The following is a 67,284-nucleotide window of genomic DNA, read 5'->3' as shown; positions in this document are numbered from 1 at the left end:
CCCCCATTCTGGATAGCACTTGCCCTGGTCCCATGCGCTGTGACAGAAATAGCTTTTCCACAGTCAATGCCCAGGTCACCCTGCCTAGGACAGGAAGCAAAGGGCCCACAGGGGAAATTAAGGAGGGGTGACATAAAATATCAGATGATGGGCTAGAGAAATGGTTTAGCTGCTAAGGCGCTTGTCTGTGAACCTTATGGACCCAGGTTCGATTCCCTGGTACCCACATAAGCCAGATGCACATGGTGGTGCTTGCATCTGGAATTCATTTGCAGTGGCTAGAGGCCCTGGCATGCCCATTCTCTCTATCTGCCTCTTTCTGTCTCTCTCTCTCTCTCTCTCTCTCTCTCTCTCTCTCTCTCTCAAGTAAATAAATAAAAGTATACTTTAAAAAGCTTTTAAAGGGCCACAGAGATGGCCAAGTGGTTACGGTGTTTGCCTGCGAAGCCAATGGATCCAAGTTTGATTCACCAAGACCCACGTAAGCCAGATGCACTCTGTCCTTTTATGTAGTTTACAGATATTCTGATCCACAGTCAGTTTAGCCACTCACTTAGACGTGACGGTCCCACAGTATCCAGCCTAGTACCCTTCCCTGGTAACCCAGACAAGGGAATCCAAGAACTCTGAACCTCTCACTCATTCCAACTAACCTAACCTAATCTCATGTGTGTTAACCAGGTTTCCAGTACCAAGTAGATACTTAAAACAACTCAATTTATTAAAAAGTTTTCTTGGCTCATGGATTGGAAGTTTTCTTTATTTATTTGAGAGAGAGAATGAGAATGGGTTTCCAAGGCTTCCTGCTACTCTGCTACTGTAAATGAAGTTCAGACACATGTACCACTCTGTGCACCTGGCTATATGTGGATACTGGGAAATCCAACCTGGGGAGTGAGGCTTTGCAAGCAAGAGATTTTAACCACTGAGCCATCTCGTTGGCCCTCATTTTTTTGATGGGTAACTTGATTTAATCAAAACAAATTTTTGAAACTTGTAAGCTTATCATCAAATAAAACTAGAAACCAGTATCAAAATAAACTACAGAAACTATACAAACAAATATTAAACAACATACTCTTGAGTGACCAATGGGTCTTTGAAGAAATCAGAGGAAATTTATAAATCCTTTAAGGAAAATTAAAATACAAACAATCAGAACCATTGGGATAAATCAAAGTATGTTATAAGAAGAAATTTTACAGTTATGAGTGCTTACATTAAAAGTTGAAGAGAGAGGCTGGAAAGATGGCTAAGGTTGATGGTTAAGGTGCTTCCTGTGAAGCCCAAGGACCCATGTTCAAGTTTCCAGTTCCCAAATAAGCCAGATGCACAAGGTGGCACATGCATCTGGAGTTCATTTGCAGTAGCTAGAGGCCCTGGCACACCCATTCTCTCTCTCTCTCTCCCTCCTTCTCTTTCTCAAATAGATAAATAAATACATAAAATATTTTTAAAAGTCAGAGAGAACTTAAATGCAGTACTGAATGATGTTATTTATTATCTAAATTATAACTTTTAATTAGAAGAAACATATTTTTAGATACATATGATCTACCAAAATCAAATCAAGTGGACATAAACTATTAAAACAGATCTATAACAAATAATGAGGTAGAATCAGAATAGTCTCTCTGTAATAAAAAGAGCAGGGTTGGATGGATTCAGTTCTGAATTCTACTAACCTTAGGAGAAGAATTAACACCAAGCTTTCGCAAGAGACTCCATAAAATAGAAAGAGGAGTTCCAAACTCCTTCTACAAAGTTCTACAAAGGAGTTCCAAACTCATTCTACAAAGCCAGTATAAGTCAGATACCAAACAAGATAAGTACAACAAAAAAGAAAAGTATATAGACAAATTTCCCTAATGAACATGGTTGCAACAATTCTCAATAAAATACTTGCACACTAGGGGCTCGTTTTTAAGTGAAGAGTTTTAAATTGCTGTTGTTAATTTATTTGTGTGTATATGTCTGTGGGCACTGTGCCCTAGCGCACATGTGGAGGTCACTGGACAATTTCAAGGTGTCTGTGCTCTACCTTCTTTGAGACAGGGTTTCTTAAAAGCTGCTGTAAATGAACTTCCAGACTGCAAAGGTGTGGTGTTGGACTAGCTGGCTCACAGGCTCCACCTTCTTTGAAACAGTGTCTTCTGCTGCTAAAAATGAATGCCAGACTAGGTGTCCCATAAGCTTTGGATCTCTGTGTGCTTCCTCAGACTCTACACACCCTTCAGTATCTCCTGGCTCCACCTCCCATTACTGAAGGTACATTGGGATCACAGATGCATGTGCCACTTTGCATCTGGCTCTGCGTGGATTTGGAGGGATTGAACCTGGACCAGCAGGCTTTCCAAGCAAATGCTCTAACCATTGAGCCATCTCCCCAGCCACAGCCCTACAGGGTTGAAGCAACAAAGCACCTCTGGGCTCTGGATGGGCTTAGAATTCCCTAAGCCAGTGGCTCTTAGTTTGTGTCTTATTATTAACAAAGGGTTGATAAATGTAGACATGAAGAATGGCAAGTTATGAAAAAGTTATTCTAAAAGAAAATAAAAATAAGAGAGTAAGGCTGGGTTTATAGCTCAGTGATAGAGTGCTCACCCAGCAAGCATGAGGTCCTGGGTTGAATCCCTAATACCACAAAAATTTAATATTGGGACTGTGGAGATGGTTCAGAAGTAAAAGGCTCTTGCTTGCAAAGTCTTCTGGCCCAGGGTTAAATTCCCCAGTACTCACATAAAGTCAGATGTTCAATGTGGCTCACATGTCTGGAATTCATTTGCAGTCACAGGAGGCCCTGAGGCACCCTTCTCTTTCTTTTTCTCTCTCCCTACTCCCCCTCTCAAATAAACAAATGAAAATTTTTTAATATTTTATTTTATTTTTAAATATTTTATTTCTACTTACTTATTACAGAGAAAGAGAGATACAGAAATAGGCAGGTACAGAGAGAGGGAGACAATGGGTGCACCAGGGCCTCTAGCCACCGAAAATGAACTCCAGATGCTTGTGCTCCTTTGTGCATCTGACTAACGTGGGTCCTTTGGCTTTGCAGGCAAATGCCTTAACCACTAAGCCATCTCTCCAGCCCTAATTATTTTATTTTTATTTATTTATTTGACAGAGAAAGAGGGAGAAAGAGAGAAAGAGAGAGAGAGAATGGGCACGCCAGTGCCTCCAGCCACTGCAGACGAACTCCAGATGCGTGAACCCCCTTGTGCATCTGGCTAACATGGGTCTTGGGGAATTGAACCTGGGTCCTTTGGTTTTACAGGCAAACACCTTAACTGCTAAACCATCCATCCCTCCAGCCCCAAATGAAAATATTTTTGCAAAGAAAGTAGAAGAAAAGTTCTGGATCTGTGAGGGATTCCCCCCTCCCACCTCAGAGGGATCCAAAAGAGAAAAATTCAGGGAAATCACTGTGGAGACTTGGTCTTTAAATAAATTGACATCCTATTGGGATGAGCCTCTTTGTCAAGTTCAAATGTATAGGAAGGAATTTGATTAGTTCAGGGACCAGAAAGGAGAGCGCCAACTCAGAAAGGGGGTGGGAGAACCTAAAAAAAATTAGGAGGAAGAATCAGGACGTTGCTCCTCATACAGTCTTAAATAAGATTGGAGTTCTCTAGTCTCACTAGGGCGGGGCGGGGGCTATGTCCTTTGGGCTTGTGTCCCTAAACTGACTACCTGCAAAAGAACGTTCCCTTGCTTCTATCTGTAGCACTGGTTTTAGAGATTCATGTTCTGGGCCCATTGCTTTGAGTCTATTGAGAGTCTATGGTGGGAAGTGTGTGGCAAAGGAAAGCCTCTCACCACATGACAAAGAAAGGGAAGGAGGAAGAGAGAGAGAGAGCTGAGAGCTGGGTTCTCACTCTTCCTCTCAACAACATGCTCTCAATGACCTGAAGACTCAGAGAAGGCCACATCTCAAATTTCTACCATCTCCCACTAGTGCCATGGGCTAAGGATAAGCTTAAAATTTTTTTTTTGGTGGGGGGGCTGGAGAAATGGCTTAGTGGTTAAGCGCTTGCCTGTGAAGCCTAAGGACCCCGGTTCGAAGCTCAATTCCCCAGGACCCACGTTAGCCAGATACACAAGGGGGCGCATGCGTCTGGAGTTTGTTTGCAGTGGCTGGAACCCTGGTGCGCCCATTCTCTCTCTATCTGCCTCTTTCTCTCCCTCTCTCTGTCACTCTCAAATAAATAAATAAAAATGAACAAAAAAAATTAAAAAAAAATTTTTTTAGACACAGAGAGAGAGAATTAGCATACCAGGGCCTCTGCCACTGCAATCAAGCATCACCTAGTGGGCCCATGTGCGACCTTGTGCTTGCCTCATCTTTGTGCATCTGGCTAACATGGGATCTGGAGAGTAGAACATGGGTTCTTAGGCTTCTCAGGCAAGCACCTTAACTGCTAAGCCATCTCTCCAGCCCCCGAGGCCAAGCTTTTAATATGAGTCTCTGTGGTACACTCCACATACAAACCATAGCACCATGTCTCCAGGTGCTCCGTATCTTCTTTGTCTCGTAAGTGACACTGCCCCCCAACACAGTCACTCATCCAGAAGAATTTATGCCACTCTCTTGCTTCTCCTCCACTGCCTTTCTTGGCTGTGAGCTCTCCAGTTTCTACTGCTCCTGTTGGAGCCCAGGCCTTTGTGGTAGCAGCTTCTCTCAGCTGGCTCAGCCTCAGTCTCCCCACCTCCACCTCTATCAGTTCTTATTTGGTGGACATATGAGTCACTTTCTGTGGCAATTTGAATGTCCCCCAATAGACTCAGGTATTTTTATTAAGATTTGGATTTTAGCTGCCTGGTTAGAGGAGGTGTCACCGGGGACAGACCTGATTTCTGACACACAAAAACACAGAGAGCAGTGTGAGCTCTGGCTGCTTTCTGCTGGTTCCCTGCTGTTGTGCTTGCTTGTGTGTGATGCTGGGTGGTGGCCTCTCTCTCTCTTTCTCTCTCTCTCTCTCTCTCTCTCTCCTTGGATCTGTGTAAAGGGAGCCAGAGTCTTCCACCACTATGGAACTTCCCCTGGATCTCTAAGTCTCAAATAAATCCCATTCCTCATAAACCATGTCTGTTTGGAAGTTCATCCCAACAGCATGGAGCTGACCATGACATGTTCTTGTTGCTGTGATTAAATTCCTAATGAAAATAACTTAAGGAGAGGAAGGCTGGTTTTGTTCACAGCCTAAGGGTACAGTCCATCATGTGGGGGAGGCAAGACAGCAGGAGCGTGAGGCAGCTGGTCACATTCAGTCCACAGACAGGAAGCAGAGGGATGTGAATGCTGGTGCTCCATTTACTTTCTCTTCTTTATGAAGTCTGGGATCCCAGCCCATGGGATGGTGTTACCCACAGGTAGGGAAGGTGAGTTAAATCTCCTGAGTTCAGTCTTTCTGGGAACACCCTCATAGACACAAGGTATATTTCCACCATGATTCTAAATCCAGTCAAGTTGACAGTGAATGACCATCACTGGGCTGGAGAGATGGTTTAGTAGTTAAGGCGCTTGCCTGCAAAGCCAAAAGATCCAGGTTCAATTCCCCAGAACCCACGTAAGCCAGATGCACAAAGTGGCGTATGCATATGGAGTTTGTTTACAGCAGCTGAAGGCCCTATCACACCTATTCTTTCTCTCTATCTGACTCTTTCTATCTTTCCCTCTCTTTCAAATAAACAAATAAAAATCAAAACATATTAAAAAAAGATTAGTCAGCTGGGCGTGGTGGCGCACGCCTTTAATCCCAGCACTCGGGAGGCAGAGGTAGTAGGATCACCGTGAGTTCAAGGCCACCCTGAGACTACAGAGTTAATTCCAGGTCAGCCTGGACCAGAGTGAGACCCTATCTCGAAAAACCAAAAAAAAAAAAAAAAAAAAAAAAGATTAGTCATCACAGAAAAGGTGCTTTCCACAAGAAGATGGCTCACGCCTCCTCTGGTCTTTAAGATCGAAGTTCACATTGTTAACATGACGTTCGCTCTTTATAACCCAACACTCAGCTGCTGCTCTTGCCACATCTGACCCTCCAGCCTTGTCACTCCATTCCTTGTGAAGACTGTGCTTCAAGCCTCAGACCCCCACACAGCTGTCCATATTTGCTGCTTGGTTTCCTACTCTTCAACCTTGGGTCAGATCGTTCTTGCTTGAAATATCCTCTCACACGGTTCCTATGTACAATGCAAAGCTAAATTCAAATACTACCCTGCTGAAGTTAAAGGCTACTGTCCCTGCCATCATGAAAAGGGTCTCGCCAACAGCAATTACATGTGTCATGGCCTGAATGTTACCATGTTCAATGGCACACATCTGCTACCCTAACAGATGGGGAAACCTTGGCTAGACCTGGCAAGGTCTAAGGTCTAAATAGACCTTGGTCCATTTACAGTGAACCTCACAGGGCAACTCACTGACAGCCTGTTGAATTTAATGAAGTGTTGCTTTTATCTCGTGTGCTGGCTCTCAAACAAACTCTATTCATTTTTGACACCTTCTTTCTTGCTGTCTCTCCATGCAGTGGCTGCCCAGCTTAACCAAAGGTCATCAAGGGTCTTCAGAGTTGGTTCTCTGAGCACTGGTGCCTGACCTAGACCACACCTGTGCCAAACACAAACTTGTCTTCCTATTATAACGAGGAAGGAAGGAAAGGGTGGCGCTGTTGAGGTCACAGGCTGAGGAGGGGTAGGCAGTGAGCCTCCCAAGGCTCTAATCCTCAAAACAAGACTTGTGAGTCCTGGAGACATCGTAGGCCCAATTCTTCAGAAAGGCACGTTCCAACACTGAGGGTGACACAGGACTCTCCGACTATGTGGGAGACGTGGTGACTGGGAGCAAGCACTGTTGGTCCCTAGCCGTGTTCTTTCCTTCTTTTCCCTTCCCATCAAAGCCAGCAATATTTCAGTTAGTCACTCACTCTGATTCCTTTGCAACTAGGAGCCTCTCCATGACTTAGTTCTCATCTCAAGGAGATAGAAGCAGAACTAGACAGGAGAAGAACTGGAAAACGAGGCAGAGCTATGAGCCTTTTGCTCTTCGTCTTCACTCCCCTCTCTCCCTTTTTCTGTTGTTCCTTATCCCCTTGCTTCTTCCCTTCTTTTGTGTCAGAAACAGGGATGCGATACCTGGAAATGATGCAGCCATTTTGCAAACATGAAGAAAGGAAATCACTCATTTGATTGGCAGACTAGGATGCTGGAAATAGCCATCAACATCTGAATGACATCATTCTAGACTTCTTGCTATGTGAGGAAATTTAACTCCTACCTGCCTGAAGCTACTAAAGTTGGCTTTGAGGACCTTTTTTTTTTTCTTTTAATGGCAGGGAAGGTTTTTTTTTTGTTTTTGTTTTTGTTTTTGTTTATTTTTTGAGATATGGTCTCACTCTAACCCAGGCTGACCTGGAACTCACTCTGTAGTCCCAGGCTGGCCTCCAATTCATAGCAATCCTCCTACCTCTGCCTCCAGAGTGCTGGGATTAAATGTGTGCATCACCACATCCGGCTATATAAAGCTGGCTTTTTAGGATATTATTTATTTAATTGAGAGGTGGGGGAAGAGAGACAGAAAGAAACAATGGGCATGCCAGGGCCTCTAGCCACTGCAAATGAACTCCATACACATGCATCGCTTTGTGCAGCTAGCTTATGTGGGTACTGGGGAAATGAACCTGGGTCCTTGGGCTTCGCAATCAAGTGCCTTAACTGCTAAGCCATCTCTCCAGCCCTAAAGCTGGCTTTTTGTTCCATGTAGCCAACACCACCACAACTGATACAGATAGAATAGAAGAGCTGGGAAGGCCAGCCAGGGAGAAATCAGAAAGCAGCATATGTCTTTACTCCCCTAGCAAAACTCTGCCTGTCACTAACAGTCCTATGAATACACACCTGGCCTGTACTGGTACATCAAGGGCATAACCAGGAGCTAGGGAGATGGCTCAGTGATTAAAGGCACAATCCCTGACAACCACACTTTGGATCCCTAGCACCCACATAAAATTGGACCAAAAGTGGTACACACTTCTGTACTCCTGACATGCCTAGACTCTGAGGCAGAGCCAGGAGAAGCCTAATGCTCACAGGCTGGCTAGTCTTCCCAGCAGCAGCCAATGAGAGAGAACCTATCTCAAGCCAGGTTGAATTGAAAGAGAGGACCCGTACCCCAACATTGTCCTCCCACCTCCACATACATGCCTTGGTAAACACACACACTCATACAAAACCTGCCCAAGCTCCAGCATCTCCCATCTAGGAGTGGCTCTGGCATAGTCTTTCCTGAGCTACCTGGGTATCAGGGTCCTGATAGTGGGGAGAAAGCCAAGGTCTCTCGTACAATCTTGTCCTTCCCACAGGGGCACTAAAACATGCCAGAGCACAGTGTTACTCAAGGCAGGCCAAACACTGATGAGATTTGTTTCTAAGTGAAAAACCACCCCCATTCCACTAGTCTAGAGGACCAATTGCTGCCTGATTCACTTCAACTTGAAAGTGTGAAATGTCACCTCAAGGTGCTGAACTCTTAAGATCTCTAATTATGAGCACAAAACTTCCACAGTTCCAGAGCGGCTGGTTATTCAAATGAAAGCATATGACCACTCCTCCCCTAAGGCTTTCCCCTCGGCAACTATGCACCCATTCGCCTCCTCCTCAGGCATGCAAATGGGAGAAACAGGGCAATGTTGCCCTTTTTAGATAATGACTTTGGAAATTCAAGACATAATGACTCCTTAGACAAGACCAGAATAGCTTCCTGTTTCTGCTTTCCTGCGCACTGAGAGATTGACAACCTGTTAGTGCATGCAGGTGCCTGAACTCCCCGCCCTACCCTGAGTGCCTGGAGCCAGCGCTCATGGGGAGACACACCTGTTTATTATCATATACTTGCTTCCACCCCACCGGATACAGGCTCAGAAGCAAAGCAGGCGCTGAGTCCTTGAGCCAGGTGGAATGGGAGCAACGCAGCAGGCACCTTCATTCAGTCAGCAGAACAGCTTTGCAACAAGTCAGGAACATACCGGCCCTGTCATGTTTGCCGAGCAAGGAAGACGGATTTGAATCCACCTGTTCTTCCTTGTATCTCAAGTTCCCCACCTACCATCACCTTCAAGCCCAAGCTACAGTTTAGGAAAATAAAAATAATTGGGGACTGGTGGATGGCTGCAGTTGTTTATGAGGCAGTCACGTGGAGTCCTCCCCCACAGTGCCACCTCAGGGCCTGTGGGCAAATCTGCATCTCTGAATGATACTGGACATCCAGGAGGGATGCTGGGTGGCTCAGCAGACACTGTGGCCATAGGGACACGGCCTCTTTTGTCATGTGGAAAGGATCAGGGGCTTCTCCATCCTCCACCCTCCTATAAACTCACATATCTCTTTGATGATGCTATTGCCGTAATCTGGGGTTTCTTTTGATGTTCACCATGCAGAATGCTATCTCTGTTGTTCGTGTTTTTCACTTTTCAGACCTTATAAGGACCTTAGGTGTGATGGGTGAGAGGTGATAGGTGTGAAAAACTCTTCATCTTGGCCACTCTTCCATTAAACATTGACACAACTCTTAGAACATGATCTTCTTCCCAGCACACTGTCAAATGGAGAATCCATAGTTATCTTCCTTGATAATATTATGAGGGAGGGCAGCCTGGTCAGTCCAAAACAGAGGACCTGAGACAAAATGCTTTTTGAATTGGAACTTTGCTAGGGAAGTTGGAAACACGTTTGGAAGCCAAAGGTGGTGGAGGCGCTCCAGAAAATCCAAAGAACAAAATGAGGTCATCCTTTTAACGAGTTTCTGGGGGAAATGGGTGTGTCTGGGCACAGACTATATGGGAGAAGTCACGAGGCAACAGAGGAGAGGGTGGGAGATAAAGAACGCGTCTTTAGTCTTTAAGGTCTCTAAGGGGGATGGGCTGTTTGCTGCCACCCAGCTCTTAGATAGGACTCAGGACCAGAACTCAGGTGGCTTTTGGTTTTCCTGGCAGCAGGGTGCTAGCCTGATTTTCCCACCTGGTCCTGATCCCTCTCTAAGAGGCAGCAGGGGCCTCTGAAAGTGACCATATCTATGTTCTAGCATTTCTAAGCTTAATGGAAACTTTCCTTTTTTTTTTTTTTTTAGGTTTTTCGAGGTAGGGTCTCACTCTAGCCCAGGCAACATTTTTTTAGTGTGTGTGTGTGTGTGTGTATGTGTGTGTGCATGTGTGTGTGTGTGCAGGTATACATGTGTATATACAGGCCAGAGGTCCACATCAGCTGCCTTCCTCAATTACTCTCCACCTTACTTAAATATATCTATATATCTATATCTATATCTATATCTATATCTATATCTATATCTATATCTCTCTCTCTCTCTCTCTCTATATATATATATATATATATACATATATATATTACTGATAACTTCTATACTTATAGACAACAAACCATGGTATTTCTCTCCCCTCCCCCACTTTCCCCTTCATAACCCTGCTCTCCATCATATCCCCTCCCTCTCTCCATTAGTCTCTCTTTTAATTTGATGTCATCATCTTTTTCTTCCATTATGAGGGCCTTGTGTAGGTATTGCTAGGCACTGCGAGGTCTTGGATCTTGAGGCCAATTTCTGTCTGGACAGTTGTATGTAAGGCTGGTTACCTTCCTTTGGCTCTTGAGACATGGTCTCTCACTGAACCTGGAGCTTCCCAGTTCACCTAGTCTAGTTATCTAGCAAGTCCCAGAGATCCACCTGCCTCCACCCCCACAGCGCTGGGATTAAGGAGGCATGATGCCATGCCTGGCTCTTACGTGGGTGCTGATGATTCAAGCTCAGGTTCCTATGCTTGCATGACAAGCACTTTATGAATGCGATCATTTCTCCATCCCCTTAGCTCAGAATTGCCTAACTCAGAGTAGAGTCAGGGTTGCAATGACTCAGGTCCGAGAATAGACAAAGTATTTTGCCCTTAGACGAGGAGCAACCTGAGGGCAGGAAGGACATCTGGTTGTTTCTAGCTCTCTCCCTGCTCTTCCCCTTTGTCAATACCCTTGGTGTATCATGAGTACTCGCTGAATGCAAAGACAGGACTGATGCTGATGGAGGAGATAAGACTGCTTCAACCATTAGTCCCTCAGTGTCAGCATAGTGAGGCAGTCCGAGGCGGCTCCTTAGCCAGCTAGCAGGTCTCTGGGACGTGGCTCACAAATCCTGGGCACACCAGGCTCCCAAGGAGTGTGATTTATAGTTGCAGTGATGTGATCACCCATAGCTGGCCTCAGCAGCCCCTCCCACCCTTGAGCTCCAAGGTCACTTTCCCACTCCTCCCGCTGAGCAGTGGGAGCTTGTCCCCTCCCTCAACCTGGGCTGGTTCTATGATTTATTTTTGCTTTTGGGGTATTTTGTTCTGTTTTGTTGCTATCTAGCCCTAGCTGGCCTGGAACCAAGTATGTAGGCCAGGCTGGCCTCAAATTTACTGGCCCCCAGAGTGCTGGGATTACAATCAGGCACAGCCTTGTGACTTATTTTGAGCAATGAAAAAAAAAAAAGTAGATAGAGCCAGATGTGGTGGCGCACGCCTTTAATCCCAGCACTTGGGAGGCAGAAGTAGGAGGATTGCCATGAGTTTGAGTCCATCTTGAGACTTCATAGTGAATTCCAGATCAGCCTGGACTAGAGTGAGACCCTACTTCAAAAAAAAAGAAAAAAGTAGATGGGGCTATGGGAAGGGCTCAGTGTATGAAGTGCTTGCCATGTAGACCTAGGACCCGAGTTTAGGTCCCCAGGACCCATATCAATTGCTAGGCATGTTGGAATGCACCTGGAATGCCAGTGCTGGGGAGGTGGAGACAAAAGGATCCCTGGTACTTGCTGGCTAGTGAGTCTAGCCAAGTTGGTGAGTTCTTGGTTCAGGGAGAGACCTTGTCTCAAAAACTAAGGTGGGAGCTGGAGAGATGGCTTAGCGGTTAAGGTGCTTGCCTGTGAAACCTAAGGACTCAGGTTCGATTCCCCAGTACTCAAGTAAGCCAGATGCACATGGTGGGACATGTGTCTGGAGTTCATTTGCAGTGGATGGATGGATGGCCTGGCACACCTATTCTCTCCCCCCACCTAGTAAATAAATAAATAAAAACTTAAAAAGCTAAGGTAGATAGCCACTGAGGACACCAGATGTTTGATTACCTTTGGCCTCCACATGCATGTGCACACACTTGCACATGGACTCACACACATATAAGCATGTGTACACATGCATGCACCATGTGCACCACACACATAGGAAAAGAAAAAGAGGTATAACTGTCAGTGGCTTTCCACAGGAGACACTGGGAAACATGAGTTCTGTCTCTGTTTGGAGTGCTGCCTCTTGGAAGCCAGCCACATTGTAAGATGTCACACTTGGACTGCCCTGTTGGGGACGGTTCTGAAATCACCTAATTCATTCCCATCCAGTCGAAGGCAGCCCCTGGATTAACCTTGACCAGGAACCACTCAGGGCCCTGGCCCAGATCCTAATTGAAAGACCATGAACTGAGAAAATCAAATGGCTATTGTTTTAAATGTACCATCTAGGAGTACTTTGTTTCATTACAGTCAATGATTGGCATGGGATGGCTGGGCTCCGTCCTTTCTGGAACTGAGAGCTGAGACTCCCGCTGACTTCTCTCGTGGCTCTCTTGCAGATAACACTGCAGGTCTGAAGCCTGGGAACACACTGTGACCCGAGCAGCAACAACCAGGGACACAAGTAGTCAGAGAGATCAGACAGCTTCAGAAAGGTTGAAAAGAACAAGGCCTGGGTGATTTCAGATCTAGATAGAATGGGGAGAATCAAAGGAAGCAGAGCCAGGAATATTAGAGCAGAATTTGATCTTAGAAAATATTCTATAACTTGGGAGTCCCAGGCCCAGAGAGAATAAGGGACTGCGTAGATTCATGCAGCTTATGAGTGACTGAGTCAGGACCAGGAAATATTGGTCCAATCCTTTGACCCTATCCATTTCTTAGGATTTCTGCAGGGTGAGGAAACATACTTTCATATATATATGAAAAATACTTGTCAACAAACAATGTACTTGGGATGCTGATTATTACTTTCCCAATGAAGATGCATCTGCCCCAAGAATTCAAAGTAACAGAAAGGTCAGATGGGGTATGGGACTCACCAGGGCCATGCCTGGTGACCATTGAAGAAGTATGAGGGCTTAGGGTGTGGAGGTGTGGGGGTAAGCGAGCTGAGGCATAGAGGAGGAAGCGAGATGGGTGGGACCTACAGACTGGTTACGTAGCAGCTTAGGAAGCCCTACCAGGAAGGAGCTCAGACTTACATGTTTCTCCTTCAGGAGGGGATGGAGTGCCAGTTGCAACCCAGGTAGGAGGGCCTCAGGCACAGACTTCCAGAGCCTTCCTGACATACCCAGGCCAATGGTACTGGTAAAAATGCTTCCCAGGCCTGGAGAAATGGCTTAGTAGTTAAGTTGCTTGCCTGCAAAGCCTAAGGACCCATGTTTGACTCTCCAGATCCCACATAAGCCAGACACAAAATAGTGAGGCAAGCACAAGGTCTCACATGCCCACTAGGTGGCGCAAGTGTCTGGAGTTCAATTGCAGGGGCTGAGGCCCTGGCAAGCCAAACTCTCTCTAAAATAAAATTTTAAAATAAAAACAAAAAATACTGCCCAGGGCCAGGAAGGCAACTAGCCCTGAGGACAAAGTTACCTGAGAATGGCATCTGGAGGCTGCTCTCTGCACTTCCCTCAGTGTCCATCCTTCCCATCCTTGGAGGAGGCTTTTTGACATAACTCAATCAAGCTAATTGTTAGTGTTCCATGCTCCTAAGAACCACTGGTCCTGGAGCAAGCTATTGAAATGTCCCCAGCTGCCCTTTGCTGAGGGCGGACTCACAGAGAAGGGATTTTTTTTTTTTCTTTTTTTTTTGCCTGTCGTAGGACAGGTCAAGGTTGAGTAACAAGAGTTTCCCATGGTCAGCACAGGCAAAATGAGCCAGGGCAGTAAACTCATTTCTATGGTGAATAATTCTTTGTGTATGTGATGTATGTGTGGGGAGGGGCACATGTACGTGTGTGTGTGTACAGTTGAATATGTGTGCACATGTGTGGAGGCCAGAGGATAATATCAGGTGTCACCCTCAGAAACACAGTCCAACTCTTTTTTTGAAACAGGGTCTGTCACTGACCTGGAATTCACTGATTTGTCTAAACTGAGTGGCCAGCGAATTCCAGGGATCTGCCCATTTCTGCCTCCTCATCCCTGAGATTACAGGCATGTGCTGCCACACTAGGCATTTTTACACAGGGACTGGGGATTAAACGCCAGTCCTCGTGCTTGTGAGGCAAACACTTTACAACTGAGCTGTCTTCTCAGCCCCCTTGGCAAATGACGATTCCTTCTTCTCCTCCTCCTCCTGCTCCTTCTTCTTTTTAATGTGTGTCGTATATACAGTGTGGTGTGGTGGTGGTGGTGGTGGTGGTATGGGTGAGTGTATATATACGTGTATGTGATATGTATGTGTAAGTACACACACACACACACACACACACACACAAACACCTGTGAGCATGCGGAGGCCAGAGGAGAGCATTAAATGTCCTTCCTCTATCATTCATCCATGTATTTCCTGAAAATGAATCTCTCTGTCTCTCTCTGAATGTGGAACCGTACTTTTGTGATCTTCAGTAATTCCACAGTCTCTGCCGCCAGCCATTTCTGTGGCTTCTGGGGAACAGAACTCGGGTGGTTCCAAGGCCCCTTCAGGACCTGGCACTTGCTGCCAGCGCTCTTACCCACTGAACCATCTTCTAGCCCTTTGTTACTTACTTAACGATTTTTTATTCAGTGGAGAGATTAGTAATTCTATCAGCAGATTACACTGGAGAGCAGTAGAATGAGCATGTACAGTTGTTCACTGAAGTTCATCACTTACTGTGTGTGGCTCCTGAATCAGTTACTTAGCTTCTCTAAGCACCCACTTCTTCCCTGTGTGCTGTGAAAACACTCGTGACATGTATCACTTATTTCATAGCTTGCTAAGATTGATTTGCACATATAAAACAGCTGCTGCAGTGTCTGGCACAGGTAACTGCACAATAAATATTTCTTTCTTTACTTTCCTATCTTAATAAACGCAGCACCATCTTTCACTGACACTGCACATGTATCCACTGTGGGCCAGGTACCAGATAGGCCTGTCATAGACCTTATCACACACCACGTCTTGGCAGCTAGGCCTCTTCCCTGCAACTCTTTTTTAAAAAAATATTTGAGGGCTGGAGAGATGGCTTAGCAGTTAAGCGCTTGCCTGTGAAGCCTAAGGACCCCGTTTCGAGGCTCGGTTCCCCAGGTCCCACGTTAGCCAGATGCACAAGGGGGCACATGCGTCTGGAGTTCGTTTGCAGAGGCTGGAAGCCCTGGTGTGCCCATTCTCTCTCTCTCCCTCTATCTGTCTTTCTCCCTGTGTCTGTCACTCTCAAATAAATAAATAAATAAATAATGAACAAAAATTTAAAAAATATTTGATTTACTTTTTATTTATTTGAGAGAGAGAAATAGAAAGATAGAGAGAGAGAGAGGGAGAGAGAGAGAGAAGGAATGGGCATGCCAGGGCTCCAGCCACTGCAAAAGAACTCCAGATGCTTGCGCCTCCTTGTGCATCTGGCTTATATGGGTCGTGGGGAATCAAACCTGGGTCCTTTGGCTTTGCAGACAAGCACCTTCACCATTAAGCCATCTCTCCAGCCCCTTCCCTGCAACTCTTTATGACGCACCCACCTTGTAGCTGACTGCGTAAACATGCAGTCGATGAGTGCTGAGATGCAGGCCAGAGGTCTGTGGGGTCAGTGGAACACACATCTGCTTCACTACTTTCCAGATTGCTCCAGGAAAGAATAAAGAGCCACTGGTCCTGGGTGGGGGTGGCCCTTGGTGACCCTAGTCAAGTCTCTGAACTGGTTCATGGAGTAGATGGAGAGACCTGCAGGTCTCTAGTCAGCAGAGACACCAAAGAATTAGCACAAACAGCACACAGCCTCACCAAACCTGTACCACGTTCCCCGGCATGGCACGCTCGTCACCTCATATTTGTTTTATTTGTGGGTAGATATTTATTGGGTATTTTGTTGACATGTTAATAGTAATGTGGGTAGGTCTTTGAAATAAAAACTTATGGTTATATGAGAAGTATTTTTGAAACATAACTGACAATTTCTTCAATTATGTAGATTGGTGTCTATTTTTATTTTTTTCACCTCATATTTTTAAAAAATGTTTTATTTATTTATTTGAGAGAGAGAGAGAGAGGAAGAGGCAGAGAGAAAGAATTGGCATGTCAGGGCCTCTAGGCACTGCAAACGAACTCCAGACGCACGCACCCCTTATGCATCTGGCTAACGTGGGTCCCGGGGAATTGAACCAGGGTCCTTAGGCTTCACAGGCAAATGCCTTAACCGCTAAGCCATTTCCCCAGCCCTTGTCACCTCATTTAATCTGCCCTTGTTATCTCCATGCCAGAGCCAGCAGCCAAGGGAGAGCAAAAATTGTTTGCTTTGTCCCTGTAATCTGTTTAAGAGGAGAATGGAGAGATGTTTTCCTGCACCAAATAGCTAATTTCTCTTGCTCTCTCAGGTTAAACCTCCTTCTTCCAGATTTCTGACTGTGATAAGAGGAGGGAGACTTATAGATGCTTTGCCTCAGGACTGGGACATAACCAGGCATGGCTGCCTGGAGACTACCATCATTACGTCATCACTTAATATCTGCAAAGTGCCCCAGAGTGACTGTTCCAGACTAGGAGTGTTTGAGGAGGACAAGGTCATGTGACATGGAGTGAACTTCCTGTTCCAGGATGCGCAGATGCAAATCTTCACCTGCAAGTCAAATTATCACCAAGCCTTCCCACACAGGTGCATTAAGGTAAACACGTCTGCCAGGCCAGGGGTCTCACCCTCAAGCCTGTCGCCCTCAGCAGGAGGGCATGTGAAGCGCAGCTTTCTGGGTCCACCCTGAGAGAAGCAGGTGCTTGCTTGGTCAGGGGACCTCACCTGGAGAGCCAGTGCACACATAGACTTGCCAGAAGCACCGAGATGTTCACACAGGCACGCAAACTCGTGTGAACATTCAGATGTGCGTAGCCAAACACAAGAGGCTGTTTGGGATCCAACCTCCCCGTCATCCTTTGCATTCTTCATGGAAAAGGATGGAACAGGGAACTGAGGCAGACTGTGTGGATGGCAGTAGAGTTCCTGGCAAGCTGGTCCCCAGTGAAGGTGGGGCAAAAGATACTCTCTCTGTGTGTTCTGAACATGGTTCCGGCTCTTTGTCATGTGACTGTCTTCTCACCTTCAGCTTTTGTCTCTACTGTTCCCTTTCCAAGGAAGCTTTCTGTGTTCTCTTCTATTATTCCAACCACCATCACCAGACCAGGGCAGATACATCTCTGTATAATTTTCTGTTGCACATTGATGTCAGGGTTTCTTTGGCTTGTTTTTTTTTGCGGGGGGGTGTCTCTTTTCTTTCTAAGTATATGTTCATTTTGATATGAGTTTTTGGATCCAGGGGGGATTAAATTCCATAAAGATGCAGGAGATCCCAGGTCCATGGACCCCAACTTTGGGTCCTTGTCCACGTTAACAAAGGATCAAAAATGTGGACTCAGAGAAGTGTAAATTAAGAATTATAAGGTTTTTTTTTGGGAGAGTGAGGATCCAGAGAGAAGGCAAACAGAAAGGTCTAAGCCAAAAGAGTTCTCCCCCTTCCCAGTAAGGGAAAGAGGATGAGGAAAATCTCCCTTCACATCTCCAGGGTAGAAACCTCTGGGAAAGGCTCTCTCTCTCTCTCTCTCTCTCTCTCTCTCTCTCTCTCTCTCTCTCTCTCTCTCTCACACACACACACACACACACACGCACACACACACACACGGGAAGAAAAGCAGGGGGATCCAAGCCAAAAGATCCTCCTCACATAGGGAGTCAGGGAGAATATATGAAGCAAAGCAAGAAAATATCAAAATAAAACAAATATGGAAAGTGAGCATGAAAGTACATAGGCAAAAATATCTCCCCCTTTCCCAGCTGGGAAGAGGGGAGAGGAGAAAGAGAGATTCCCCTCACAGTGGAAAAGATCTTAACACAGGAGTCAAGCAGCTGGGACTATCCTAGGTTGCCTGTCTCATGACAGATGCTCTAAAATATCTGTTAAAAATCGAAAACTGACAGGCATGGTGGCACACACCCTTAATCCCAGCACTCAGGAGGCAGAGATAAGATAGGAGGTTTGCTGTGAGTTCAAGGCCACCATGAGACTACATAGTTAATTCCAGGTCAACCTGGAGTAGAGCAAAAACCTACCTAAAAAAAAAACCAAAATTGAAAATTATCCTATTGCATTAGGTATGTTTTCATCACTGTAACAAATATCTATCTGAGACACCATGTAAAGAACAGACTTATTTTGGCTCACAGTTTCCGAGGCTTTAGCCGCGGTGGGCTGGCTCTGTTGCTTTCAGGTCCACAGCAAAGGGGAGCACATGGAGAAAGCATGAACTCTGTGTGCTTCACAGCAGCCAGGAAGCAGAGAGGGAGACAGAACAGAGCCCAGGAAACGATTGAGCCCCTGAGAACACACCCTCAGTGACCTCATTTCTCCAACTAGGCTCTTCCTCCTAATATTTCCATCTCCTAATAATGCTGTTAAATTATGAATCCATCAACATACTGATCCACTGTTACTTCAGAGCCTTCATGGTCTAGCTATCTAGAGTGATTGGATGCTCTCAGGACTGAGACTTCAACCCATGAACTTTAGGAGACACTTCCTATACAAACTAGCTACTTACTACCTTAGAATTGCTTTAACCTAGACCCAGTTGCTCACTTATAAATTAAGTAAGCTGATACACCCTTTCATGGAATATTCTGAAACCATTAGAAATGATGATGATATCTAACCCTGTGGAGAACGCTTTACTCTCATGTTACGCAAGGTACAAGACCACCCATGCCAACTTGATGATGTAAAACCGTGAATCTCTGTCTGGGGACAGGTAAAAAAAAAAAATTCTAAGGCGATTTCTCCAAAAGGCCACAGTATTTCCCTCTGGAGGGTAGGACTGGAAATGATTTTTAGTTTCTTCCTTGAAATGGTACCAATGGCATAATATGAAGAAATTTTATGAAATAAAGTGTGTGATAGTGTGGTATGTTTATCCCATGTGTAAATGATACTCTTATATTATCTTCGTAGTTTTTAGGATTTTTGTTTTGTTTTGTTTTTTAGTGTTTTTATAAAGAGACCTAAATTACAAAATTTATAGAAACAGTCAAGCTTCAAAAGCCAAGCAAATCACACAGGACTGGGGAATGTGGCTCAGTGGTAGAGGACTTTCCCAGTGAAAGACCTTGGGTTTGATCTTAGCACAGAAAAGAAAAAGAAAAAGAAAAAAAGTGACAAAAGCAAACATGGTGGAAAGGGCCAATGAAGTGACATTGTGATAAATTATCTGTGTGTCCTCTACACAAACTCAAGCCAAGGTCCCAGCACTTGGTATAGTCGTGCCTGGGACAGCTCACTGAATTCATTGGGTTTGGGGACATCAATTAGCCCAGTTTAGGGAGTAGTATGGAAGCAGAGATGGAGATGTGCAGCTTGCTTTTTCTCCTTTTAATTTTTCTTTCTTCCTTTCTTTCTTTCTTTCTTTCTTTCTTTCTTTCTTTCTTTCTTTCTTTCTTTCTTTCTTTCTTTCTTTCTTTTTGGTTTTTCAAGGTAGGGTCTTACTTTAGCCCAGGCTGACCTGGAATCCACTCTGTAGTCTCAGGGTGGCCTTGAACTCACGGAGATCCTCCTACCTCTGCCTCCTGACAGCTAGGATTAAAGGCGCCATCACGCCCAGCTTCTCCTTTTAATTTTGTCTAGAATCCCAGATCGTGGGATGGTACTACACACATTCAGAGTCAGTCTTCTCTCCTAAGTTAAACCTTTCTGGAAGTGTCCTCAGAGACATATTGGGAGGCCGGTTTCCATGGTGATTTTAAATCCTTACCAAGGTGACAATCAAACTAACCATCACAGAGGGATTATCAGAGTAGGGCCAATAGTTTTCTTATCTCTTGTCCCAACCACAAGTACCTCACCCAGACTTCCTGCTGATGTTGAGAACATCTGTCCAGCTTTCCCCACACCTGGGGAGAGTGATTGAAGTGTTATTAACTAGGATTAGCACACTCAGCTGGGATGCATCAAGCCCAGAAAGTTAAGAATATGCAAATTCCCACCCTTCTTTCTCCCACCCACTGTGTTCTTCATTAAGCTGCAATTTTATTAGCATCGCTCTTCTTCAACAAGACCCAGAGTCACAGCACAAAACTGACTAGCCTTAGACCTCTTCAGGTGCTAAATTATTCACCTCCCACCCCCAAGAATGGGAAGAGGAAGATGTGGTTCCATAGAACATCCAGGAAGTATCCATTCAAATCGACATCGGCAGACATCCCCCCTTTTTTTGTGGTAAGGCCTCGTGGAGCCATTTCTGAAGTATAATCTGAGGCATCTTGGGAGTGTCTGAGACATCTCCGGGGGGCAGCAGGGCCAAAATTATTTTCCTTATCATTGTATGACATTTGCCTTTCTTGTTATGCCAACATTTGTACACACATGACACAAGTGATGAAAAATGAAACAACTGGCTTCTTAATATGAATCAAGGCAGTGGCACCAAATTGTACTTGTAACCACTCCATCCTTAGCATCCTCACGCCTGCCGGTTTCACTGAAGAACACGACATCCTCCATCAAGCACTAAACTTACTACTGTCATCAAATCTCAACACTGAGGAAGCAGCTTTTCAATATTGGGTGTGTGGGAATTTGATTCACGTGTCCCCCATAAACTTAGGTGTTGTGAATGCTAGGTTCCCAGCTGATGGAGATTTGGGAATTAATGCCCCCTGGAGGCAGTATATTGTTGGGGGCAGACTTATGGGTATTATAGCCAGTTTACCCTTGCCAGTATTTGGCACACTCTCCTATTGCTATTACCCACCTGATGCTGGCAAGGAGGTGATGTCCACCCTCTGTCCGTGATGTCATTTTCCCTGCCATTGTGGAGCCAAAACTGCTGCCTGTTCATCTGAAGTTGTATGAGAGATTACAACCATTCAGATTGGGCCATCTGACCTGCATTGGGACAACAGAAAGAAAGTAGTTTTTTGAAGGGGAATGCTGAAGGAGTATCCTGTTCTTCAAAGTATGCTTTATTCCCCCCTGGATTAACAAATTGGCACCCTACCTGGTATTATGAAGTATATGAAATGCAGGAAATAGAGGGACATTAAATTTGCAACATAATCTTTTGTTTCGGAAACGGCCATGGGCAGTGTGAAGCAGGATCGTCTACATGGAGACCCGATGGAGCTGTGAGGATGAACTGTGGGTTGCAGTGGAGACCCAGTGGAGATGCCAGGACCACAAGATGGCTGCTAAGGAAAGCTGCTGGCCCCAGACATTTTCCAGGACTGTGAGTAGACTAGCTGGAGGGGCAGAATTAAAACTCCAGAGACTTGTTTGTGGTCAGAATTAATAGACTTAGACACTTGTCCCTGGCTACAGTTATTGGTCTTGGAGCTATAGAGTTCGATGTTTGTTTTAAATCTTGTATTGGTTGAATATTTCTTTGCTATGCCCAATGACATCTTTATTTTTTTTAATTTTATTTTTATTTTTTTGTTTTTTTGAGGTAGGGTCTCACTCTAGTTCAGGCCGACCTGGAATTCACTATGTAGTATCAGGCTGGCCTTGAACTCACTGTGATCCTCCTATCTCTGCCTCCCGAGTGCTGGGATTAAAGGCATGCACCACCATGCCCGGCCAATGACATCTTTTGCAGTCTGGATGTTTATTTTGTGCCATTATGGGTTTTGGGGGGATTTTTTGGTATTATGGCTCAGTTAAGAGATCTTGGATTATGGGGATGTTTAAACATCATTAGGACTGATAAAAAATGTGGGGACTTTTAAAGTTGGACTGAATGCATTGCATTTTACATCATGTGTGGTTATCAGTTTATGGGAGCCAGGGATATAATGAGGCGGTTTGATTCAGTTGTCCCTCATAAACTTGGGTGTTCTGAATGCTAGGTTCCCAGCTGAATGGAGATTTGGGAATTAATGCCTCCTGGAGGCAGTGTATTGTTGGGGGCGGGCTTACGGGTCCCCTTGCCAGTGTTTGGCATACTCTGCTGTTGCTGTTGTCCACCTTATGTTGGCCAGGGGGTGATGTCCACCCTCTGCTCATGTTGTCATTTTCCCTGCCATCGTGGAGCTTCCGCTCAAGTGTGTAAGCCAAAATAAACCCTTTTTCCCCAAAGCTGCTTTTGGTCAGGTGATTTCTACCAGCAATGCAAACCCGACTACAACAGGGTGTGAAAAAATGAAGTATGCATAAAGCATTTCTTTAGCATAATGAAGATCTAAATTTATCATGAGGAAAAGCACTCAAAACATTTCTTGTAATATTTTATTTTTCTTTATTTGAGAGAGAGAAAGAGGCAGATAGAGAATGGGCGTGACAGGGTCTCCATCCAAATGCAAATGCACTCCAGACACAAGCACCACCTTGTGCATCTGGCTTACGTGGGTCCTTTGGCTTTGCAGGCAAATGCCTAACCTGCTAAGCCATCTGTCCAGTGCTCAAAATATTTTTACTTATTTGCACATGTATGTGGGATGGGGGACACTCCAGGGTCTATTGCCACTGCAAATGAATGCTAGCCCAGGCTTTACATGGTCAGTTAGGGAATCTAACCCAGGCCTGCAGGCTTTGCAAGCAAGTGCCTTATCCACTGAGCCATCTCTCCAGCCCTATGGGTTTTTTGTGTGTGTATGTGAGTTATTCTGAATTAGCAACTGTTTTCAAGAAACATTATTTTTATTTAGCTGTTTGACAAACTGTGATTATTTTGACCAGATAGTTGAGAATCATTTTCTCAGAGATGAACTAAAAGGAAAACAGCTGAGGATATTTATGTCTAATAATTGCTTTCAGTTTAGGATTTTAGGGAAAACACATCCTTTACCATGACATTGACAGTTTCCCAAACTTGAAAGACTTTTCTAACTAGATCAGTGGTGATATTAATACATGTAATTTTGGGTATTGTATAATAAAAATGGGATAATACTGAGACATAGTCAAAACTCAAATCACTGGTATTTTGCAAATGACCATCCAAATGATTCTACAAAACTAGGCATCAGTAAAAGACTCATTTAGAGTATAACATAAACCAATAAATTTTAATTTAACTCACTAGAAAAAGTTCATTGTCATGGTATCAAACTCTACACTGTCAAGTGTTACTATAATGTCAAATAAAAGTATTCACAATTCTCTGAAAAGGCTATTAAATACACTTCTGCTTTTCAAGTCTTTATCTGCATGAAATTGAATTTTCTTCATATATTTTAAGCAAGCACTATGCCACAACAGATGGAATACAGAAACAAGTCTCAGAATCCACCTATCTTTTATAAGATAGATAGTTATGCAAAAGTGTTCAACAATTTTCTTTTTAATTTTCGAAAAAAAATGTAGTCAGTTCAATAAAAGTTTTAACACATAAATGCTTAGCCATAAGTCTAACTAATTAGACTCAGGAACTATATGATGAAAATTACAGACTCTGAAACATAGAAAGTGGCTGGGAAAATGGTGTGGTGGGTTAAGCTCTTGCCATGCGAGTGTGTGCACCGGAGTTCAGATCTCTGGAACCCACATAAACTGGATGCTGCAGTGGCCATCTACAATCCCAGCATGCCTGTGGTGAGATGGGAGACAGAGACAGGAGAATCCCCCTGAAGTTCACAGTGGTAAACAAGAGACTCTGCCTCAAATAAGATGGAGAGATGGTTCAGCAGTTAAGATGCTTGCTTACAAAGCCTAACAACCCAGGTTTGATTCCCCAGTACCCACGTAAAGCCAAATGCACAAAGTGGCCCATGCATCTGGAGTTCATTTGTGGCAGCTAGAGGCCCTGGCACACCTATTCTCTCTCTCTTTCTAAAATAAAATTTTTTTTTTAAATATCAAACAAAGTCATCATGATCTTGGGTTTACCAAAGAGCTCTTAGCTGTAGTGCCAAAAGCACAATTAGAAAAGAAAAAATACATTGACATCACAAAATTAATATATTTTGTTTTCAGTAAGGGAGATAGCTCAATGGATAAAGCGCTTGCCACAAAAGTATGAGACTTGGGCTGGAGAGATGGCTTAGTGGTTAAGCGCTTGCCTGTGAAGCCTAAGGACCCCAGTTCGAGGCTCGGTTCCCCAGGTCCCACGTTAGCCAGATGCACAAGGGGGCGCACGCGTCTGGAGTTCGTTTGCAGAGGCTGGAAGCCCTGGCGCGCCCATTCTCTCTCTCCCTCTATCTGTCTTTCTCTCTGTGTCTGTCGCTCTCAAATAAATAAATAAAAAAATTTTAAAAAAAAGTATGAGACTTGAGTTTGGATGCCTAGAGCCCACATAAAATGCCAGGTGTTTTGGCACATGCCTGTAATCCCAGCCCCGGGAAGGTGGAGACAGGTAGATTCCTAGGATTTACTCAATAGCCAGTCTAGTTGAATTGGTGAGCCCTGAGTTCAGTGAGAAACCCATTCTCACACACACACACACACACACACACACACACACGGAAAGTGACCGAGGAAGACACCCAATGTTGATCTCTGACCTCCATACACAAGTACACAATTATCTGTGTACTCACGTGCTCACATCCGTATGAACACACATGCATACAGGCACGCTCACACCACACACATGCAAAATAAAACAAAAGTTTTGTCCTGCTAAGGACACAGTGACGAGAATGAAAAGGCAAGCTATAGCAGGATTTGAGAATCACGTGTACAACAGACTTGTTACATGAGCATATAAAAAAAATTTCTCAAAACTTGAATGAGTTACTTTTCTTGTTGCTGTGACAATATATCTGACAAAAGCAATTCAAGGAAGAAAGGGTTTATTTTGTCTTACAGTTTGAGGATGCAGTCCAATATGCCAAAAAAAAAAGGTATGGAGGCAGGAGTGTGGAGTGTCTGGAACATGTGACTGCAGTCAGAAAGGAAATTGAAATTAAAAGCAGTCAGGAAAATTGAAATTAAAAGCACAGTGGAATATCATTAGATGTCTATTCAAATGGCTACAATAAAAAGTACCCATGGCTGGTGAGAATGTGGAACACTGCAACTCTTATACTGAAGGTAGGAATGGGAAACAGTACAGCTACTCTGAAAAGAGGCAGTCTCATACCAAGTTAAACACAATTTCAAGACAACTCACTAATCACACCTATAGTAATTTATCTCAGAGCAATGAAAACATGTTCGCATGAAAACCTGTACACAGTTATTAAAATCTATACTCATTTTAATTTCTATTAAGATCTCATCGAGAAGAAATATCTTTGACCCCCAAAGAGAATTTATAGGCCATTGTACAAGGTTAAGACAGGGCTGGAGAGATGGCTTAGCGGTTAAACACTTGCCTGTGAAGCCTAAGGATCCCGGTTCGAGGCTCGGTTCCCCAGGTCCCACGTTAGCCAGATGCACAAGGGGGCGCACGCGTCTGGAGTTTGTTTGCAGAGGTTGGAAGCCCTGGCGTGCCCATTCTCTCTCTCTCCCTCTACCTTTCTCTCTGTGTCTGTCGCTCTCAAATAAATAAATAAATAAAATTTAAAAAAATGTGACATTTCTTGCAACTTAGTGATGTGAAGCAAATTTCTACTGGCTCCATCAAGGTTATCTGGAAGCCCAGGAAGAGGAGCAGATGGCCCAAGGTGAGCATCAACCATTAGCCTTGACCACTGCTATGGTTCCCATGTGAACTGTTATTCACAGGCTCACACTTGGGTCCCCCTAGCTAGTGATGCTCATGTGTGAAGTTGTGGAACCAGCTTCTGTGCTGGAGGAAGTGGGTCACTGGGGGAAGAGCATGTCTAGAGAAGTGCTTTCTCTCCTTCCTGTCTTCTGCCACCACACTTTCTTCATGAAGGACTGATTTTCCCTGAGCCAGAATAAATCCTTCTTCCTTTGAGTTGCTTCTGTCAGGTATTTTGTCTCCACTTTGAGAAAAGCAACCAACATAACATGGACTACAGAAGAGAAGAGGGCCCGAATGACCACCTGGCGACAGTGTCACAGAAGTTGCTGACCTCTGAGAAAGATCAGCCAGAGGTCCAGAAGAGAAACTGAGAGCTGACGTCATGGAAGTACAGGCAATTTCATCAAAGAGAGCCTACTCGGCAGTGAAAGGCTGTGGAGAGTTCCAGTAAGATAGGAGACACCTCTTCTGCAAAGTCCCCTGAGCCGTGGCGGGTGGGTTTTAAGTCTACTTCAGTGATGAGCTCTTAGGAGCCTCTGGATCGCTGCTTTGGTAAATGTTGAATATCCTCAGGGTCTGTCTCCTTCACCCTGGTGCTGATTAGCAGGAACAGATTGGGAGCAGCACTCTTGCTCATCTCCCCAATTCCTCTGAGGATTCAGCTGTGGCTTGGCTGAAGTGAGAGGGGTAGTTTATCTCCTCCAGTCTCACTACCTTCTGAAAAAGAACAGAGTCTCCAATGAAGAGTGAAGTCAGCATAGTTTAAATAGGATAAGCATTATTAATTTAGGAAGAATTTGATGTATGTAACCCCTCTTTTAGCCAAAGACTAGTGAGAGCCTGACACTGGAGAACATAATCGTTGTCTCCATAAGATTCTGATCTGGTTCTCAATTGCAGATAGGAGTTCCTTTACACTGAGTGCATCTTTTAGCTAATCAGAAAGCTATTGCTTACCCACCGAGGCTGTGTGCCCACTATTGCACTGGCATGTACATCATGTCAGAGTGTTTGCTTCTGAGAAGCTTCGACCTCTGGTTGCTCAGTCCATTGTTGGCCACTTTCCCCCAATAGTTCATGTAGAGCTTTCTAGCGCTAGACAGGCTAACTGTCTGGGGACTGGCTTTCTTCTGAATTCCAGCCAGGTCTCTCCATGCTCTGTGTCAGCAGCATATGGTGTCTTTAACAATAGGGTCTTAGCTTTTGCCTCAGGCGGGTAATCAAGTGCTTTGACAGAAGGATTCCAAGAGCCACAGGTTAAGACATCATGCCCAGAGGCATTTCTTTCCCCCACAAAATAACTGACTGCCACTCCCACAACACATAAACCACAACCCCCTAGGGAATACCTGCAACCCCACTGAGGAGCCTCTCCAATCGAATGGGGGCAGGGATGAGGGAGAAGAGGGTACCAGCACATGATGTTTCCATACGAACTATGTTGTTAGTAATAATAGTTAACCAAAAACATTTTAAAAAGACGAGGAGTCACAAGTGTGTCCACTAGATACGGCAATGCAGACAGTCACTGGTGTGATGGGACAATGGTCCGACAGCTGTAGCTAGAGTGAGGGCAGTGAGGATGTGTGCCCCTCACAATTCGGGGACTGGTCACCCCCATTGCCTGAGCAGTCAGCCACTAGGGTTAGATACTTACTTCTACAGGAAGATCCTTCAAGGGACAGTTCTGACTCCATGGGTGACAAGATGTAACAGGTGAGCTCGGCTCAGTAGAGCTTCATGACTTAGAGGAAAACCCAGATGGAGCATCCACCTGTCGCATGCGGTCGTCTCCCATTCTAGAATTGTTGCCCCTTGTTAACAAACACCGACAAACAACAGCAACATCGACAACAAAAACTCAAAGGAAGTTTACGCAGAGGAATGACAAATCTACTAGAACTTGAGGATTCATTCCTATTCCCTCTCTCACCTCGTTTGTTTGGTGAAGGGATGACCCATGTTGACAGCTACCATCCCATTTAATTTTGCAACATGCAGAGCAGATACACACATCTTACCTACGTGGAAACGGGGAGGGTGGCATGCCCAGGATCACATAGCTAACTAAGTCGGTGGCAAAATTGAAATTCTGTACACCTTGGTGCACTGAGTCCAACCCCTTGACCCTACCGCAGTGTGATTAGGAGGAATGATTCAAGGCACAGCCATGAGGCCTTCCCTGAGACTCAGGGCTCAGAGACAGTATCCCAGGACGTCCACACCCCACGTCCTGCTGGAAAGAGCTGAGCTGGGAAGGGCCAAACACCAGGGCAGGCCTTCACCTTTCTTGGATGTCTATTTTAGCAAAATCTGCCTGGGTGGTCTAAGGCTCTCATCTCCGGAGCATGACCCTCCTTGTTCTCTGGTCAGATGTCATGCTGTTTATTTCCTGGGCTGGGCCACAGCTTTTCCAAGGCACAGGAAACCTGGGCCAGTGCAGAGGAGGTAGGGAATGAATGGCATGTGCCTTCCAGAGCTACCTACCCACACCAAGGAGATATGGAAGCATCTTTCTCACAGCTTTGGGAGGGCCCTCTGGAAACCATGCACTTGGGGGTGGGGGAGGGGCCCTTCTCCCACCCTGATGCCCTTCTCCAAGGTTCAGGAAACTGCCAAGTCTAAGCTTCTGGTCATGTGATTCTGAAGGTGCGTGCAACAGCATTCTCTGGGGTGTTGTTCCACCCTTCCCATCCTGGAAGGAAACGGAGAGCCAGATGGCACATCCTATGAGGTCACAGCTAAGAGCCCTCCATTTGGCTTTGAGAAGCAGTTGTGCGCTGAGTGCAGGAAAACAGCTTCTGAAATCGCACAGTCTGGACTCCAGTTTCAAAGTCCAGTTCTGGCGTTTGGGAGTTGTGTGGTTTGGGGAGGTGTGTTCCACTTTTGCTTTGGCCTTTGTCTCCTCCTCTGTAGAACAGAGACAGCAATCATGTCCCCTCCATGGCATTACAGGCCTGCAGGAATAATGGGCATCTAAGGCTTTAGAATAGCATCTGGCACACGGCAAACTCAGCCGCTGGTGAGTTCTTGTTCTTCTCTCCTTACTGTCGTTGGCTGGAGCTCTGCACAGGTGTCTTCCCAAGTCTTCCCATCACATTGGTGCAATGGCCGAGCAATTATGGGAAACACAGGCCACTGGGAATCTAACCAAACCCTAGAGGCAGCCAGATCACCTGTTAGGTGGCTGTTCATGGCAACTTGCCCTGCCCCCTACAGGGGATGTCTGGGATCAGGACAAAAAAAAAGATAGTGCCCCATATCTCCCTGAAGATTCTATGTGTTTGGGAAAACCTGTCACCTCATTCCCACCAATTCTATAGCCTTTATAGATGCGCCAGGAAAAAGCAATGAACCTGACTTTTCCTATCTACAGCATGCTTATTCTCTGTCCTGTCTCCCTGCCCTCTTAGATCTGACAACCAGTTTATAACCTAGAAAGCCAACACACCTGGAAAAGGGTCAGGTGTCTAGGGAGAAGGGAACAGAAGTGACCCAAGCCCTGCTACTCCTCCCAAGCTAGGCTTCTTGAGTTATAGCCAAGTTCATTTGGTGGGCAGAGATGGCTGGTGACCCTCCAGAAGGAGTGAGCTGTCTGCTATGGGCATCAGCTCAGAACTGCAGCTCCCAGCCCCATGGCCTCAAAGGGGTGCCACACAATACACTTGGTTTATAAAACTTGAGCGGAAGCCATACATATCACTTCTGGGCCAGGCATTTAAGAAGTAGCTATGCTTTCATGTTTTTCTTTTGCCAGGAAACAGGTAAGAATGGACATGGCAGTCATATGATGAGAAGTCAGGAGTCCAGTGAAAATTCACATGGAAGAGAAACCTTCCAGCCAACGGAACAGTCCCACGGTACTCATCTATTAAGATGACAAATCGGCTGTGTGATGGGTTCTAGTAATCATCAATTTGACAAGACCTAGAGTCACCTATGAGGGGTTATCTAGGTTAGATGAGCTTCTGAGTAGGTCTGTCTATGAGTGATTATCTTTTTTTTAAAATTTATTTTGTTTATTTTTATTTATTTAGTTGAGAGCGACAGACACAGAGAGAAAGACAGGTAGAGGGAGAGAGAGAGAATGGGCACGCCAGGGCTTCCAGCCTCTGCAAACGAATTACAGACGCGTGCGCCCCCTTGTGCATCTGGCTAACGTGGGTCCTGGGGAATCGAGCCTCGAACTGGGGTCCTTAGGCTTCACAGGCAAGCGCTTAACCGCTAAGCCACCTCTCCAGCCCTGATTATCTTGATTTGGCACATTAAAGCAGGAAGATCCACCTTAACTGCGGGGGTTATGATTTCGTGGGCATGGAATTTGGACTGTATAAAAAGGAGAGAGCTGGCTGAGCAGCAACATTTGTAGCTTTCTGCTTCCTCGCTGTGGGCTGAATGTGACCAGCTCTGCTTTAAGCTCCGGCCACCACGTGCACTAAAATAAACCCATCCTCTCGTCTTTCTCGGGCATTTTGTCCCAGAAACACAGAAGGAAACTAATACACTTGGATTGGGTTGTGCAGTTTGGAAGTAGTTTGGGTAGTGTTCCCCTGACCAGGAAGACAATGGCATACACCCCCTGCCCCCGCCTTTCCTCACACCTTCTTGTACAGATGAAGCAAGAAAAGAGGCAGCTGAAGGACTCTTCCCGTCACTGGTAGGAGAAACAAACTAAACTGAAGTGTCCACGGGCCAGCAGCATGGTAACATAACTGTGGCCACAGGCATGCATGGGCACGGGGGTAGTGCTGGGCATTCATCAGTGGGACCCTATGTGCTGGGGAAGCATGGGCACAGCATGAAGGCCATAGGCCACCCACCCAATTCTCTCTTGAACAACTGAGTAAACACCAGGGCTTGTGAATGCACCTTGTGCTAAATTAGCAAAGGCAGAGCGAGGAGAAGAAGGAAAGGGACCAGCCCTGGAGTTCCCTTCTCGCTACCTTCTATTTGCTTTGGGAAGATGTGACTACTCTTTAATTCCCGACGTCATTTCCTCTGCCAAGCCATCCCTGACTGCTCTGGGTGTGGCTGGTAGCTCATTTATCCACGTTCCAAGCATGGAACCCACTTCCATTGCACTGGGCAGAGGGGACTGTTTTGTTCTAGGGAGCTTTTGGGCCAAGTGTGACTGCTTGGTGCAGAGCAGGCAATGATATCATTGGTGAGTGGATCAATGACCAGATGTATGATTAGGTGAGCAGAACCCAAAGGTGTGGAACTCAGACGAAGAACCACAATCTGGGGGTGTCTGGGCACAGGAACAGAATGCAGACAAAATTTTCTACCTAGGTGGCCAATGAAACATCAACAACTATTTCAGGTCATATGGCTTTTATTGTTGCAGCCCACTGCTGGGGGTGGGGGGTTGCTGAAGCCAGGAATGTTGACCTTCTCCCCACCTTGACAACATCCCCCAATGTTCCCAGCCCCATCAGATGCTTTCCAGCTACTCTGGGCACCTCTAGCCTGCCTGAGCTGGCCTGAGCTGGGCCGATACATTTGAACTTTCCTCAGAGTCATAGCACCACAAGGGGCCTGGATGGCCCAAGGAGGGTGAGGATAGTGGGGTTTGGGAAGGAACAGATGGCCCACAGAAAAGCCCTGAAGGAGGCTCAGCATCAGGGAGAACCTGGGCCCTCTAGAAGGGCTGTATGGAAGGCCTCTTGCTTTTTTCCAATGGCCCTTTTTGACTCATTGCTATGGTTTCTGGACATCTGAGAAATCGAAAGATACGGAATGCTGGGAGTAAAGTCCCAGCCCCAGTTCAGTCCCTGGGTATGAGGGATGCCATCTGCCTGCACCCCCCTGGGGCTCCTGGGAGTCAACACAGGGCAGCACCCATATCTTCCTGTCTCCCTGCCTGGCTGTCGTCTTCTTCGGAAGCAGGAGCAGTGTGTGTTGGGTTTTGTCTGCCGGCCTAGAGTGGGATGTGCTTCTCTGAGTATCTCAAAGGGGCCCCAGTCACCGCACCAACATGGAGATGTCCATCCTGACGTCTTCATTTAGGCCCTTCATGTGATCCTCTGAAGCCAGCACCATGACACATGATGCGAGAGCGGCACAACTCCCATGAGCCTCCTGGAGCTCTTGGAGTGATGAATGTAAACTCTCAAGTCCCCCCCCCCCCGCCGAGCTTCTGGAGAATCCTTAAAAATACATGTTTCTATTTATTAAATATAAAAATAAAATACAGTCCATCACAACAGCAAGTACAGTGAGCCCATGTTTCAGTCATCTTTGGGAGGAACGGTCACTGGTCATTGCTAGTCCAACCCTGAGCATCCACAGCAGCCACGGGAGGTCCAAGTAAGAGCTCGGTGCTCACGACTCCAACAGGAATGGTCCACCAAGGATGATCCAGACACTGCTGCCTGTCCTGGGGCAGCAAGGGCGTCACCTGGGCTTCTGGGTGTCTTCCTGATCTGGGCTAGTCTCCAAACCGGCATCAGAAGAACAAGAACTCTTGATGCCATCTTCTGGGCCCTTCCTGGCCTCTGCTTTGGTTCTACCTCCTTCTACTTGAAATACACTCCTTTTTTGTGCCCAAGATCTTATCTCCAGATTTCCAACCTGAGATTTTGAGAAGAACTGAAGAGTTCTCCTGGTTTCTGAAGAACAGCAGCAAACACACACATATGCATGTGTGAATGCATGCATCATATATCTCCCACTCACACAGGCAGCAGCCAGTAGAGGTGGCAGGTGCCTGGTGACCATTGGCCCAGATGTTACAAAATCTTCACAGCAGCCAGTGCTATGAGGTGGAGCTGGTTAGGATTGCCGGAAGCGTACCTCACTCTGAGGAAGAGACCAAGAGATCAAGATGAAAGTGGGCAGGAAACACAGAAGTCCAAGGGTCAGAGAGTCTAGGACCTACCACCCAGCTTAGCTGAATGCCAGGCATTCCCTGGCACAGTCAGTCGGAGAAGAGACGAGCATGGGGATCTGGGGCAGTCTTCCACCCCACCCCCTTTGAGCTCTGCACTGTCCGTCCTTACCTACAGAGCAGGGGAGGGCTGGCCATAGCTTCCTGTTTTACAGCTATCCAAAGGAGGCTGAGGCAAGGTAGAGGCTGAGCTGGGTGGGCAGAATCGGGGACAGATCCCCATTTCCTGATGTTCAACTTTCTGTACTGGAGGGTAGCCTCCTAGCACACTCTAGTGGCCACCTCAGGTGCTTGCGTGATGTCACACCCCTGCCATTACTGGGCAAGGAGAAGGCTATCGGGGCTGGCACTTTGCTGAGGTCTACATTTCTTACACTCCTCTGGGCTCTGTTCTGTGCAGAGGAAAGGAGGGAAAGCAGTAGCTCTGGCTGACCCTGGCCTGACATCTGACCCTGCCTTGAGTATCTCCAGATGCCCAGACTGAGGTGGCCTCTGTCTGCATGCCATCCCTCTCCAGGCCTTTTTCCTGTGCCCTCACCTCCATCTTGCTGTAGATCCAGGGGAGGACTTCTGTCACTTTAGTGTACACGCCAGGTTTGTTTCTCTGGCCACAGCCTGTGCCCCAGCTGGTAACACCTGCCAAGTACCAGCGGTTGTTCTGCTCACAGACAAGAGGTCCCCCGCTGTCCCCCTGCCAGGAAGAACCAGCAAGTCAGTCAAGTAAGGAAGGCGATCCCTCCCAGCAAAGAGTGGATTCCCGATTATCAAGCCAATCCCGACACCCCAGCTTCTCCCCATACCCAAGCTCCTCGTACTGAACCCTATCCACCAAGGCCTTACCTGGCAGGAGTCCCTGCCTCCACGAAGGTCCCCAGCACACATCATCCTTGGGGTAAGGTAACTGTCATATACCAAGTAGTCATTGCATTTCTTGAAGTCAATGAGGTTGACCTGCACTTCCCGAAGGAAGGGGGATGTCTTCTCTTCAGGGAGGGGAAGGTGGGGAGGGAAAATGGGAAGCCAGTGAGACTATGGAGTACTTCATGGCCATCCAGCTGCATCCCTAGGGCCCATACTCAACCTCCTGGGAGAAGAGGACACCATGGCTATATCTGGACTTTCAGCCCAAAGGGACACTCCGTGACAGGACACCCATGACATGTGGGTGCACACACCCTCACAGGACTTAAAACAGAAACGTATCTGTACACAAACTTACAAGGTCACCAGGCTACCTAACCTTGCACACTTGAAGCATTAGCTCATCTGTCACTTCTCTTGTTTTCAGAAACTCTGTACTCAAATAAGGGCTGTATTGCTGGCCCATTTATATGTGGGCACACGTAGGGTTAAAGAAGTGACTCGCCCATAGTCACACAGCTAGTCAGTGGTAGAGGCAAAGTGGCAAGGCTTTGTAGAGACCCATCAGCTTTCCATCACTGGGAACCAAGGACAGTGTTGTCATACTGACTGTTGATATATACACAGGTCTCTGTTCATATATTCACACCCAGACCCATGAATCAACATGCCCTAATTCTTACCTAGCTAAAGCCTCGTGTGTATACCCAGATCCATGCCCCCCCCCACATACACCCATGTCCAAACACATGCACATACAGCCTGGTGACTGTCTCTCACCGTCTGTCTCCTTGGTCTTGCCAAAGCCTGTGATCCAGCAGGTCTCATTGAGGCTGAAGGTCTGACCATGCATTGGGAGGCAGGCAGGGTGGACATGAGCTGCAACAAGACCTCTGGGCATCAGTGAAGGCCCAAAGCTGGAGGTTTGGGTGGAGGTAGGGATGGAGGCAGGGACACTCAAGTTCTACGAGCCCTGTCCTTGCCCACTCAGTGGCTCTGAATTCTCAAGGGCCTTGGACTGACCAGGCAAGAAATTCAGTCACTTTACCTGAACTCCCTCAGGATGCTGCCAACATCCTCGAAGCCACTCTGGTTCTAATAACTGCCATGCAGACAGATGCCTGGCATGGAAGCTTGCTTGAGCCCAGCTGCTGCTGGGTAGAGGAGGGTCTCTCCCCAGCGAGAGTGGTGCTCCTGGCTGCACTTCTACCAGGCCTTTCCCTGATGGCATGGCCAGCAGCAGGCTAAGCACTAGGTGTTAGGCCTTGCTGTCTCACGGTGTGTGCCACCGGATCTAGGAGGGAACCTGTTGGCTGGCCAACACCCACGGCTCTCTTCCCAAATGTTCACCTAGCACAGAAAACCTTCTAAGCAAGAAGAGCATATCCCTGGAGGCCAAGCCCACAACCTCTGCCAGCCTGCTCCAACTTCTCAGAAGTTTCTAGAAGGTATTGCATATCACTTCCTAAGTTCCGTCTGTCAACACTACAGGAAGAAAGTATTAGTGGATAGAATTCTGCAGTGCTTTCAATCATTTGTTACATTCAATGCTGCATTCTGCACTTAGACCTGTGCCCCACACAGATGAGATGCTTAATGAATGAGGATGAGGAAGGGATTATGGTGACAGGGAGGAATGCAGGTTAAATTCTTTCATAAATTAAGGTTTAAATATTGGGTTTCTATCACATTTGTCTTTTTTCATTTTATTATTTTTGATAGTGAGAAAGAGGGGGACAGAAAGAGAGAATAGGCGCACCAGGGCCTTTCAGCTACTGTGACTGAACTCCAGGTGTGTGCGCCCCCTTGTGTTCATGTGCAACATTGTACACTCCTGTCGCTATGCAACTTGGCTATGTGGGACCTGGAAATTCGAACATGCATTCTCAGGCTTCGCAGACAAGTGCCTTAACTGCTAAACCATCTCTCCAGCCCCATATTTGTCTTTTAAAGAATAAACACACACACGAACACATGAAGGGACAGCTTCAATCAATAACAAAAATACAAACGATTTCTTTTCTATACCCATTTTTGAGATGCAGTCTTAACACAGAACGCTGTGTTCTGTAGGCTCATATTCTCTCTGCTTACGAGAGGTTTAAATTTATCTGAGTCTTCACAAGCTTTCCCAAAAAGGACTGTGACCTCAAGGTGCTTTGCTTTTAAAGCCAGTTTAAGAAAACCTGCTCTGATTTGCAAAGCAAAACTCAGGACACATGCTCTGGTCCCAGGGCTACATACATCTGAGCTCTGATCCTCAGAGTAAGGGTCTGTTTCTGCCCCAGGGCCCATCCAAGCCCGGAAAGGGACTTCCTGCCACAGCCTGAAAAGCCTCTACAATAGTTTAAGACCTTTCATTTTGCTTTAGAAATTACTTTGTTTGAGAATCCAAAACAACGGCAAAGGATAGACAGATGTGAGGAGAGACATGGATGTCTTACAGTCAAATGGAGTCTGGTTTGTACAAGGCTAAGGAGACCTGGTCTGGCCACGTGACTGCCCATCTCCTTGTGTGTGTGTATGTGTAAGTGATGGGGCAAGGGACTGTCGGAGCCCTTCCGCTTGGTGTCATACTCCATAGATAAGACTGGGTGGGTGTGGCCAGAGTGGAAGCTTCAGGCCAGCCCCACACATCAGAGCTCTGCCCTGGGCTCCTCCTCCTCACCCCACTCTGATGAGCTAACTGCTCTGACTCATGACAGATACCGCCTCCATAGTGGCTGTGTCAGGAAACACCAGCTTACAGGCTTAGAGCTCCAGAATGGCTGGACTAACCAGACAGCCATTCAAGGCTCCTAAAAATTCCAGTCCTCCAAAAGAGATGTGCCTATTCTCCCACCACTGGTTCATGGCCCAGACCCCATTCCTCAGACTATATCCTGAAGCCCCCTTCACCTGCCTTCACTTGTTCTTTTAGAACCCACCTGAGCTATGCTTTTTCAGGGCAGTGCCCCCCCCAGCCTGCTAACGCTGATGATGTGCCCCATCTGCGCTGCCACAGCTCACCCTGCTACCCCAGCATGGCATCACTGGCCTCTTCCAGTGGTCTTGGTACGTGCCACCCATTTCGTCCTAGTTGCATGGACCATGTGGCAGACACACGGGCGTAAGTGAGCACATGAGCAAGTGAAGGAGGGAGCGGAGAATTCTTTGACGTTGCTCGTTCCCAGCGATCGGGGAACTTCTGTGGCATTTCTGTTGTCCCATTTGGTTCTTTGCTCCAGTGTCACAGCAGTCACTTAAATGTGTGCTCGGCTCACATCCCTACTGCACTGTGCTTAATTTGTTGGCCTACAACCAAAAGGGAAGGGTCCTGCTGCTGCCTGACCCCCGTCCTAGAGCTGACACCTATTACTTGTGACCGCAAGTAATTACCTCTCTCGAAAGTCCCACTTCCTCAAATGTCAAATAAAGGTAATAATGTGTTCTGCTCCATGAGGCCGGCCGGAAAGAATACGTGCGGTCATGTATGTCAAATGCGTGTCTCGTGCGTTACAGTTTAGATGTAAAACGCCCTCCACAGGGTCAAGTGTTTGAGTCATTGCCACTGGGGGCCCTGTTTGCTGTCGTGGGAGGCTATGCAACTTCAGGAGAGGCTCCTCAGTGCAGGCAGCAGCTCTCTGGGCATGGACCTTGATGTTTATAGCTCAGCCCTGTTTCCTATTCTCCCCCTGCTTCCGGGTCTGCCCAGATGTGAACAAGCAGCTTCCTACAGCCTTGAAGCTGCCGGCCGCCATGCCTCTTTCCCTCCCATAACGGACCGCCTCCCCTCAAGCCCTGAACCAAAATAAATCCTTCTGCCCTTAAATTGCTTTTGTCAGATATTCTGTCACAACAAGGAGAAAAGTAATCAACCCACAGCCCCTGGCCTGCTAAGAACTCGCTGACTACTAGTGAGATAATTTAACCTCTCTCTAATAGGGTCTTATGTAGACTAGGTGGAACTGTTATGTAGCTGAGGCTGGCCTTGAGCTCTTGGTCTTCCTATCTCCCCTCCCCAGTGCTGGAATTACAGGTATGTGTCACCACGCCCACTTCAATCTGTTTATATTGACTACAGCCAGCATCTAAGTGCTAGCTCTTTGACCAGTTTGGTATGTCGTTAGGGTGACAGCTGTATGCAACCCTTGGGCTTCAGTTTCCCTACTTGTGAAATAAAAGCTCTCCATGTAGCGATCTCTAAGAGTTACTGACTTCTGCTATGATGAGGATCGGGGACCCCTGGGGTAGGTCAACAGGAAGAAGCTCCCAAGTCCAAGGGTGATGAAAAAGGAGACGAAGTACAGGTCACTCACCGGACAGGGTCAGGGGCTTGGAAAGCCGCATTAGGGCGATGTCGTAGTCATCCTGCTCATCAGTGTAGTTGCTGTTGATGATGATCTGGGAGATGGAGGCAGCCTCAGGCAGCTGGTGCAGGTTACTGGTGCCTGCATACACCTTCCAGCCCTCCAGGATCTTCTCCCGGGTCCTGTAAGAGCCACAAGAGAGCAAGGTCCAGTAATGCTCCTAGCAGAGGTTGATGGCAGCAACTGCGACCCCACAGGGAGTCATAGCAGGAGCCCTGGTGTGGAGACCGGAGGATGGATAAAATGGCATCTCTGGAGGAGCTCGCTATCTTATGGAGTCAGGTCATTGCCCCCTGCTCTCCAAAACTGTTCTGAACCTTACAGAGTAATCAAGAGGAAGGAATGAGTAGATCTTGTGTGATGTTCACTGTGCCCTACCCCACTGCTTCAGGCTGTGTGCCACCAAGGATGGGATCCGTGGAGTGGACAGATGGCTGCAGCCATGGAGATTTAGGCAGGGTAAGGTGACCTGCTAAAATTCATTACTTGGGGAAACCAGTGCACATGAGGTCTGGGCTGTGAGCTCCTAAAAGCACAAGACTGGCTGAAGACTCTCAGAGGTTAATTGCACTGCCTCCTGAAGTCCTTGTCCTTCAAGTCCAGAGACACTTTTCCTGATTCTCAGGCCCTTCTGCTGTTGGTTCTGGCTGCGGAAATTGGCAACAAGCCTGGAGTTGCTTCATCTTACCTGCTCTCCAGATTCTGAAGACACTCTTCCTGCCTGCCTCATTCTTCCTAGGGGCCACCAGCGACACTTTTCATCCTTGAGCCTAGCTCAGAACCTAACCTCCATTCACACTTGCATGACTCCCCCAAACCACAGCAGCAGTTGCCTGGCCCATGGAGACCAGGCTCACACGAGAGACCTCCTCCATGGAGAGGCCAGTCTGAAATCAGGTCTTCTTGGTCCATAATCCCCAGTGGCATTTAATCAAAGGTCTCTTGGGCACTTACACAAAGAAGCAGTGGGCAGCTGTGAGCACCCACTGAGCATCGATGAGTGTGCCCCCGCAGATGTGGGTGGTGCCAAAGTGCAGGCTGACTTGCCAAGGCCACTTACTCTCTGAGGTCAGGGCTCCTCCCACGATCCGCCCGGTCATGGCTCTCAGGCCACAATCTGGGGAAAAGTGAAGACAAACCCTGAAGCTTGCTTCTCTCAGAGCCTCGGCCACCTCCCCAGGCCCTGAGCAGGCTTGGGCAGCCCCATTTTGAAGGCCATTGTCCTGAAGGCACAGCTATTTCCTGTCCAAGTAGAAATAACACAAGGTGGACTTAGCCTTCTGGGGTCATCCAGTAAGAAGTTTGATCCCAGGCAGGGTCCACTTTACTGCCATTCATTCATCCATTTATTCTTTCATCAGCCTGGCAAATGCTTGCTCAGTGCTTAACGCTTGGGCACACTGTTAGCTTATAGGATGAGTCCCGGGGCTTGTGGTCAGACGCTCAGCAATGAAGACGGATTTTAGCATGACTCTAAATTGGCAAGCCCTATGATGGCATGCTCTCATTTCAAAACAAGGAGGTAAGCATCCTAGGATGCATGGGTAGGCTGTGCCACATGGTGACCAAACAGGTCATGCACTTCGGCTGTTAACCTTTCCTCTCAAGGGAGCATCTCCAAGCATGTTCTAGAGCAAGTCACACCCTGCAGTCTGTATCAGGAGGGCAGCCCTTGGGGTCTTTCCTGCTTGAGGGGTGAGAGGCTGAGGAGCCAAAGTTGCTCTGCATGGGTGGGCACTGCCCCCGTTGCACTGCCAGCATGCTCCACAGCCCCACAGAGAACACAGAGCTTGTGGAATGGCTCACAGCCAAAGCCTAGCTCCTCACCTGCCTGGATTCTGAACTTAGGTCAGAGAGATATTTTGGTCTCTTTGGTAAGACGACACCAATGCCTTCCAGGGCTGTGGCAGGCCCTGTATGCTATCGATTTCATGAAGACATAGGCATGGTGCCCCACTCCCCAGCCCGGTCCTGTGCACACGTGCTCAGGGATTGCTGGCTCTGGAGAGGCATCTTGGTCTAGTTCCTTCTGTTGACACAGAACTCTGTGCTGGTCTACACTTACTTGCCTCCTCCTCTAGTTCTCAACCCCGCCCAGAGTCCAGGAGACCTGAACAGTCTTCCCAGGAATGACAGGTTGCTGGGCTAAGCTTCAGCCAGTCAGGAGAACTCTAGCTGTCCCAGTGCCTGATAACTCCCCTCCCACCTGACCCAGCCACTGCCCCCCACAAATGCTTCGCCCTTCTGTCTCCCCCTTCCTACCCCTCCCCACGACCCAGAAGAGGAGCATCTTACGGGAACACTGGAGTGAGATATACCGCTGGGAAGGACACTCAGACCTGCAGGGGGAAACACAGAGGTGGGAAAAGGGTCCAGTGACTGCCTTCTCTTCCTGGAAGCCTTCCCAAGTGACCTCTGCTCAGATCCTGTCCCATGTTCAGGGAAGTCTCCCTTGGCATGAGAAGTGAAAAGTCAGCCCTTCCTTCTAATGGGATCTTTCCCCTTCCAGTGTGCTCTCCATGAGTGGGGCTGTCTCCGAGCAAACTATCACCACTATCATCCCCTCCCCCACCCCAGTATTCTTATCATGGATTACACATATTGGCTAGATCAGTTTTCTTTGAACCTAGGACTTCATGCTTTCAGTATCTTTCTACAGCTAAGCAGGTCTTAGCAAGCCACTGATATTTTCCCTACTCAGTGGCACCTTACTGAATAGGGACACTACTCAATACAGCATGCAGAATATGAAGCCCAAAGCAGAGATAGATATCCCTCCCCTCGGCTTCTTCTCTCTCCTCCCGACCCACAAGGTAAGAACCCTAGCTGGAGGAGTGTCCTCAACTTCCATCGGTGAGGCTGGGACAAGGAGGGTCTGGCAGGGCAATGACAGGAGGCCAGGAGGCCCCGGAAGGGGATGAGCCTTTTCAGATGGCTGTCCTGTGCTCTGACCACTTGCATCTGTCAGTCTCCTGCTCCTTTCCCCGCTCCAGACCCAGCAGTAGAGCTCCCTTCCCACCCCGAGTCCACTCCGCAGGGCCCCAAGGTCATCCCATCACACCTGCGGAGACTCTCCTGAATGGTGGAGTTGTATTTGGAGACCGAAAAGCTGTTGGTCAAGTCTCTGAGGGCGACCTCGGTTGTCCGGTAAGCACTGCAAGAAGGAGGGGAAGAAGACTGAGCCCCCTGCAGGCGGGACAGCCTCATGCCTCAGCCAGGCAGATGGTAATGACATGATGGTGGCCACTCATCTATGCGGCAGTCAAGGCCCGGCCCCATCCACAGGCTCCGGTCCCCTCCTGCCACCAGCCCTGTGAATAGCCCAGTAGCTCTCCAGCATGGTCCTCCTCGGCCAGCATCAGCGTTACCCGGTTAGAAATGCACATTCTGGCGTCCTAGCCCAGATTGCTCGGAGGGACACTCAGCAGCTGGTGTTTTATATATGCATGCTCGACTCTGAGAAACGTCTCTCCATTGCCCAGCAGCATCAGCACCACCCAGACCCACTGACTACAAGTCTGCGCACCCAAGGCCTCAGGTAACGGATTGGGTTAGCACAGTGGCAACCCTGGGAGCATTGTGCCTTCAAGTCACCTGGAGTGTTTACTACCCAGGTTCTAAGTCCTAATCCTAGACATTCAGATTCAAGGTGTGCGTTCACAAGCACCCCAGATGACTCAGGTGTATTCCACTCTCTGCGTGATACCTGTGTCCATTTCTAGAATGCACTATGCCCTTCCATGACACAGAGTCTTTGCAAATGCCATGCCTCTACCCTGGCACATTGGGCATCTTCATTATGTGCCAGTAGAACTCCACACATCCTTCGTGTGGGATTTGGGGTTAAGCCTTTTCCACCCATGCCGTACTAGAGGGTCCTCACAGGTAAAGCCCTGTCTTATTCCTTTATGTCCAGGTATCACGTAGTCTCCTTAATGGTCAGTGAATGTTCTTTGAGTGAATAATACTGAATTAGCTGATTGCTAAACGGGGTTGGATTTGAAGAAGACCCACAGCTCACGGACAAAAGCTGCCCATGGATCACAGATCTTCATGCACTAGAACTCTGAGGCTGGTGGGGCAAAGAACTAGCTCCAAGTCTTAGTCCTAGTCCTGGCTCTTCTTTCTGTAGAGAATCCTAAACCCTACCACCTCACATATACCAATGAACCCTCAAATTACTCAGCTTAAGAACTCAGAGCAGGGCTAGAGAGATGGCTTAGCAGTTAAGATGCTTGCCTGAAAAGCCAAAGGGCCCAGGTTCAATTCCCCAGTACCCACATAAGCCAGATGCACAAGGGGGCACATGAGTCTGGAGTTTATTTGCAGTGGCTGGAAGCCTTGGTGTATCCATTCTCTCTCTCTGCTAGCAAATAACTAAATAAGATAGTTTATAAAAAAAAAAAAAAAAAAGAACTTAGATTAAGCGCTAGAGAGATGGTTTGGCAGTTAAGGCGCTTGCCTATGGGGCCGAAGGAACCATGTTCAACTTTCCAGATCCCACATTAGCCAGACGCACAAAGATGAGGTAAGTGCGAGGCTGCACATGTCCACTAGGTGGTGCAAGCACCTAGAGTTCGATTGCAGTGGCTGGGCCCAGGCACACCAATTATCTCTCTAAAATGATAATAATAGTAATAATAATAAAAACAGGGCTGGAGGGATGGCTTAGCAGTTAAGGTGTTTACCCACAAAGCCAAAGGACACAGGTTCAACTCCCTGGGACCCATGTTAGCCAGATGCACAAGAGGGCACACACATCTGGAGTTCGTCTGCAGTGGCTGGAGGCCCTGACGTGCCCATTCTCTCTCTCTCTAATGGATAAATATAAAATATTTTTAAAAAACCAGAACTTCAAGCCAGAGTGTGGATGGAGGCACCACTTAGCTCATAGATGAGAGGCCCCAGGAAGGTCACTGTTCACCCTGCCCCACCCTCCAGCATTGGCTTCACAGTGTAAGATCTATAAAGCCAAAGTTTCCTAGGACTTGGCCAGGCCATGCTGGCCCCCACCTCGTTGCTCATTCTATGTGGTCTAGCCCAGGGTACAAATGCTATGGCTCAATGTCCACAAAGGGCTTTGTGCAGCAAAGCTTCTAGAGCCCAAACACCGGCCCACCTCACAAGACTACGTGGTAACTACTCAGTGTGGTAACGGGCACGTGTGCTTTCATATAAAGAGCTCTAGAGAAAATGGCACTACCTCAAGTCTCCAAGAAAACAGCTGACACCACACTCAGCAGATCCCAGCTCACCATGATTACAGATATCCTGAGCCCTGAGCCAGTGAGGTCAGCCTTGGTTCCCAGGATTTTCTTTTCTCTCTTCTCTTTCATTTCCTTTCATGTTTTTCCCTTTTCCTTATCCCTCACTCCATTCTTGCCTTTCTTCATTGTGTTTTGGGTCTCTCTTTGTAGCCCTAGCTGGCCTCATGCTGCCTCAGCCTCCCATGGTACCAGCAATGTGCCTAGGCAAAGAGCATGAGCCCAGGATCCCTGAACCGGAATCCTCTGAGGCTTACCTGTCAAATCCCAGCTGCTGGCAGGTCCTCTTGGAGTCTGTGTCATTCCAGCTGCTGCTGCAGATGGGAAGCCACTCCCCCGAGGACCCGGAGTACACCTTTAGCAGAGACTTCTCCCAGTCAAACCTCACTTTGGGGTAGGAAAGGGCAGAAGAGGCCTCAGTACCTCAGAAGCCTTGAGATCTTGGGGATGAGCTGGGGAAGGCTCTGGGAAGCTCTTGTCCTGGATGGAGCTCCTGGGAGAGGTCCAGGAGAGCCACCCAAACAGTGATGGCCAAAAGTTCATGGTGCTCAGAAAGCACAGAGCCAAGGCCAGGAGCTGGAGCAGGTCCCAGGGGGCATTACTGGGAGAGAAGCATGCACCACTAAGAGGTCACCTGACAGCATGGTGGCCCACCCAAAGGAGGAGATGACAAGGGGCATAGTAAGACGAACAGTCTGAGCGCATGCTCAAGGCTGGGTCTCAGTCACAGATGGGTATAGCCTTGGGCACGATGTATAAATGCAGATGTGAAATGGGCAGGACGCATTCACGAACCACCAGGACCAAACCTCAAACATGTCTCTGCGCTTGTCTAGGACATCAAGAAACCTCAAGAGTGGCAAGTCATAGGACCCCTTCTAGACACAGAGGAAGGGCCCTGAAAGAGATCGGAGACTCCTAACCGCCTGCAGGCAAAACTCTTCTGCTTTTCCCAATGTGGCAGTTGAGGGCTGCCAGATTTTGTTTTAGTGCCACCACTAAATGTTATATCCATTCACTTTAAAAATTAGGAAGCTAGCCGGGCGTGGTGGCGCACGCCTTTAATCCCAGCACTCGGGAGGCAGAGGTAGGAGGATCACCGTGAGTTCAAGGCCACCCTGAGACTACAGAGTTAATTCCAGGTCAGCCTGAGCCAGAGTGAGACCCTACCTTGAAAAAAAAAAAAAAAATTAGGAAGCTGAAGCCCAAAGAAGGCAGGTGACTTTTCCAAGTTACATAACAGCCAAAGTCAGGTTTGAAAACCACGTCTGGGGGCTGGAGAGATGGCTCAGTGATTAAGACGCTTGCCTGCAAAGCCTAAGAACTCATGTTCAAGTCTCCAGGTCCCACATAGCCAGATGCACAGTGACACAAGTGTGCAATGTTGCACCTACACACAGGGGTGAACATGTCTGGAGCTTGTTTGCAGTGGCTGAAGGCCCTGGCACGCCTATTATCTCTCTTGCTCTCTCTGCCTTTCTCTCTCTCTCAAAAAAAATCATGTTGGCTGTAACTCAAACCCAGGTCTTCTGATTTTCTTTTCCTTGCCTCCCATCCGTTTCAACTTACGGTACTGTTTGTGGTCACCAGAATGCACGCGTGGGCACACACACACACACACACACACACACACGCTTACACATTCCTTATGCACACACACTCCCCAGTGTCTGTCCTCCTTACCACAGCCCAGCTCATCACTCTTCAGCTTGCAGTCCACTATGCCATCACAGCGAACCGCGTGCCTGGGGCAGCTCTCTACGGGCTCCTTGTATTTGATCCCCGTGTGGCCTCGCCAGAAGTAAACTGGGAAACGAAAATAGCAGGCGGCAGCGTCAATGCCAGCACCAGCTCCCGAGAGACAAGACTCTTAGTAGCCCCAAGGCCCTGCGGATTCAGACAGCAACCTGCAATCCCTCTTGGACTCTGGGACTCTCCTCCCCAATCTGTATGGAGAGAAAGGCTGCTCAGGAATGCTCTAGAATGTTTCAGGGCCTCCAGGGCAGCCTCAGGCAGATTTGAGCAGCAGATCTGAGCAGCTAGCCACCTAGAGAGAGAAAGAAAGAGAGCGAGGGAGGAAGGCAGGGTGAGAGAAACAAAGACAGAGATAGAGACAAGAAGAGAAACGGAGGTAGAATCTAGTTGGGAGTTTCCCTACTCTATATGCTGGCGCAGGTGACACTGGAGAAACGTCCTCCTCCAGCATCCCAGAATCCCCTCTCAGGATCACTCTGGCAGCCCCTTTTCTCTATGCTCCACAGGGTCATAGCAGAGAAATTTCTACCCTCATTCGCACGCATGTGGAGAGACCATGTGGTCTGTTTCCTCCAGGGCTGCTGGGCTGCCAGCCTCCGTGGCCCCTGGGCTTTGCTTCTTCCTCCCTAAACAAGGGCTTTCTCTAGACTCACTTCTGTCCTCCCCTCCCTCACTGCTTCTCCTTATGCCTTTTCATGTCTTCCCACTCAGTGAGCATCTCTAATTGGCCAATTCACGACCTCCTCTGTCTCTGACATCAATCGCTTTCCAAAACAGAACTGTTGTCCCTACTGCAAGGAGACACCTCCCAATGCTCCACCAACCTGTGACCAAACACCTCACAAGGCCTCCCTGCCTCAGCTGTCTCCTGGACCCCAACCCCACATTCTTCCACTGCCCCCCGTGTTCTCTGTCACTCAGGGCAAAAATTCTTCCCCCTACCGGCACCATCTGGATGACAACACACACCCCATCTCTTGGTCTAGTTCCTTCTCTCCATTTCCTGTCCACCTCTCTTTCCAAGCTCTGAACGAGGAATCCCTAGGGAGCCCTGGGTGTCCCCCTTCTCAGTGCTCAGGAAGCTGCACATCATGGGGCTACCATGGCGTATTGTGAAGAGAGCGCTGGGAAGGGATCAGGAGGCTCTTGTCCTCCCCACACCATGCAGCTGCTCAGAAACCTATATGGGCTGGCCTGGCCTGGAGGCCCCCAGCCTCCATGAAGGAGCAGTGGGCACTTCAAGAAATGTTGGGCTGGAGAGATGGCTTAGCGGTTAAGCGCTTGCCTGTGAAGCCTAAGGACCCCGGTTCGAGGCTTGGTTCCCCAGGTCCCACGTTAGCCAGATGCACAAGGGGGCGCACGCGTCTGGAGTTTGTTTGCAGAGGCTGGAAGCCCTGGCGCGCCCATTCTCTCTCTCTCCCTCTATCTGTCTTTCTCTCTGTGTCTGTCGCGCTCAAATAAATAAATTAATTAATTAAAAAAAAAAAAAAGAAATGCAACAGAACCAGGCCAGGAGCTTTAATGCTACCTGGTGAGCCTGTCCTTGGGTGTCTCATGTCCCACCCATGGGCCATTCCCACTTCTCTCAGGCAGCAGGCTACCCCGGAGGCCATTCATTCTTTGTGACAGTGACTCCACCGCCTGGTCAGCAGGTGGGTGAAACTCAGGCTCCGTTTCAACCAGTCATCCAAACTTGAAGCAGGGCTGTGATGTTGGTAGAAATATGTGGTGCTAAGCTCTGAGCAGCAAGTGCCCTCTTCCTTCAATACCCTTATCACCAGAAGGTTCCATGCACCCCTCCACCCTCCTTTCAGTCCCTCCTGCTGTCTCTTTTACAAAATCCTTTCTTCTCTGTCTGGCACTTAAAACTCTCTGCCTCGTGGCCTGGCCTGACCTCACGGAGCCAGTAAGTAGATGGCTCCCAAACCCCCAAAAATGTGTCTTCTTTCTGGCAGGTGGTTTCTTCCCCTCTCCCCCATGCTGCTTGCTTGCCCGCCCCACCCCTGCATATTACTGGCACATACTCATCTGCTCTGATGTCCAGGCCAGGCGTGACTGCTCTCCTGTCTTCCAGACCTTGTCTGAGCCTGCACCCTAGCCCAGGCCACCTATTGCTCATAGTTACCCTCAAGTCCCCTAGCCTGGCTTATTTCTTCTAGCGTTGTTCCTTGGGAGCTGATGGCCTCCCTGGGGACATGATAGTATGCTGGGCTCTCCCCTTCCCTCCCTCCTAAGTCACGCCTCTCTTGGAGGCTTGGCTTCCAGCAGACTGCCAAGCAGAGCCTAGGGCATGTCCCAGGTATCTTTTCCAAAGGGAAAAAAATGAGGGCTCTGAATCCCCAAGTACCCCTTGGAGGCTTTTTCCAGTGCTTTACGGCTTGTTTGATTTCATAGCTAGCATTTCCAGAGTGAGATTTTGTTCCAGGCATCGTGCCCTCATCCCACATAGCACACCTAGCTTGGGGAAGGTAGGATGAAATCTTATGGGCTTATGGTAAGATGAGTAAATGAATGTACCTCATTCGTCAGAAGATGTGGAAATGGTTAACGAATGCCCCAGTGAGTCACTCAGAAAGCAGCAACACCAGTAGATTCAAACCCTGGCTCCTGTGACATCCCATACTCTTGTTATTATTATTATTATTGTGTGCATGTGTGTTTGTATGTGTGTGGACCTGCATGTGGAGGCCAGCGATCCATGTCAGCTATCTCTCTCAGTAGCTAGTTTTTATTGTTGAGATAGGGTCTCTCCCTGAACCTAGAACTCACTGATTCAACTAGACTAGCTAGCCAGAAAACCCTAGGGATCCTGCTGTCTCCACTTCTCCGTGCTGGGATTATATGCACTCACCATTATGCCTGGATTTTCACATTGGTAAACTCAAGTCCATATGATTGCAGGCCAAGCACTTTAACCCACTGAGCCATCTCCCCAACCCACATCCTGTCCTCAACCCAGTCACCTGTAAGGGCCTTGATGTCCCATGGTCCAATGGCCCTGTGCAGACATGGGGTTCCCTGTTCTTTCTGTGTGCCCCCATACCGAGTCCCATTCTACTGAGCAATGACCAGATCCCACCCTTCTCCCTCTGTTCAACTCACAGAGAAGGATGAGCGCGATCACAAGGCCAATGAGAATGAGGACGCACCCGATCAGTGGCAGCTGCCTCTGGGTCTCTTGCCAGGAGAACTTGGGCAGGCTGAGACCTAAAAGCAGGGCAGCAGGGGAGAGAAGTTGCACATGGGAAGGGAGGGCAAGGCGCTAGACTGATCCATAAGGGCCCTGCTAGGACCTCTGCAGCCCAGACTAAGGCTCCACCCCGTGGCCCAGTATCCATCCATCCACTCACTGCTCTGGGGCAGTCAGGAGCTGTGCATATGTGCTTACACTTCATTCTCACAGCGCCTGTGAGCTACGTGTTAGTAAGCCCGTTTTATAGGTGGGGAGAGTGAGTCTGGTGGAAATGAAATAACTTGTCTAAGGTTACTCAGCTAGTGAGTGGCAGAGCAGAGATTCAAATACAAATACACTCTGATCCCAAAATCCATCTCATGGAAGTGCCTCGCCCATCTTGGAGAGGGCATGACTGGGATGGGCCCTAAGTCCTGAATGCTCCTTTATAGAAACCAACCAGGCCTGCCTAGGTATGCAAGCCACTGTCTAGATGAGTAGAAGGAGTTTCCTGAAGGGCAGAGTCAGTACTAAAGGCCTATTGGCCTCGTATCTTCCTGGCTGCTGAACTAGGCATCGCAGCTTGGAAGCTGGGGAGAAGGTGCCTGCTTGGTCAGAATTCCTCCCTTTCCTCCTCCACCCACAGGTGGGCATACTGATCATGGCCTGGCTCCTCCACAGACCCCAATCTCCCCAGAAGACACACAGGACAGCCCAAGGAGTGGGTCCTCGAATCCAGCCGGGAACCCTTGCTCTTGAAATCAATCAGCGCTCTGTGCGGGGTGGAGCAGCCTCCAGTGTTATACACTCTTCCTTGGCCCTGGCTCCTGCCCTCCTCCCTTCTTTGCCATTAACTTTCCGCTGTCTGGAGTTTTCATGTCATCGTTCTTTTCTGCCCTCACCTCCCCAGGGCCCTCTCATCCCACCCCAGCCATCCCTCCATGTCATTACCCAGGGGCATGAGCAACAGCGTCACTTGAGATCTCCCCCTTTACACATGAACATTGCTCTGTTCCTCTGTCCTCCCCACAGCACCCCTCTTACCTGGGCTCTCCGTCGTGGCCCTAGTGGCTGGTGCCGATCTGGCTGGAGATGTCCGGACAGGGACAGTCCCCACTGGTGTTGCTCTAACAAGGTACACTCTGCTTGGAGAGGATGTTATGGAGGCTGACCTGGCAGACGATGACCTGCCCAGTGATGACCTGGAAGGGGACACCTGGGCTGAAGATGTCCTGGCTGGAGATGCCTGGGTTGGGGCTGTCCTTGCTGGGGATGTCCTTGCTGGGGACGCCTGGGCTGGAGATGTCCTTGCTGGGGAAGCATTCTGCAAACAGAGTGAAGGACATCATCCCAAACCTGCTTCCCACCAGCTCACCCCAGCTATGGGTCCTGCTGCACAGCATAACTGCTCTGGGGTCAGCAACTGGGGGGAACACAAGGAAGGGTCAAGAAGAAGGTGACAAAGAACAGAATGAAAGTTCAAAGTCCGCTGCTACCCTTCCCCACACTGCCCTCCAGTGACCTGCAGAGGGCAGCGAGCCATGTGTTTTGGGTGGGGAGCCACCTGCTCAGGCTAAGTGCGGCAAGTTCTAAGGGGCTTCTGGGCCATTCCCTGACTCAGAAATGACAGCAATAAGCCCTCTGCAGGGAAGGAAGCCGCCCTCTGCCCTCTGCACTTCAACCCCCTCATCCCCACCCAATTCTTTCATGCACATGCTGCGGGTGTTGCGGTATAAAATGTTGCTGGAACTCTGATCTCTTGTCCCTAAAGCATGAGGAATACTGCTTAAGGAAAGCCCTGATTGCCATGCACCCGTCATTCTCAATAATACTGCAATACTGGCACACACTCCTGAATGTGTCACGTACACACACACACACACACACACACACACAACAACAACAACAACAACAACAACAATCAGGGAAATGGGAAAGGCAAGAGGCGAAGGTGTGACTGCACCTGGCTTGGACAGGAGATCTTTCACCTTGCCCAGCTATAGCTGAAGGGATTGATTGATTTATATTAACCTCGATAATTTACATGTACAGAGGACTTAATGTGCTCTAAGTACTGTGTGTGAATTAACTCATTTAATCCTCTTACCAATTCCATGAGGTGGGGAGCATTATCGTACCAATTTTGCACAGGGGGAGAGAGGTGAGTTCTCAGAGCTAGTGGGGAGCAGTCAGGATTTGAGCCAGGCTCCTGGAGTGCCTGTGGCTGCTGCATGAGAGAAGGCGGATACTCCTTTCAGGAGACCTCAAGCCTCTGGGGACCAAATCTGGGAAAAGGGTCCTAGGAACATTGGAAGTGCATGACCGACCCCAGCTTCCTGCCCATCAGACTAGATCTTTCCTGCCTCCCTCGTGACCCTTACAGAGTTCTCTTTGACTTTCTGCCATCTCTGCGTCTTGAGCCCCATTCTGAGTCCCCAGAGTGGGAACTGGCCCAGCCCAAGGGCAGCATTGACCTTTATTGTAATGTCTGCTGGGGAAGGGGGGTTGCTCAGGAGGGCAGCTGTCCCGGGAGGCAGCAGGAACTGTGGATGCCATGGGAGGAAGCAGCCTGCACCCAGGGAGCTCAGGCTGCGCTGTGGCATTCTGCTCCTCTTTGGACCTGTTTCTATCCCTCACCAGCCACTGTGCTTGAACGTATTCAACACAAGTACAAGGAGCATTTAAAGTCCCTCTCAGGAGAACACACAACCCAAGTCCACTCCACCATCCCCACCTGGCAGGATTTGGGGGTTTGCTGTGCGTGTGCATGCGTGTGTGTGTGTGTGTGTGTGTGTGTGTGTGTGTGCGTGTTTCTGTGTGTGCACATGGCTAGAGGTTGACATCAGGTATCTTCCTCAACTGCTCTCTGTATTAGTTATGTTCTCATCGCTATGAACAAATACCTGGAGAGATGGCTTAGCAGTTAAGGCACTTGCCTGAGAAACCTAAAGACCCATGTTTGACTCTCCAGATCCCACTTAAGCCAGACGCACAAGGTAAGGCAAACGCAAGGTTGCACATGCCCACTAGGTGGCAAAAGCATCTTGGACTTCTATTGCAGTGGCTGAGACTCTGGTGTGCCAATTCTCTCTCAAATAAATTTTGTAGTTAAAAAAAAAAAAAACCTGATCAGAAACAACTTGAGGAGGGAAAAGTTTAATTCAGTTCACAGTGTTGAGGGGAAGTTTTGTGGTGGGGGAGGATTCATGGCAGGAGTAGGAAGCTGGCTTGTTACATTGATGGATAAGAAACAGAGAATGAACAGCAAGTGAGGCCAGGCTATACAACCTTAAGGCCCACTGTCCAGGGCGATCCTCATCTCGCAATGGCTCTACAACCTTCCCAAACAGCACCACCAGCTGGCGTCCGAGTGTTCAAACACATGAGCCTATGGGGGACGTTTCATGTTCAGAGTACACTTTCCATCCCTTTGTTCGTTGAAACAAGGTTTCTTGCTGAACCTGGAGCTCACTGACATGTCTAGACTAGCTGGCCAGTAAACCCCGAGACTCCTCCTGATCCCCCTCCGCCTCTCCAGCACTGCACTTACAGGTGTGTGTCTGGCTTTCACATGAGTGTTGGGGGTCTGAAGGCAGACCCCCATGCTTGCTCCGAAAGCGCTTTGCCCACTGAGTCAGCTCCTCAGCTCCGTGGATTTTTGCTTTTTCAATTCTCTCTTCTGTTAATCAGAGGTAATTGGTTTAGTCATGCCCTCATTCTTCTTGGGACTAGAGGATGGATTGAAAGAAGATTCTGGAGTTTCTGGTCACACTTGAGGCAGAGACCAGAACATCTCCTCCTTAGAGCTGCTGGAGTCCATTAGGGAATGGAGAAAGAATGTTTACAGCCTGGCGTAGGGACACACCTGAGTGTGTTAGGGATGTGAAGGCAGCTGCTTCTGTTGCTGACACAGCCAGCCTGAAGCTGAAGCTGCCCTTTCAAAGCCACTGAAGAGCCGAGACACCCGTAAGACAGGCAGGATCATCTCTGAACGTGCAGGGAGGCTGGGGACAAGGAGAGGAGGCCCTAAAACATCTCTGTGTTTAAGGTTGCTGGGCATTGACTCCAGCACCCTGAGCATGCTAGGCAAGTGCTCTATCACTGCGACCGGGGACAGCACTGGCTTTGAAGTCAGGCAGCCCTGGGTCCCAACCCTGGGCCTATCATTTATTTAGCAGCAGTGTGACCTGGAGCACCCACTGAGTTACCCAAGTCTTTAGCCTCATCTGTCAAACATGACTAGCACTCCTTAGGAGGATCCTTGTCATCACCTGAATCCCAGAAGCTGCCAAGGAAATGGCTGGTTCCCCGCCCCTTGCCTTACCACACGAGTACCAAGCAGGCTGTGGTTCAAAAGCCACGGGCCATGGCTAAAGGAGTTGAATGGTGGGGTAAAGTCATCGTGGGGAGAAAAGAGAGCGCTATACAAAACCTCTTCAGTGAGAGCAATGGGCCCCAGCCATGTAAGGCCCTGAGTGGCCTTTCTACCAGTGGTGGCCTATTCCTGTCAGGCCTGGCATTCTAGACCTGGTGTCCTTCCTTGTAAGTGCACATCATAAATCTTCCCCAACACCAGGGGGACATCCTTGGACCTGATACTCATGGCTCACATGTATATGTCGCATTAGAATCTACCATAAACCTTCACATCTGTCCTCCTGAGGTCCTGACCTCACCCTGAGAAGTTGGTAATTCTAGAAGCCTGTTTCCCAGAGAAGGAAGCAAAGACTCAGAGCTGGATTCTTAGAACCACAGGGTCAGGATTCCAACCTTGGTCTCTCTGAATCTGAGTTTCCTGTGGAAGGAGGCAAGAGGCGAGCCCCTGGTACAGTCCGCTCCCTGAACATGGGCACAGGGCACTTATCGCGCATTTAGGAACTGGTGACCGCAGCCTTTCAGGGTTCGGGCGCCATGGGGAGCTGGGATGTCGCCCAGGGAGTTCTTGTAGGGTCTTGTGGCACTTTTTGGTGTGAACCATGGTTGCGCCCTGCAGCCTGTCAGAATGGATGGAGCCTTGTGACTCGAAGCTGCAGCAGCCATAGAGAAACTATGCCAGAATTCAGCGGTGTGGTACAGACGCAAGACTTCCTCTTTACATCCTGGCTACTTCATCTGTAAGGTCTGGATGGACACTCATCCTCCTGGTGCCAATGCAGTCGTAGATGGAATGAGCAAAGTTACATGCACACGATGCAGGCTGCAGCAACAGCAACTGTGATAGTGGGTCTGTTTGTTGCAGAATGTTTGGCTAAAAGGAGAAGGATCTTGAATAGCCTTTTTTTGAATAGGACTGCACCCTAGCTGGGTTTCTTTGGGCAAGTAATAGTTCCAGCCACAGCCAGTTTGCACATGTGCAAGACAGGGCTATCCTGACCTCCTTCCCAAGATAATGGGGGTCTACACGAATGAGTCTGGCCTACACACACGTGTCAAGATGTGATAAAAATAACAACCCGTCTACCTTTTACTTGGGCTCATGTCAACCTCGTACCAGCTCTTTGCAATCAGCGTGGTTAGCTCTACTTTACAGATACAGAACTGAAGTTCAGGGAGGTTACGAATATGACCCAGTTTCCATGGTAACTAAGGGACAGGACTTGGGTTCTAACTAGACTGCTTGGAGCAAGTACGGGTGAAACCAGTCATGTCACAAAATGTCCAGGGCAGGCTCCTTCACCTCTCCATGATTTGTGAGGCATTAAAACCCATTGTTTTCATTTGATTCTCACAAGGAGTCTATCGAGCCAGGTGAGAGGCAAAACTAACTATTCCCACTTTATTTAAGGACCTGGGGCAGATACAGACTCCACAGTGGGCCTACCCAAGATCCCTAAGCTAAGAAACTCTGTCAAGGACTCTGGCTGACTCCATCTGAACTTAATCCTCTGATCCTGGCCTCTCATCAGGGCAGAAAGAATAGGACCAGGAAGGACACTGGTACAGAGAGAGTGGAGAGGGTCACAGAGAGGTCCGGAGGGCCATAGGAGGGAAGGTTGGAGTGGTATGAATGGGGAAGACTTGTGAAGTTGGAACAGGAAGGAAGTTAAACAGAAACTGACAATGAGTTGGTGACAAGAAGCCCTGGGGGGGGGGGGCACAACAAATAATGTTGGAAGGGAGTGGCCTTGATTTGAAGGGCATACGGCCCTGGTCTCTGTAGAGCCAGCGCTGTTATCAGAGCCAAGGGAAACATAGATAGTGTGGGCGTCTCAGATCTAGGCAAGAGGATCCCCAGACAGATCTGAATGAGAAGCGTGATGGGAACTATGAATCCTACAGGGATGTCAGAAGGGAAGGTCAGCCCCATCACCAGGGAATCTCAGTGACCAGAGTGAAGACATCACTCACCCCCTGACTCTGGATTGTAACCCGAACTTCACGAATGTTAGAAAGCATTCCCGGCATCCTTACTACCAAGGGCCATCAGAATGTGAGGGCCCACCGCCATCTCTCGTTAGGCATTTCCTGGCCTGCTTCCCAACCTGCTGGAAGTGCTTCCCGATATCCAACCGGCTACAGAACTAACTCATTTCCTCCCCTTTGTCCTCAGAAAGCAGATGCCACTCCCCCACCCACCTGGAGGGAGGCTTGATGTGACTCCACGGAGCGCATGCTCTGAGCAGGTAGGGATGGAGAAGGGAAATAAATGACTTCTTGTCCAAGGTCCCCAAGAATGAGAGGCAGAGCCAGAATGAGAGCCCAGACCTCCCAATTCTGCCCTTTGCCAGTGATCACAAACCCCAGCAAGGGATGACCATGTTGATCCCTGACTTTCCACAGCCTCCGGAAGATTAGAGGCTCTGCAGAGAAGGTGACCAGAGCTGAGCAGAGTATCTGAGTGGCTCTGGCCATTTCCCACCACTCACTGTTTCTTGGCCCTGCCTCTCCTCTCCATACCTGCGATGGTCCTTTGGGGTAACTCGATGTGTGACCCTTCCCAGGCCATGAAACTGGCTGGACACCAGCAGCCGCTGCTCCTGGCCGTGTAGCAGCAGTTCTAGGGGTTCTTAGAGCATCCGGGACCCTTAGAGATCCTGGGGCAGAGGCAGTACAGGGCCAATGGAAGACAGCAAGGGCAAGCCAAAGAAAAGCTCTGAGGCTCTTTGCAAACATTCCCCTGGCCAGGACTCCAATAGACATACTATTCCCACTTCACAGACTGCCATGAAGGCGTGAAACATTAGTGGGCTCTGTCCAAAGTTCTGGATAGCAGAACAGACTGAAGACTCCTGCATTGTGTTTCATTTCTTAGCTCCTAGGGTTGGAGTTGGCACTCCTGGGTGTTGGGAGCATTTTCTGTGATTTTCTATCAAGATTTCACCCCTTGGGTCCTTACCTGATGGGGGATGGGAGTTAGTTCAGGAGTCCCTAAGAGTGTCCTTCCTTTGGCCTCCCTGGGTCCCCCGTTGGGCCAGAGCACAGAGGGACGCCATGGGGGAGAAGAGTCTCCCCTGGCTGTGACATCACAGCTGGCTGGTGGGGGTGCTTCATCCGAGTGGTAAAGTTATGGGCTGAGCCCCCAGCTCTGCAGCCCCAAGCAGAATGCATAAAGGGCCCCACATAAGCACTCCTTCCAGACCCAGGGGCTGCAGCTGGGACGGGTCACTGTCCTCTCCCAAGACTGATCCATGGGACTCCTTCAGTTCCAGTGTGAGTCCCCTCCTGAGGACACCGCCTCATAAAGCCACCACCCTAGAGGCAGACGGAGATGGAAAGACTGAAACTAAATGTCCAACACCTTTAGATTCGTCAAGGGGCAAGGAAGGCCCAGAAAGAATGTGGGACATACCCAAGGTCACAGGGCTAATTGTGTTGTGGGATGGGGTAGCAACACAAGCCTGAACCCCTGGCTCCATCCCTGGGATGGTTGTCTACTGCTGTGTTCTCCACTGCCTGCCTCTTACCACCCTCCAATGAGAAGGATCTATCCTTAGACTGGGACCCTGTGGCATGCCTCTCTCCCAGTGACCCTGAGCAGCAAAGACTGTCAGATGGGTGCGTGGAGGCAGAACCACAGCCAGAGTCCAGGGCAAGGCAGGAAGACATGGCCCAGGCCTCACCAGAAGCTTCACTGATTTGCTGTGCTTGATGTGTTTTTGTTTTTGTTTGTTTGAGACAGTTTTGCTATGTAACCTAACCTAGCCTCAAACTCCTAATCCTCCTGCCTCTGGCTCCTAAGTGCTGGGTAAAGACATGCACCACCATGCCAGCCCAGGAGCTCCCTTTGACAGAGTCTAAATTATTTTTCCCTTGTATATGGGAAACTTGGGGAGGCCAGAGGCTGCCATATAGGCAAGTTCCCCACTACAACCTCCACAAACATAGACACAGATTCCCGGAGCTCATGGCCAAAAAGTTCAGGAGCCACAGCAGCCCCATGGGAAGCACTAGGGGGATTGCTTCTGCTTCTAGCCAGCTAGTGTGTGGCGACAGTCACATGTCCCCCCAGCTCTTGGCTCCTTCATGCATAAACTGAAGGGCTTAACAGCCAGCCATTTTCCAAGGGGTTCCACGGGGCATGAGGGTCCCATGGAGAAAATGAACCAGCTGTGGAAGCTGTCCCCCTGACCCCACTTCAGACAAAAGCCCACTTTCCAATTTTATTCAGTAACCTCTACCGAAAATTGCATTTGAACAAAAGAGGTAGCTGCTACAGGAATTTGAAAATGACCTCTTTGGGTGAATATTCAAGTTGTTTCAGTTTAATAGGTCTCTTGACACAGGAAAGAGACTGAGAGATGGAGCCAGATCAGACTTAGGACATCTCCTTGTTTACTTCCACATTCATTCATTCGTTCATGGAAAACTCTAAAAACACTGGGCTATTCCACTATCCCTAAGCAAAGTGCATTTCCTGCCTTGGCTTCCACCTGTGTCTAAGGCTGCTCTCTCTGCAGGTGCTGATGTGGTAACAGTGCAGAGCAGGTGCCCAGCGGGTCCCCTGGGCCGCCCATAGCCGAGGAACCAGCTGCCAGCTGAATGCTCTGTGGTGTTCTGCCACCTGCCCACCTGGCCAGGCACCTTCCACCCCCAGTGTTGCTCTACGAGGAGGAAGCTGTGTTGCCAAAACAAGACACTTAAGCTAAATGGCCACTGTTACATCAACCAGCCTTCCCGCCCAGCACTCAGCCTGGAGTCCCATACATACACCCCCACACTTTGAGCTGTCACAGAGGACGAAGCAAGCAGGTACACTGTGCTCACGCCAGTACCAGCGGGGAACAGAAGTCCCAGGTGTGGGGCGGGTCCTTAAGGGGGAAGGCTGGCTGGTTCTGGAAAATGCCTGCACTTTGAGGCTGTGGAATGACAAGGAGCCCTGAGTGTAGAGGTGTGCCAGGCCCCTGGGCAGGCTGTGCTTCCTGGCGAGGCCCAGGTCTCACACAACCACAAGTGTCTGCATCTCAGGCTGATAGATAGCCAGCTCCACAATAGGGATGCCCAGCATGAGAAAATTGGTTCTATGAAGCAAGCACCCCTGCTTATGAATGGGCCTCCTGTGGTCCGTTAGTAAAACTGCCCTTCTCTAAGCATTCAGAAAATGTGACCCATGTGGCAAGAGCCCCAAATGGTCATATTTTGGCAAGAATAATGCACAGATCGAATCCACAAGTGCACACTTGCAATTCCATTCTGGATCGTTCCAGTGACTGTCATGGAAACAGAAAGAGATCTCAGAGGCCATTTGTCCCAACTTCTTCTTTGGTAGGTGGGGAAGCTGGGGCATGGAGAGGAGGAGATATTTGTCCTTGTTTGCAGCACTAGACCCCTGATGATGATGATGGCGATGGGAGTGATTGTGATGCTAAACCCACGTGACGTGATATATCTGCATCTCTTTCTAAGTCCACGGGATGCTATTCTAGAAGAGCCTTATGATGTGAAAGACTTCAAGACTTCTCAAAGTGGGTGCTGTTATTGATCTATTTTATGGAAGAAGACATTAAGGTGCAGGATGGTTAAACAATTGCCCACCAAGGGCCCAAACTCTGTCAGCTCTTTCTCCACGACAGCACAGCAGGCAGTTTTCCTTTTAGTTTTAAGACAAAGTCTCACCTTCTGCCATCACTCACTCCGTTTTAATAAATCTGATGCAGACAGGATTGGGGGCCACCTTTAGCATTCCTTAGCCCACCCCCAGGATCACCATCTGGGTGATTTCATCTGAAGCAAGGGGACAAGTTGAAGAATTCTAAATAATGAGATGGCTCTGTTCTTTCATTTTGAGAGCAGTTTAGACAGTCTCCCTTCCAGAATGATTCTGGGGCCTACCAGACCTTTGACAATTCATATGTCAGTGGTAGCCCTCATTTTTTCCCTTCAGAAGAGAAAAGTCTCCTCCCCACCCTGTGTCCCTTTAGCAACTTTGCAGGTTGGTCCTGACTCTGGGGAGTTGAGCTCCCTTGATGGACATCACCCCTGCCACCCTCACAGCAGGTCCACATCAGTCTCCAAATGGAGCACACCATCCTTTAGATAGGTTAGTCCTTCTCTTTAGGTCTAGAAACCAACAAGTTTAGGCTCCCAGCAAGCCCCCAAGGAAGATGTCCCATGGTTGAAACCATGAGTCACTTGTCATTCTGCTCTATGCAACCCCCTTTCTATTCACCAGAGGTTTCCAGTGACCCTCTAGGGCCTAAGGTGTAAGACCTTGGTGACATGCAGACATAAGCCAAAGGGACCTGAGTAGAAGGCAAGGGAGGCAGCCTGGGAAAGACGAGTCAAGAGAAGGCTAAATGAACAGTGGGAGAAATGAGAGTAAAGATGGAAGCAATGTGCTGGCAGTTCAGCATAGAGCACAGGCCACCTGCAGGCTAGAACACAAAATGGGCTCCATCTTCTCAAACCCAGGGCTTGTCCATCCATCCTTTTCAGAGTTCCAGATTCTACCATGTCAACAAAGTACAAAGAAATGGAGAGGAGTAGAAAACAAGATGTAAGAAATGAAAACACACAGGGGTCTTCCGGAAGAAAAGAAAGCCAAGGCTCGTTGACTGAAACCTTGGGAAAACTCATGTGTCCACAGCTAGTTCCACACAGGGCAGCCCAGCTGCTCTCCACCACTGACAAGAGCAGCAGGAAAGGGAAGGAGCCTGAAATGCACCAGTCAGTCATAGTCAGTCAGACATAGGTAAGCACACCCCAAACATGGGGGTTAGGGAGCCCCCAAATAAGTGACCAAAGGTAGTTGAAAATCCCTCCTGACAATCTTAGATATACATAGAAAAATCACATTTTTCTGGGAAGGTTTAAGAGTCTACCTAGGGACTGAGATAAGGTGACCTTGAAAATGAGTAAATGGTTTTGATTCTCAGACCAGCAAAAACCAAGTTAGACTCTCAGCCAGAAAAGCTGAAGCCCCAACGGCACTTATCAGGGTGCTCATGGGCCACAGGAGCTCGCTGTAGGCCTCAGTCACAAGCCTGGGGGCCTTGTTGAACAAACCCCACATTCCCTCAGCTTCTCCACCAAGGCTCCTTCCGAGGAGGCGGAGAATCGAAGTCCAGGTGCCTTCCAAGCAGAAGAGGCACATTCAGTTTTCCCCAGCCCGGGCCAGGCCGAGTGGAGGCAGTGCCCCACCTGGCCCCAGCCCTTGCCTGCTCCTCAGTGTGCTGGAAGGATCCAGCTCAAGCAAGCACTCACCCCACGGTTGTCCCTGTCCATGGTCTGGAGGGATGAGGCTTCCTGGCTCATCTGATGTCGAGGGGAAGAGCCATGTTGGCCCGTGGCTTCCAGGGCATGTGGAGAAAAGGAGGTGGAGGGCCAAGGGCCATCCCCCACCAGGATGGGGCGGGGATGTGTGAGGTAATCCCCAGTATAAACAACTCAGAACTTGCCAGACCTGTCTCTCCGCCCCATCCAAGTTACTCAGCGAATATGGGAGTGTGAAGCTACCTGGGCTTCAGAAACTGCCTGCAAGGGAACCTCTGTGGGGGGTCCTCTCAACTGCCCCTTTAGGGGTGCCTCTGAGAGAAACCCAGGAACCCTAAAGGCCCTGTGGGGATGACTAGACCCCACAGGCCAGAGCAAAGAATCAGATAGGCTTGAGCTCTCTAAGGGATGATGCTGTCCTCACAGGAGACATTCAAGGCAGAGCCTCACTCAGGACATACTTGAGGATTCATCTCCAAGGAGCTTTTGTCCAAATCCCAATCAGGGTACATGATCTGTCCTCTCCACACCCCCCCCCCTTTTTTCTTCTGAACTCTGTTTATTTCTAGGAAAACTCTTAAAGAAATGGAAATCAAGTGGCTTTTAATTACATACATGATGAATTGCCTCCATTGGAAACAATAAAATGTCATGAAGCAACACACCAATCAATTAATATGACACATATAAGTACCTGAACAAAAACCAGTCCAAAAAAAACACATTGGACTTACTCATGACCTCATACTTGCATCCCGTTCTGATCCTCAGAGGCAAAAGCAATGAAGGAAGAGCTGTGGGCCCCCGACCAAGTAGGGTTCTGCTGAAAACTATGGGAGAAGCGGTTATAGATAGATGCTAGGGAGAGTGTTGCAGACGCTGAGCTGGGGGGATGCTCAGAGCTCTTCTGGGGGTTCCTTCTGTCTTCTCATAGTGTGGATGAAGAGACAGAGGTTCAGGGAGTCTGGGGAGTGCATGAGTCTGGGGGTCGCAAGCAGCAGCAGCAGCAGTAAGGAGCTGGTATCCTGTGAAAAGCTTCCTAGATACTTCATGCCTTCACTCAACAGCAGTGAAGAGAGCCTCTGCCATGCCTGGCCCTGCGCAGTACAGCACGAAACTCAGTGTGGCTGCAGAATGGTCAAAGTGAAGCCAGCATCCTTTCCTAGCTTTGGACACTTGTTTTTGAGCTGATGGGCAAATTGCCACACAGGCATCACATTGCAAACTGAACGTGACAGAGGGAACCAATTTCTGAGATCTGACGATACTTTTCAAGGTTTGAGAAACACTAGTTTGACCACCTGGACACTCCAACAGTTAAAAAAAAAAAAAAAAAGCAACCACTCCGTTTTCCCAGTTTCCAATTGCTGCATTTATCTAATCCCACTTATCTTCCCCAAAGACTGCTCCTTTTGTGGTAGAAGATCTAGATCTATCTCACCTCAGTGGAGCTCCCCAGGGTTCTAGATTCAGCCCGTGTTCTCTGTAGGCAAACCTACTCTGCACCCAGGCAAAGCTGTCTACTTCAACTTTGTTTATGATTCCTGGTTTATGCTAGCCCTGGGAACCCTTTCCTCACGACACTAGCACTAGGAATGCTGCCAATAAATAAATAAATAAATAAATAAAATAAATCAGTAAGCCACTTGCCCAAGTATGAATTACCAGGTCAGAGCAGGAATATTATGATATCTGAGGGACATGTAAGCCAGAGACAGAGGCTCAGGGAGAACTTCTGAAAGACCAAGAAAAGAGGGGAGGAGCCTCTAACTTGAGGTACCACCTTATCCTGGCTCCCCCTCTTCCTGTCTCCTAAGGAGCCTTGTCCATTCTCTGACTGCCATGGGAGGACAAGGTTGCCATTGGTTGAGCCTTGGTGTGGTGGTTTGATTCAGATGTCCCCCATAAGCTTAGGTGCTCTGAATGCTAGGTTCCTAGCTGATGGAGATTGAGAATTCACACCTCCTGGTGACGGTGTGCTGTTGGGGACAGGCTTACGGGTATTATAGCCATTGTCCCCTTGCCAGTGTTTGGCATACTCTCCTGTTGCTGTTGTCCACCTGATGTTGGCGAGGGGGTGATGTCCACCCTCTGCTCATGCCGTTGTTTTCCCTGTCATCGTGGGGCTTCCCCTTGAGTCCGTAAGCCGAAATAAATCCCTTTCTTCCCAAGAGCTATTCTTGGTCAGGTGATTTCTGCTAGCCATGTGAACCTGACTGCAACACTTGGCAATCCTAGGTCCAGTCCATGAGTCCCCACCCACTTGCCCAGGCAGGCTGCTCACCTCCTAAGGCCTCTCTCAGCCTCTTTTGGTGCGGGTCCCCTCCACCTCTGGAAAGAGCTCAAACTCACAGGTCTAGGTTAAGTCAAGAGAAAAGGTTCGAGGCAAAGGCAACTTTGTGAGCTTGGAGGTCTACAGATGTGCCATTTGGAACCTGGTGCTGAAGCAACAGACACAAGAAGGAATGTCACCCTTATCTACTCCTCTTTTGCCTGTGTGAGACACAAGTCGGCCTGTCCTGGAGTCCTTGCTGACCTGCCGCATGCAGAGTCCCCCCTAAAACGAGTTCAGTACACCATCTATATGCCAGGCCCCATAGGCTAGGCTCTGCTGAGGTGGGGCAGGGGGTATGGGGATGGCAAGGCCACTTTCTAGGAAGGACACATAATATTGCACTGGGGCTGGGGGTACACTAAGGCATACAAATTTTTATGGTGGTTGTCTTCATTCCAGAGCATGATGGTACTACACCTGGACCCTTCCCCCAGCACAGCCGACCTTGGATCTGCCCTTCCCTTTGACTTCTGTACCTGACCCTGGCCTGGCTTTGCTGTCTCCTGGCTCCCTTCCTCCAGGCTCTGTACCTTCCTGCCTGACTACAAAATTCTGTCTCCCTCTGACTGGCCCTTTCTTAGCCTCTTCCCTATAGCCCCTTAGTAGCCTTCCAGAAGGATGCCTGGCAGGCTCTAACCCCCACCCCAATGACTATCGTTACTTAGGGGCTCTCCGCAGCACCTCTGGGAAGGGACTCTGGGCAGTCAGCAGGCTCATCTTACCTTGGTCATTCCCCATCTCCTGCTCATTTCTGTTTGGGCTGAAAGGCGTTTTACTTCAAACGCCTGCCAGCCATCCAAAGGAGGAAAAGGACCCTGGTGTAAGGCCTGGAGGAAAATCTCTCTGCTCTTTGGACACTAGGCTCTCAGGTCCAGGAGCTTTGACATTTCTTCCCAGGCTCCAGTTTGGGACACAGGCTCTTGGCCACTCTGTTCTCAATATCACTGTCTTTTTTTTTTTTTTTTTCAGTTTTCAAACACTTTAATTTAATATTTTTTCTTTTCAATTGTTTTATTAACTTCCATGATTATAAAAAATATTCCATGATAATACCCTCCCTCCCCCCACTTTCCCCTTTGAAACTCTATTCTCCATCATATCCCCTCCCCATCTTAATCAGTCTCTCTTTTATTTTGATGTCATGATCTTTTCCTCCTCCTATGATGGTCTTGTGTAGGTAGTGTCAGGCACTTTGAGGTCATGGATATCTAGGCCATTTTGTGTCTGGAGGAGCACGTTGTAAGGAGTCCTACCCTTCCTTTGGCTCTTCCATTCTTTCCTTCACCTCTTCCGCATTAGACCCTGAGCATTGGAAGGTGAATCTCACTGTTTTTTCTTTGGTGCCCACTTTGGATGAAACTCCTCTTTTGGTAGCTTTATTCCTGAGTCAACTCTTCAACTCCCTTTTTATGGACTGCCCCTCTTTGCACCCCACTTTGTGCTTGCCATCACTCAGGGCACAACAATGTACTAACTTTTAGTCCTAAGAGTGACCATAGCATGGTTACATACGTACAAGGTCAGGCAGCACAGAGAAGGCCTGAGAAGCGGGGAGCTCAGGGCACCTGCCTCTCTGCACAGCACAGAACTATTGAAGTCAGGTTCGCATTGCTGGCAGAAATCACCCGACCAAGAGCAGCTTTGGGGGAGAAAAGGGTTTATTTTGGCTTACAGACTCGAAGGGAAGCTCCAGGACGGCAGGGGAAACGACAACATGAGCAGAGGGTGGACATCACCCCCTGGCCAACATAAGGTGTACAATAGCAACTAGAGGTGTGCCAAACACTGGTAAGGGGGACACTCGCTATAACACCCACAAGTCTGTCCCCAACAATACACTGACTCCAAAAGGCATTAATTCCCAAATGTCCATTCAGCTTGGAACACCTAAGCTTATGGGGGACACCTGAGTAAAACAATCACATTCAGCCCCCTGACCCCCATAAACTGTTAACCATCCATGATGCAAAATGCAATACATTCAGTCCAACCCTAAAAACCCATAGATTTTTTTAAATCAATCATAATGATGTTCAAACATCCCCATAATCCAAGGTCTCTTAACTGAGCCATAATACCAAAAAATCCCCCTAAAACCCATAATAGCACAAAATAAACATTCACACTCCAAAAGATGGTATAGCAAAGAAATATTCAACCAATACAATATTTAAAACAACCAGGGCAAGCATCAAACTCTGTAGCTCCAAGACCAACAACTCTAGCCAGAGACAAGTCTCTAAACCCAGTAATTCTAACCAGCAACAAGTCTCTTGAGCTCCAATTCTGCCCCTCCAGCTAGGCTACTCACAATCTTGGAAAACTTCATCCTGGGCCAGCAGCCTTCCTTAGCAGCCATCTCGTGGTCCCAGAATCTCCACAGCAATCCACGATTCATCCTTACAGCTCCATCAGGTCTCCATGCAGTCATCCAGCAAACTTGATTCACACTGCCCATGGCCATTTCCAAAACACAAGACAGTGTTGCAAATTCAATGTCTCTCTCTTTCCTGCATTTCTTATGCTCCACAATATCAGGTAGGATGCCAATTTGTTAGTCCAGGGGGAATAAAGCAGACTTTGAAGAACAAAACACTCCTTGAGCATTCAGGCTCTTTCAAAAAACTCTGCATTTTTTTTTTTTTTTCTGTTGTCCCAAGGCAGGTCAACTGGCCCAATCTCAGGTTGTAAGCTCTCATACAATTGCAGCTGAACAGGCAGAAGTTTTGGCCCAAATATTTCATTTCTGTGATATTTCCCTCTGCCCACATCAGTCTGTTTCTATACAAAGCAACCCTGTACAAGTTCTCAGGACACAGCATAACAGCAAGCCTCTCACACAAACTGCTCCTAGCCCAGTCCAAGCAAAGCTCTTTCTCACCCTCACAAGCCAAACCTCACAGTCCATAGTTATTACTGCATTTCAGGTCTTTCAACTCTGGCCAGAATAGTCCATCAAGCTGTACTTACAGCACTGCAAGGCATCTCTCAGGCCAAGGTTTCAAATCCTTCCACATTCCTATCGAAAATCAGCTCCAAAAGGCCAAAGCCACACAGTCAGGTGTTTAGCTGCAAATGACACCACTCTCAGTACCAACATTACTGGTTCATTCAGGTTCGCATTGCTGCCAAAAACTAACTGACCAAGAGCAGCTTTTGAGAAAAAAAGGATATATTTTGGCTTATAGACTCGAGGGAAGCTCCATGATGACAGGGAAAATGACAGCATGGGCAGAGGGTAGACATCACCCCCTTGCCAACATCAGGGGCACAACAGCAATAGGAGAGTGTGCCAAGCACTGGCAAGGGGACATTGGCTATAACACCCATAAGCCCACCCCCAACAATACACTGCCTCCAGAAGGCGTTAATCCCCAAATCTCCATCAGCTTGGAACCTAGCATTCAGAACACCCAAGTTTATGGGGGACACTTGAATCCAACCACTATAAGCCCCCAGCTCGATGGAGAGACTGGTTTCACTGTGAATGTCCACAAGTCTAATCCTTACTCAGGCATGGCATTGCTACCAATATGTTCTAAGATTTGTATTTTTTTTTTTTAATTTTGAATTAACATTACACCAAGGATAAGTATAAACCACAGGGCAAGGTGGAGCACACCTTTAATCCCAGCACTTGGGAGGCAGAAGTAGGAGGATTGCCGTGAGTTCGAGGCCACCCTGTGACTACAAAGTGAATTCTAGGTCAGATAGAGACCGTATCTTGAAAAACCAAAATAAATAAAGAAAGAAAAGAAAAGAATAAATATAAACCAAGGGTGGTGGCACATGCCTATAATTCAGGTACTTAGGAGGTGGCAGCAGAGGAAAAAAGGTTGTGAATTCAAGCCCAGCCTGTCTATCAAGTGAGTTTCAGGCCAGCCTATCAACAGAGTGAGATCCTGTCTTAAAACACCAAAGAAGAAGAAAGAGGAGGACAAAGTATACATTAAAAGACTTCTGACAAAAAAAAAAAAAAAAGAGGAAAAAGTAGACACCTGGGTAGCCACAATGACAATCAAGATCTAAAATACTCCCATCACCTCAAAAGTTTCCTCTCCCTCAGCTCCAGGTAAACAACCTGCTGCCTGTCCCTGGAAGTTAATTTTCTCTCTCCTGGAATTTCACATAAACCTTCTCTAAGATTTAATGGGAGACGGGAGCATAGACAGGCAGCAGGTCATGGTCTGGAACTCAGTAGAAGTTCAGTCAGAAGCTGTTTCCAGGGTATTGTGAAGGGGGCAAGGAGGTGGGGTGAAGCCCAGCAGAGTCATGTCCACTGCTGGACTCTCACCACCCCCCAGGAAAAGAAAGGATCACAGCGGCTCCCAGATAGGACAGCTCTGGGGTTCCCATTTCCAGCAGAAACTGGACCTCTTGTTGGAGAATGGGCCAGAAGAGGAAAGAGTAAGGACAGGTACACTCCACTAGAGGAAACTGGAAACTAAATGTGGCCACAGGACTACCCAGGGACGCCTCCTCCAGCAGGTCTATGGTACAGAGGGTCTAGAGTCCTGATCCCAGAAACCATGATCCTTCTCGTGGCCTTTTGGGTCTTTGTCCAGAACAACAGTAGCAAAGGAACACTCTGCTCTTCTCCCATGGTGGGCATTTGCAGTGCACCATCAAAGGTCTCAACATCAGACAGAATGAACTAGAAGAGAATCCGCCCCCACCCAAGCACATGGTGTGGGGGCTGCCCCCTTGGAGCTGGGACAGTTGGTGGCAGTGAGGGAGGCTTCCTCCAGGTCTTCCTGGACTAGAGCCAAAGAGCCCTTTCAAGGGTTCCTTTGGAGACATTCCTGCCTAGAAGCTGCAGGGCCTGTGCCCCGATGGCTCCAGGGGGTGGAAAATACCACTGGGCTGAGGCCTAACTGTGTAGGTGCCACCTCTTTCCAGAGAAGAACTTGAGGCAGCAGAACTTCCTCGTGATTCACTGGATTGTCCCCGGTCCCCTTTATGAGAAGGCACCGTAGGAGTAAGAGCCAACTTGACTTTGACGGCCCTTCTCGAGCGTGGGCATGTCCATTTGGTGACCCTCTGAGTGGACCACTTTTCCCAACTGAACGTACCCAGCTCCTTCCCTTGCTCCTGAGGCAGAGACTTGACCCTTTAGCTCTGTGGATTTTTCCATAGCCACTT

The 67,284-nt window shown here is 48.3% G+C and overlaps 1 protein-coding gene across 1 annotated transcript; it reads right to left on the bottom strand.

Annotated features, from left to right (window-relative positions):
• Positions 1-32,536: 32,536 nt before the first annotated feature.
• On the bottom strand, positions 32,537-59,885 carry Tmprss13 (transmembrane serine protease 13). Its single transcript, XM_045146282.1, has 13 exons — positions 59,799-59,885; positions 49,203-49,482; positions 48,089-48,193; positions 44,915-45,037; positions 43,489-43,618; positions 41,029-41,121; positions 40,263-40,306; positions 38,922-39,084; positions 37,917-38,089; positions 34,399-34,497; positions 33,598-33,740; positions 33,296-33,448; positions 32,537-32,669 (listed from the first exon to the last, which is right to left on the bottom strand). The coding sequence occupies exons 1-13, from the start codon at positions 59,847-59,849 to the stop codon at positions 32,643-32,645; spliced, it is 1,584 nt and encodes a 527-aa protein (XP_045002217.1). The 5' UTR covers positions 59,850-59,885; the 3' UTR covers positions 32,537-32,642.
• Between the last annotated feature and the right edge of the window lie 7,399 nt (positions 59,886-67,284).

The sequence above is a fragment of the Jaculus jaculus genome, chromosome 3, assembly GCF_020740685.1.
Source record: "Jaculus jaculus isolate mJacJac1 chromosome 3, mJacJac1.mat.Y.cur, whole genome shotgun sequence".
NCBI lineage: Eukaryota > Metazoa > Chordata > Mammalia > Rodentia > Dipodidae > Jaculus > Jaculus jaculus.
Note: the sequence above shows the minus strand (reverse complement) of the source record. Positions and strands in the feature narration are given on the sequence as shown.

What these genes read in the sequence shown, in the direction of transcription:
- Tmprss13 (XM_045146282.1), bottom strand. Translation starts at nt 59,849, where the DNA reads ATGAGCCAGGAAGCCTCATCCCTCCAGACCATGGACAGGGACAACCGT. An exon ending in GATCGCGCTCATCCTTCTCT is followed by an intron (nt 45,038 to 48,088) that starts GTGAGTTGAACA and finishes TTCGTTTCCCAG; the next exon opens with TTTACTTCTGGCGAGGCCAC. An exon ending in GCTGCCCACTGCTTCTTTGT is followed by an intron (nt 38,090 to 38,921) that starts GTAAGTGCCCAA and finishes TGGCTCTTACAG; the next exon opens with GACCCGGGAGAAGATCCTGG.